Genomic DNA, 71,532 nt, shown 5'->3' on the forward strand with positions numbered 1-71,532 from the left:
GCAGAACATCTGGATTTCCAGGTTAACGTCTCATTCTGAAGTTGACGAAAACTGCGTCAGACACCAATGAAAAATAAAGTCCTTTCATGTTTGCAGGATAGGCGGCCGGTTGCCATTATTCTGTAACGGCACTCAGTGGTGTCAGGTGGACACACAGCGGGACAACAATGTAAGTTAAGGCAGCAAAAGTATGGTGGATAAGGCCAGTTACCGTCGACTGGGAGGCTGGTGTTTGCTTCCCATAGTATTGTAAAGTCAGACTCTTTCATTTTTTCCTAAACGTAATCACGTATGTGTGTTACGGAAAAAAAACATCAGTTGGCATCAGTTTTATTTTGAAAGAGACTGTATCAAACTGTACATTTCCTGTGAAAACAGAAGTGTAGTTTGAAAACAGACAATGCATGTAACAGGCTGAAGTTGACACGGCGTCCCAGAACGTCAACAACCAACACACCCAGGGTACCTTGGACGCCATATGTGGACGTGGAAAGTCCATGACCAAACGTGGACATGTGACGAGGTCACAGTGAGGATGATGATGGACCTGCAACAACTTGGCAGAAAATAAGGCCGTGTATAATTCTACTTTCTAATCTACCTGAAGACCATCAGATTTCTCTGCAGTCTGTCCCTTAATGTCCAAAACTGTGTTTAAAAGTTAAGACAAAACTAAGTGGAGGCAAAGACATGAGGAGAGACAGAGAGGAGAAACTGGATCTACAGAGAGCTCAGTGAAACCACTGACAGCCTCCAACAGATTCATCTTGGTGAGCAGTGACAGGCGCTCTGAGCCCTGAGAGTCGCTGCGGGCTGAGACACACACACACACACACACACACACACACACACACACACACACACACACATGTTCACCCAAACACCCTGGAGGTGTCAGACTGGGAGCTGCTGCTGGCCTCAGATCTCACGCTTTAGTAAAACACCGCTCTCTGTCTTCGCTCTCAGGTTTGTGCTCACACGAGCTGACGTGCAGGTGGTCCCATATTCTGCCAAAGTGATCTGAATCTGAATCGGCGTAAATTACAGCGTCTGAAAACCTCACTTTCACAACATGTTGAGACGAGGCTCGCCGTCGCTCATCCCTCTCTCTCTCTCTCTCTCTCTCTCTCTATCTCTCTCTCTCTCTCTCTCTGTCTGCGTGTTTTCTTTGTTTCCCTCCTTTTTTTCTCTTGTTGTCCTCCTGCTGTTTCTGAGTCTCACTCCTTCTCTCTCCTCTGTCAGCTCCACATTATCACTGCTGTCTGATCTTTCATTTCTGCAGTCTTTTACATTTCATCCAAACTACCTGCCGACAGTTCAGGTGAGTTTCTGCTCCCTGAGGTCAAAATCAAATATGATCTGAATGTAGATAAAAATGTTTGTTTCTAATCCAAAGACCAGAGGCAGAATGTAACTAAGTACATTTACTAAAGTACTGTCCTGAAGCATCATTTTGAGGTGCTTGTACTTGAACATTTATGTTGTATATGATTTTATACTTTGACTGCTCTACGCTACATCTCAGAGGAAATATTTTTACTCCTCTATATTTACTGGATAACTTTAGTTACTCTGCAGATACTACTATCACATGGGATACTTGTCCACTTGAGTATTTAGAACATGAGCATACAAATCTGAGAGTAACAGAGGACTTTAAAAGTGTAGAATTAAAGACATTTCCACCATAAACTGAGACAGAAGGGGAAAAACATTTATACAAAATTCACCTGAATGCAGGAAATAAAGTGTTTGAGGTTTTAAACTGATGGCAGAGGAACCCCCAGTTTTACATGTGTTGAAAGAAAACCGACACTCTGATCCAGTCTATATGGATCATATTTGTGTATCTGGTATTTAATAAAGGTTTGATGATATTTAATTAATTTATTAATTTTAAAAAGTAGATTTAGATTAGAAAAAGAATAACAGTAACCAAGCATCGACAGTTTCAGTCAAGGATCTGACTCAATGCACCAATTCATTTATGCAATTATCAGTCATTTATTACATCACATACGTGACACACACAGTTTCACGTTTTGCAACTTTATTTTCACATTAAGGACATTTTTTATTAAACTATTTTTGCTTTCTCACTATCAACAATTTGTCAGAATAAAGTAAATTATTTATTATAATCTAAATGAACATTTGTCCATAAATGCTTCTATATAGTTTCATTTTTATTCTTATTTTAGTTGACGCACCTCTTGTTACTTATTTCTTTTACTCTCTATCTTTATCTGAACTTATTTCTCTCTGTTTTTCCCTCAGTAGGGATGTTTCTGCTCTTACAGTATCTGATCTTATCTGCTCGTCTGATAAAGAAGACCAGCTCTGTCCTGAGATGACACTCCCTCGACCCGGTGGAGATTGTGGGAGGAAGGAGAGTGATAGCCAAGCTATTGTCCCTAATGGACAACATGTCCCTCCCCATGCAGGACACTTCCCAGCAAGCATTTTTTGGTTTAAAAAACCTCTAATAGCCATCTACATGAAGACCTGACGTCTAGGCTAAATCACGGCTGAATTTGGGCTGTCAGTGAAAATTTGGTAGACGTCTAACCATAGCCAAAGTGTAGACGTCATCAATTATATGGCTATGTAGAGACCATGTCCAAAAAATGGAGATAAACATATTTTAATTACTGTTGACTCTCCATACGTGATTGAATATCATCTGCAATGGTGAAAATTACATTTAATCAATTTCAAAATTAAATCGGCTAGATTAGGGTTACATGTAGATAGACTAAATCGGAGCTAAATATAGCCGATACGTTTAATCACGACTATTGCTTGCTGGGCTCAGTGACAGGCTGTGTGTGAAGGAGAGACACCACAGCTCCTTCCTTCCTGCTGCTGTCACACTGTACGACCAACACTGCTCCCAGTCGACCACACACACACTGAAACTATGGACAGTCAGTCATCACTCAGGTGTAATATCTGTATCTGTGTATTCCAACTGTGAGATATATCTACACTAAATTCTGCCTCTCAGCCTGTCTATTTATTTATTTATCATCATATCTTGCTTTTATTTTTTACTGCTTACAATCAGTCACTCAGGTTTCACATCAGTATTGTTGACTGTGAAATATCTTTACTTCCATCAGTCATTAATTCTGTGTCTTTGTTGTATTCTGCTTCTTTCTGATGCTTCTTTATTATACTGCTCTTTGTCTTTGCACAGTTTACTTATTTTACATTCTTACATATATTTATATCTGCTGTGCACTTTATTTTTTCCTACTGATGCTTCCTGTTTGCACTCTTTTCCTCTGCTGCTGTAGTGTTGCTAATTTCCCCTCTGTGGGATGAAGTGAGGATTATCTTATCTTTTCTTACCATACCATATAAAATACTTTAACATGTATTATTATAGTAGTTAGTTCACCTGCCTCTGTCTGTCTCTGTTTCTCCACTGGAGGGAAATCAGTGGCTTAATTTTAATTGCAAGAAGGAAACTTGAGTAAAATAAAATATATAATTAATTCAGCTAATAATAAAGTGTAATCTGACAAAAGCATCTCCATGCCCTGTATATGTGTCAGTGCCACAGACATGGACTTTACCAGAGAAAACAGTAAATTTAATAACGTTTCTTTGTTGATTTGACGTATAAAATCGTATCTTTGTCACATTTGGGTTTTATTTGTGTGGAGGTTCAAGTTTCTGTGGCAAAAACCTTGTGACTTATAGAGACATTAAATGCAGCAGAAAAGAAAGTGTGAACAGAAATATTTGTGTCGTCTCACAAGCTTTTTTCTCTCAACCTTTTCCTGCTCTTAAGTTTTTGACTTTGAGATCTTTTTGCAGAGAGTTATAAAGTTGTGTTGTTAGTTCAGGGATCAATATGAATAATTACAGTTCCATCTTTTCTTTATGTTCCTGATGAATGTGCTGTGAGCGTTGTGGGAATGTGAGCAGCCAATGTTCAGCTGTGTGGGACGCTCACACATTCTCAGCCTGCTCTCTGGATGTACAAACAAACTGAGCGCTGAGCGCAGCCGGGGACAAAAGGCAGGCTTATGGGCGAGGCGAGGAGGAGTCAGGTGGATCAAGGAGCGATGTGGGAAAGGTGGAATCTCCCGGCGATCCTCCTGAGACCACCACCAGGAAGAGAAACGTCAGATTTACAGGATTCAGAGTTCTCCTGGGAAACAAGGAGGCTTTGACGCACTCAGATCAGGAGCAGGCGTTCACACACACACACACACACACACACACACACACACACTGGGAACATGGAATAATAACTGAGAGCTGCTGGAAGCTTCGACAGTTTTTACTGCTCCTGAGAAAACACACTGACGGACTTCTCACACAGACACATTCACACCTGCACAGTCACACCTTTCCTTCAGAGTAACTGATGGATGATTCTGCACAAACACACAGCTAACGTCACGTGATTCAGCTCTGATGGAAAACACTGACAAACACTCACGGTCACACACAGGCCAGAAATGTACATTTACAAAATCCTGACACAAGCTGCAGCAGTTAAAATCCAGATATGAATTTCAGTAAAGACGGTTTATTTTTTTCATGTGAGCGTTTGAGTTTTCAGTTTGTATCATGGCCTCACACGCAGCAGGTTCCACTTAATGTGTAATCTTTTTCAAACATGACAGAGAATATTTTCACCTGTGTTCAAACATGAAAACTTAAGTGTCTGCGTCCTGAATTGAAACACGTTTTTATTTCATCTGTAAAAACAGATGTTTAAATTTTGTTTGGACCAATAAAGAAATCAGTTTTATTTAAAGCTGATGTAGGATTGAGGTGGAATGGAAATATAATCCGTCTGTTTCTTTAGTGTTTAATCAGCTAAAAATAAAAATCGTTTTTGTTTTCACAGGCTGTTCGTTCAAACTTTTTATGTTTTCCTACAAACAGCAGTGCACCCACATTCGTACATATCCCAGGTATTTTGAAAGACTGAGATCATGTGACCAGCGAGCTGACGGCAGCAAACAAGGAAGCAGTCCTGAGTGCTGGTAAGGAGACAGGTTGGGATGGTGGATGGGACTTTCCCCTGGAGTCACATGTTCAGATCTGTGTGAACTTTGAGACATTTTAAGGTTGGTCCTCACCACGTTTCTCTTCCTGAACCTCTGTATCTTAATTATGTAACTGTACAGTAAGGACGTAACATCATTCGTGGGGCACAAATTTGTCAGATATCATACAAACTATGAGAATACGCTGGTTCTGGTTCCCTCACAATGAGCTGTTTATATCTCCACAGGGAGCAGGTCCTCGTCTACAGAGATCACCATGTAGCACCGCCATGTTTCTACAGTAGCCCAGAACGGACAAACCAAACACTGGCTCTAGATAGAGACATTCATGTTTTCACGTTGGCCACCATTGTTAGCAGCCCCTCTGCAACAAGCAACATCAGAAAAAAAATACTCATTATTTAGACTTGAACCTTTTAATTCAGTGTTTTAACTGGTTTAAATCAGCTGGAGTCTCATTTATAAACACTCTATACACACAAAATGAGTCCTGAAAGAAAAGTTGTGATCTATAAAAACAGACTTGATGGGAGAAAGTTTGACCCATGCTTAGGAACATTTTGGAGACAGGAAACTGGCGACGCAGATGGTGAGGTGGAGCCTGACTGTGAAAATATGTCAACTATATTTTGACAGACGCCATTTTTGGGCATTTGTTGATTTGAAATCCAACACACTGGACCAATAACCAGAAAACCGTAGTAGTGTTTAAAGCACATTTACAGTGTGTTGAGTTGTTCTTAAAACTGATTAATCATCATTCAGTCCTTAAATAAAGGTTATGTTTAAAGCACCATAATAATTTCACCTGAGGGGGAGAAACATTTTCTTACCTTTAAAAGGTGTAAGAGTATTTTCCAGACTGAAAGTAGAGGCCGTGGTGTTTTCAGACGTCTCTGGGAGAAAGAGGAGCGTGCAGGATGGCAGGTCTGTGGGACCCCGGCCTGAAGTAAGAAGAGAGATTAGAGAGATTACAGTTAAAGAGTATCTCGTCCTGTGGAGCCCCTGTTAAACACCGGCTCCCATCAGAAGGGCCCGGACTGATGGAGGAAACAGCAGAGATTAGACCTGTTTAACAGTAATCCCCCTCCTCTGGAGCAGCGCCAGCACGCAGCCAAGACCACCTCTCCACTGGAGACACAGAGAACACAGACGCAGAGACAGACAGAGTCCATGTTTTAACCAGAGTCAGACTTTAACAACACATTTCTGTTGTTTGGTATCAGCATTTAAGAGCAAAGCTGCAGCAGGTCACTTTACCAGCAGCTCCTGAGAGAATTACATTAATACTAAAATCCATGGAAATCCTGCACGTTTTGTGACGTCTGTCCACCAGAAGGCTCCATTTGAAATGGTTATTTTATCCAGTTTGAAGTCAAAGTTTTATAGTGAACTGTCTGGATCCTCGTTGTTTTAGTAACAGTAACATCAAGAGATCTGGACTGAACTTCCTCGACTGCTGCCAGCCGAGCTCAGGAGTGTTTTTAGCCAAGTCGCTAAGCTAGCTGATCGCTCTTTACTGGAGTTCAGAATCAGAAATACTTTATTGATCCCAGGGGAAAATTGTAATTTGTTGCTCCGATGTAAAGAATAGAGAACAATAAGAATAAGAGAATGAAATAAAAGTATGTAAACATAGAGCAATAATAAAATAACATAGCAATGAAAATGTGCATTAAAATTAAAATAAAATGTGCAGTTACGCTGTGTTTCAAAGCCTTCTTTACTCCTGGATCTTACTCTGACATATCATCACTTACCTCACCCAAGGGGTGTGCGTGTTGTCTACGCCTCGGCCAGAAAGTTACCAAACTCAAACGAAGAATATCTACCTTTTAACAGGTTGCAGAGGGCGACCAGCTTATCGACTCCACAGTAACTATGGGCCCTGCTAAAGGCTCCGAAGCTGGAGGGGAGCTCGATGCCGCTGTGTCATGGTCTCTGCATCCCTGCAGCACTTTGGGTGCAAAATGCAAAGGTACCAGTTAGCTCTATGCTCCAGCAAACAGACCCCTGGACCACCTTCAATTAGAACAAGCACGGGCGTTCAGTGGTGCTCTCCTGTCATATCCAGCTGGATGATAAATACAATGTCCTGGATGAAGTGAAATTTCCTCCACTAACAGGAGGCCCCCAGGTTTCCTCATCTACGGGTACAACAGAGAGATCAGGATCTCCAAGGTGACGTCCGCTACGCTGCATCCAACATCACATCACACCTGATGATGATTTGAAAGACATTTGTTCTGAATTAAATCTCACACAAATTATTACAGAGCCAACTCGACCAGATACGAAAGTTCACAGTCGTTCCTCCCTGTTAGAGGCCACATCATCACACACATGGCTGTGTGCTCCCAGGTGATGTCACTGCTCAGTGGGCTGCATCAGACACTGTAAAGCTAAAAGATCAGGACCTCAGTGTATCTGCAGGAGGTCTTTCAAAAGTCTTTCTTACATGACGTACATGACACTGATCTATCTTCTATAAATCTCACCTGTCTGTTTCTAACTCCTTAGCTGATAAACACGCACCAGTTAATAGACTGAGGATTAGAAACAGATGTGACACTTGGTTTAATCGTGATTTAGGTGAGTTTATTTTACAAAGAAATAAAGTTTGTGCACTGGTTCTGTCCGCTGTGTCACAGTGTGGGGTGGTCGTCTCTCACTGATAGAAAGAAAAACACGATCTCCTCTCTGTTTATAAGGCAGTGCTCAGACAGCTCCTCTTCTGCCTCACTTCTCTTTTAAAAATCAAATCCATCTCTCATCACAGACTCCTCAGATCAGTTCAGAGCTCAGTAAATTAGCTTTTAGTTTTTTCGCCCCACATAAATGGACCAAGTTACAGGAAGTATTTAAATGTGTGTGTCGTTAGATCACTTCAAGTGTCGCTGGATGATCTGGTTGTTTTACAGTGCTCCTGCTTTAGTTCATTAACAGACGTGATTATCTACATGTTACTGTTGTTGTTATGTATCCGTCCTTTACAGCTGACTCTGTTCTTCATATTTAACATATTCATATTTAAGTCTTTTTACTGTTTTTCATTGCTGTTTAAATTCTTGACAGACTTTGCTGCTCGTTACTTGTTTTAATGGACTTTGGCTTTGGAGAGGATCAAAATAAAGTCATAAAAGAAGTCACACCCGTCCTGTGATGGATAAAGCAGAGGTTCCCAACTGGTGCAGCAGCCACAGGGTCCAGATTTCTCCTCAGCCATCAGTTCACACAGTTTCATATATTCAGCACCACACTTGTGTTTGGCCATGTCAACAAGCTAACTGCTGTCTCTGTCAGGTATCTGTGTGTCTGTCGTTCACTCTACAGCAGGTCATTGCACTTTTTTCACTTGCTGTCCATTCAGAATGGACCTGCGACCCACTTTTGGACCGTGACCCACCAGTTGGGAACCACTGAAATAAATAACAGTCCCTTCGGTGTGTGAGACTGATGCAGCAGTGACTCACTGACTCCTGTAAATCACGCTGACACATAAAGACACACAGGTGAGTCATGACAGCTTTAACAGTTTTATTATCCTCATTAGAACAAAACAGCCGCTGACTTGTGTATTAATCTGTTTGTTTAATGTTCCTCAGCTGATAAATAATTATAAACAAAGACCTGTGTTCTTCCTGTTATAAAACAGAAAATGACTGATTTAAATCAGCCTGAAATATCTTTATAAAATAGTGATCACATACAGAAGATGTAGTCGTCTGTGTTTTAGGGAAGTGGCGACCTCCACAGCTAGAAAATGAAGCCAGTGCTCTTGTCTAAATATGGTCACTTCTGGCTCCAAAAAACCAAGATGGCGATGGCCGAAATGCCGAACTGTAGGCTTCAGAACGGGAGTCCACATCACAGTAGCTCCATCCATTATTTTACAGTGAATAGTTTGAAGCCTGCTGGTAATTAAAGACCTGTCAGTGTGGAAGAATCAGTCACAGGTTCACATCGTGTGTTTCTAGTTTTAGCTGTGCACCAACAGAGATGTGACGCAGTGTGAGTTTACAGTGCGAGACTGTGAATTTGTTTCTACTGGCTGTTGCTTTAAATACACGAGTTAATAGTTTTAAAACTAGACACAGACAAACTGACTGATTGATTCATGGACAGAAAGGCTGGCACACTGACAGACTGACAGACAGACTGACAGATAAACTCGCTGACTCAGCGTCTGAGAATGACAGGCAGAGATTGGAATGAATGAGTGACTGAGGAGAGACGTACAGACGGAGAGTAATGAAACATGTAGAAAAGATAAAGTGGAAAATGAGTCTGTTAACTCACCTCTGATAACTGGTTCACTGCCAGACAGACCACACACAGGGATCAGCAGGTATGGATACCTACACACACACACACACACACACACACACACACACAGAAGAACACATGTAACACACACACACACGCGCGCTGCATACCTGGCTGGGTGGGCTTGGCTGCTCCAGGCTGTAACTCATCTCCATGGCAACAACAGGAACGCTCAGGTGGCAATCAGAAGTCTGATCGAGCAGCAGCAGAGCAATTATCATCTGCACATACAGACAATATTTTTTAACAGCTACATCAAATACACATACATAAATATATATTAATCAATCACATGCTGCTATTTTGTCTCTTTGCAGCACCCTTACTTGTAGTCAAGACACTGCAGCAGCTTCCTGAACGTGTCCTTTCACAGACGGCTCAGCTGACAGTCAGCAGTAACCTGCACCTTGAGTCAAACAGACGTAAAATATCACTGACAAACTTTGAGCTACAAGCCAAGTCATCTCATCCTCACTGTGACCTCGTCACATGTCCACGTTTGGTCATGGACTTTCCACGTCAACATACGACGTCCAAGGTACCCTGGGTGTGTTGGTTGTTGACGTTCTGGGACGCCGTGTCAACTTCAGCCTGTTACATGCATTGTCTGTTTTCAAAATACACTTCTGTTTTCACAGGAAATGGACAGTTTGATACAGTCTCTTTCAAAACAATCGTACAGGAAGTGAACACTGGCCTCCTGGGTGAGAGCTGGTGTTGTTGGACTCATCCAGCCCTCCCACCTTCTCACACTCTGTTACACAATAACAGTGACCAGCCGTGCATCATGCCAACATGAAAGGACAGCTTTTTCCATCAGTGTCAGAAGTCACTGACCAAGAGGTGGTATGCCACGACTTCAGAGTGAGACCAGGGTTGGCTGAGCACACAGGTGCAGTTAATCAGACTGATGTCAGCGAGCAAACGCATCACTAAAGATGACAAATCATAATGTTATTTGGGAGTGAGACAAACACCACAGACCTGAGGATGAAACTAAACCAAAGATGTCAGCTGCACAAACTGACTCCAGACCTGCATCTTAAGTCCTGTGTGTGATTTATCCTGACTTCATATGAGCAGAGGAAATCTCTGCTAGCTGCTAGGCTAATTTATACAATGTAAAATGCCATAGACTTGTGCTAATAACGTTAGCATGTTGTATTTGTGGGGAAAATGTGTCCAGATTAAGACAAGTGTTTGTCTGTGAATGCTGCGAGTTATAGTGAAGCTGATGTGTGTTTAATGTGTGTTTTGTGTGTAACTGCAGAGTGACACAGACACACCAGCTACATTTATAAGGATAAATAAAGTTTTAAGTCATGGCAAACTCTTAAAAAGCGACACATTTCATGACAGTTTTTGGTTTTGTGTATGTCAGTTTATACTGTGTTGCATAATGCACAACAGTCATCATCATTTTCTTTTTATCTCCACAGATGAACTCCGATTAGTTTAATAATGTCAGAGGTTCTGTCAGTATATGATGTGAAGATTCAACAGATCTGTGTGTTTATATATAAATATATGTTCTTACGTTCTCCTCTGCCATCATCGTTTAGCAATGTCTTTAAATTTAATTCCCAGATTCATTCATATAACACCAGACAGGTTCATCAGCTCCACCTGCCCTTTGACAAACCAAACATGGTCACTGCTCCCTCAGATGTCGTGGTGGACAGGTTTGTTGTCAGCAGCTCTTTATCCTTAGAACATTTTAAACAGGAAATTATCACTACATTTAATTCATAATGTCTATTTTTTTCTTTTATATAAATATCTTTGTTCCCCCTTTTTCTCCTTTTATCTCTGCACTGTGTTTTGTGTATTTCTTGGTTTTTACTGGACTATTCTTCACTGACTGCTCAGCCTGCTTCCTGCTGTCATTCATCTTCGGCTGTATTTTTCTGTATAAAGTTAGTTTAGTTCTGTCGTCTATTTTTTAGCCAATGAAAACACATAGAAATGCACCAGTGATCACATAAGAATATAAATACTCAGCGATCAGAGGGAGGTGGAGAGAACAGAATACAGTGAGCTCAAACACACACACATTCGTCTCTGTGAGCTGTTGGCACAGTGTTTGTGTCTGAGGGGAACGTTCAAACAAACTTATGAAACTTATTTTCTGAGTATTGCATCAAATTTTATTAATGAGCGTGTCAAACTCACTTTAGTTAATGGGCCACACACAGCCCAGTTTGACCTCAGATGGACCAGTGAAACCATCACATAATATCCTGTAAGGAACATCAGCTCCAATGTTCTCCCTTTTTGTGTGTTAAGAAATATAAGTACATTCTGCAGATGTTCATCCTTTCATAAAACAGACAAGCAGCCGGAGACGTCTTCAGAAAAATCAGAACAGTTTCAACAGTGTGTCTCAGTTTTTCCACGTTCAGTCGACTTGTCTCTGTCATTACATGAACATTTGTCCACATGTTTCCTGAGACAGATTCTTTTGAACTGAAGCTGCTGACTGACATTATTTTGCACAGTGTTCATTAAAACTTGTCTTTAAACCTGGTCACAGCAAGTATTCATTGTTATATCAGAGAGCTGTGTCCTGGTCAGAGTGGAGGAGCCATGAAGTCAGCAGCACGTTGTTTAATTTGTTCCTGAAACCTGGCACCTCTTAGTCCACTCATAGTGGGCCGGATTGGACCCTGTGGCGGGCCGGTTCTGGCCCATGGGCCGTATGTTTGACATCCCTGCTTTAAGGTAACGTACAGAAGTTTACACCAAACAACGTTTCTTTAGATCAAGTTTAAACGTTACAGTTAATCATGACAGCTGGCATCATACCGTGCAGCACAGAGGGTTAAAACCTATAAAACTAATGTTACAGCAAATGTTTCTGTAGCTAAATTAACTCATCATCATCATCATCATCATCATCATCATGGAGGTGGATCCAGATGTTTTTGTCAGTTTGACTCTATAATTTCCAACTGCTGTGTTCCTCCTAACTTGTAATTGCGAGAACATGAGTCATGACTTAATTGTGGAGGAGCAGGGAAATGTTATAGAGAGAAATTATTTCCCCCTGAGACATTAGGAAACTCTCTGAGTAAGCACTTGTGCAACTTTAATTTTATAATCACTCCATTTCTGAGTTAATAGCTTTAATGATATCAAACTGACAGCCAGGTCAATCAGTACGTCGTAAAAGGTTTTGACCTGACGAGACATTTGGTGTTCAGGCATTTTCACTGCTGAAGGTTCAGATTGACAGATTAATGTGAGCTTTGTGCAGCACGGTGTTACTGTCACATGTTAAACTTCTTAATGTTTGTGTCTTATAGTGGTCCCTGTTTGTGCCTGCAGAGGGCAGCGCAGGTCCACAATAAGAGAGAGAGAGAGAGAGAGAGAGTGTGTGTGTGTGTGTGTGTGTGGGCAGTAAAACATCACTGACATTAGATCAAACTGGCTTCGCACAACACACTGTACGCTGATCAGCAAAACACAAACTGACTGACAAACACAGGATATGTTGTCTGTCTTCTGATCCACATACAGTGTATAATAAAACATTACTGACTGCAACACTTTATTTTACAGGTTTGAAATTTTGGGAAGTTTCCTGAAAAGAACTTTGATATTTATTAATATTTTTAGGGGAGTTCAGAGATCAGCTGTTACACTTCCATGACACAACATTTCAATGTGAAGTCTACACACACACACACACACACACACACACACACACACACACACACACACCAGACTGTCAAAGTGACAACTTTATGTTAACTTCACACAAAACTCATTACTGTGAACGAGACTTTTTTTATTTTAAGTTAACAATATTTGAGTGTATTTATACAGGTGAGTCAATTAGTTCAAGGCCGATTAACAACATATTCATTGTGCACTTTTTTTTATTTTTTGGTTAACTGAAATTTGAAAATGTGCTCGATGTTTTAATGTTCATGCGACCTTTTTCTTTAAATAAAATGATAAACTTGGAGCACCTGTCAGCTCACCTGATAGACCTGGCATGGGCGTGGGTTTGATTCCAATCTGCAGCTCTCTGCTGCAGGTCGACACCCTCTCATTAAAAATGAAACACTTGTGTTCACTTGATATAACAGAAATATGTCATTACAACAAGGGTGCAGGGCTTTCATTCATTCAGTCATGTGTTTTGTCATTTAATTACTTTTAACATGATCAAGTGTAATCACGCTGTACGTCTCATAATTACACTGTCCTTGTTTGTCACATCAACAGTTATTGAATTAAATACAAATACATTTTAAATGAATTGTTATGAATTATCTGTGAAGGCTGCAACTATCTCTTTTGGTGTCCTATGAACCCATGAGGGCTGGACACTTTTTGGTGCATGACACGGGAATAAAAGAAACTAACTAACTATACAAGCAAATAAATGGAAGTTGCACTCAACCTTAAAATTCTGTTCATTTTTACTAACTTATGTGCACTAGAAAAGAACAAGTGGTAAAAAGACAGAAAACTGTGACAGTTTTAGGTTAAGACAGCAAATAAATATGTTCAGCATAACTCTTGTTGTAATCACATTTGTTCTGTCAAGTGAGCACAAGTTTTTATTTTAATGAACGAGAAAGTGACGACTTGTCGCATGAACATAAAAACATTGAGCATGCATCTTTACAACCATTTTTTATATTTCATTGAACTATAAAAATATCATGCCGTCCTCACTGTGACCTCGTCACATGTCCACTTTTGGTCGTGGACTTTCCACGTCCACATATGACGTCCAAGGTTCAGCCTACTTGGTGGGTGGGACAACGACTAACTTTCGACGTTGGCCTGCTGTGTTCCCCCCATGCCTCCAGGCACCATTAAACAATAACGTCGACTGGCCGTGTATCATGCCAACATGAAAGGACGGCTTTCTTTGTCAGCATCTGACGCTGGTTGACACAGACTAAGCACCGGTCGTCGACAACTTCAGTGACACCGGGTTGAAAATATATGTTAAGAGCACCATGAATGTGTTGTTAATCCGCCTTGAACTACTGAGGCCAAATCAGCTTTAAAGTTAAATTAACTCAAAATTCACAAAATTTTGAGTTAATTTAACTTTGTGTTTGAGTTTTTGTGTCGGATGATCATCAGGTTTTTACATCACTTTAACAGTCTTCATACAGACTGTGCATGGATGGGGGTGTACAGTGTGCAGTGTGGTGGCTCTGGGAAAAGTAAATCAAGGTTGACAGAACATCCAGTCTGAACTAATTACCAGGTGAAACAGACCTTTGCAGAAACAAAATAATACTGATCATAAAATATGTGACATCTAACCCTCCTGAAGGCCTCTCCTCCCTGAGCTGCACCTCCAGCCCAGATATTACCAGCCTGAACTGAACCTTTCCCAGAGCCAGGCCCTTACGTCTTCACGTGTTCACAGCAGGATTACTGCGTCCAATCGGCAGCCAGAGAAGCTTCAGTTAAACAAACATTTCTGTGAGCGGCCCTGGGAGCACAAACTGATTCATGACTCCAGCTCTGAGCAAGAAGCAGTTTGTCTGAACAAGTAACATCAAACTGACGCCAGGTGAAAAGACAAAAGGTGACGACAGGTGGAAATAAGGGTGTAATATTTAATTCACAACACTACAATTATAGTCTTTCCCAACGTGAGTGCTCAGACGCTGCAGATAGAAACCCTGCGGCTAATTACATCCTGGCCTCAACCTGGCCTCGGCTGTGTGTGGAGACAGAGACGTGTTGGGGGCTGTGCTTCAGCCGAGCTGCGTCAGCTCACACACAGGAAACACATTCACATATCAGCTTCAGCATCCTGTCTGACGTCTGCAGGTAGAGGATGAGGAGCCCTCTCTGGATGCTCTGGTCCTCCTGGTGTGATCATTCATCCATCTCTTGTCACTTCCCTAATGAAGTCTGGGGGGGGGGGGGGTGTCAGCTGTCGGCTGTCTGGTTCTTGGGTTTGTGTGTGTGTTTGCCACAAGGTGCTGAAGACAGAGAGGAATCCTTCACATCTCCTGCAGTGTCTCTGCACAGGCTCAGTATGCTCACAGATATCAGATGAATTAGTTGTGTCACATTTTAGTGAGTCAAAGAAACAGATATCTGAACCCAGCTCAGTCAGGTTACAGGCCATTTTTATTTTTTATGGAATTTTGATTTGTTTGCACTTCCATGGATGTTATTAATGTCACAACTACAAAGATTTTTGACCCTCCCTGAAGCTCCAGATATTTCCCCATGACCCTCCCTCCGCCATGAATGACTTATTAGATTTTTACCCTTTGATGTTTGAAAGTTAAAAGTTGGAGATGAAATCCTGGAGCTGGAAAAAGCCTCAGTTTTTCTCTCTTGCTGGTTGGTTCATTTATTATTGTTTTTTAAATGAGACGTAGAACAAAGTTACTTGGATGAAGTTTCAGTTTTTCCAGCTCAGATTAGTTTTGTGTTTTTCGTCTGACAGAAGTGTTCGTCCCACATGACGTGTCCAAGAAGCACTGGAAATTTGAAAATGCAACCACGATGTCTGTTGTTACAGTTTGGGTGATTTTAAGACATGTTTTCTTTAGAAATCAGAGCTGAAATAAATACAAAATAGAACCATTTCAAGTTAGTAAGGTTAGAAATGAACAGTCCCTAACATCACAGTCCTGAGTGCCAGTTGGAAAAAAGATCATTTAGTTCATGTACAAAATCAACACAGTGGTCACTTAAAAACAAACCGCAGTATTCAAAACATGAGGAGACACAACAGCTTCCAACTTTGTTTGACATCTGACAAACACCAGGAAGTCACAGCTAATATTAACATGGTCAGCGAGCTAATCATGGTTTTGGTTAATACGGCTGTGTGCTCTGAAAATGCAATGTTATTTTTTATGATTAAGATCAGTCTTGCTTGTGTTTAATAAATCCCTCAGTTCTCTCCTGCAGTCTGACTGATGTTTTCTGATTGGTTCAAACAAAGAAGATCTTTGGAAGTCAGAGTCGACTTGTTGGGAATGAATCATGATTTAGGAAATGACTGGACGTGAACTGATTTGTGCCACACTCTGGAAATAACTCTCATTTTAATATTTGGACTGGGGGCAAGGTATCATATATTCTCAAGTCAAAAGATTCAAGTCCAAGTCAAGTCACAAGTCACTGGAATTACAGTTGAGTTGCAAGTCTTCTTTTAATCTTATCAAGTCAAGTCTAAAGTCATCAAATTTGTGACTTGAGTCTGACCCAAATCCAAGTCACATGACTCACTGTCTCAGTAAATTAATAACAGATCTGTGCACCACACACAGAAGAACAGTCACTGATATGATATGTTGTGACCTGCTGTCATTGTAAAGTGTGTCAGATGTTCTTATTTACTCCAGACTGGCCGTGTTTGGTGTTTTCCTGCTGGATTTACGGGAAGAGAAGAAGAAAACATGTCCTGTCTCTGTAAGTGTTGTGTTCAAGAGCATGATGTTGGGCGGGGGTCATCCAACTGTCAGCATTATGCAACTTGTAAAAAGTGAAAGTTTCTGCGCCGTATCTGCTGCTGTCAGTAAGCACACACACTGTGGAGGCTCCCAGGGGCCTCATTAATGAAACAAAGTGTAGGATCCACACTAAAAATGTACCCACAGACAAAAGACAAAACGGCGTGCAACAAAAAATATTCAACAGTTTCTACAATCGTTCTTCCGCCTCACCGTCTGCATCGCCAATTTATCGTCTCCAGAATATTCATAAGAGTTAAAAATCCACTAAACTACGAGAAGAATTGTCAATAAATAAATATAAATATAAACTATAAAGACGCTGTTGCAGAATGTGAAGAGACCCTATCAAAGTAAAAGATGTGAACATGTTGTTTGCTTTCCTGTTTTTCCTTCCTGGAGACGAGGAGCAGGACGTCTGTCAGACTCCCACTCGTGTCTTGCACCACATCCACTTGATTTATGTTTCCTGTCTCGGAGTCTTTAAAACTCCACAGCTGCTGCTTCTGGATCAGTTCAGCCGACATCATGGTGTCACACAGAGACCTTCCTCTGGCTGCTGCCGTTTTTGTATTCGCCCTTGTTTCACACAGTGAGTTTAATATTTCTTTAATATCTCATGATTCATTTATTTATGTTTGGATTCTGTGATTCTTTGAAGGTGATTTTATTCTGCAATGTAGACAGGTAATATTCTAAATATGTCACTTTCTATTTCCGTAATATTCTGCTTTTAACACTGAGCTGAGAACTTGTAGAAAAGTTTGGATGACAGAGTTTCCGTGACATGAAATGTTATCTTATTTTATTGTATTTTGATTTATGTTTTTTCACGCACTTCCTGGTGTATATAAAGATTTTCTTTTAATTTGTTTACTTTTGTGTTGTTAATGACTGGAGTGATAAACCAGAGCTCTCTGTTGGTCAGTTGATGAATATGATAACATATGCCCAGTGTTACACATGTATATGTCGAGGCTGGTGATTTGTTGTTGTACCTCCAATGTTGGAAAAGAAAAATTAAATCACCAAAAAGCATTTTGCTAATAACCCAGCTGTTGGACTGATGTTAACCTACTTTATTGTGAAGGTTTATTTTCCTGGTTGTGTGCTGTGATGTTTCAGGTGAGGGCATCATCGGCGGCAGAGAGGCGGCTCCTCACTCTCGACCCTACATGGCCTCAATCCAGGTGCCAGAAGGAGAGAACATGAAACATGAGTGTGGAGGTTTTGTGGTGGCAGATCAGTGGGTGATGACTGCGGTGCACTGCATGCCAACAGGGTGAGAGACCCTCCGACCCCACTGTCAGTGTGGTTTGTTATGGAGGAAGAAGAAAGTCAAATTAAAATTAATTATGTGACGGTATTTGGTCCCAGAGGACAGCACATGTTTTATTTAAAGTATTTACTTTAATGTGGAACAAAACATGCAGTCTGAGCATTATGTGTCAATGTGTGTCCATTATTGTGATTAGACTGTTTGTTTGGTAGGAAAAAATATGTGTTTTCATAAAAAGATATGTCTGAAGATCATTCAGTAGTAAAACAATAACAGTGGTATTGAATAAAATTGATATAAAATGAATATTGAGGAATATTAATATGATGTTTTCCACAGGCCCAATGGGAGGAAGGTGGTGCTGGGCGTCCACTCTCTGAGTGAAGCTGAGGACACGAAGCAGACCTTTGATATTCTGGAGCTTCACAATCACCCCGACTTCAGCGAGTCAAATTATGACAATGACATCGCTTTAATTAAGGTGAGTGTAAGGCAGTTATTATAATAGATATAACCCAGTATATATGCTAAATGAAAAGAAACTGTGCTACGACAGGCAGCTACACTCACCTGTCGTCAGGCTGCTGGACTGTCAGTCACTTACTGGTTATGTAACCTTGCACAATTTGCATTTGCATTTTCTGTAGATATTTACCCTCTGTTTGCATTTCATATTAAAGCTTCTGTGCATTTTATATTTTATATTTTCCAGTTCCTTATTTAACAGTGTTTACTCTCTGTAGTCGTGAGGCGTGTTGGATTTAGGGGGAAATATTGGCAGAAATTAAACATGATTTAATCAAAAGAAAAACCAAAAGAAAATAGTGAGTGCTGCCCTGGGTCAGAATAAAAGGAATCAAAAAACCACACATGTGCTCTTCATGGACAAGGAAAAAACTGATGTATAAAAAAGAAGGACTGTCCTATTTGTAAACAGAGATATCAAAAATGTAACAAAAGGTAGTCCAAACTAAGAGTCTGAGGCAGTCTGGGGTGGTGTAAAAATCCTTTAATAGAGTGCGGATATCAACGCGTTTTGACCATGCAAGTCAGTATCAGTACCAGTCTGTTTTCTTTAGTGTATCATCAGCTAAAAATCAGAATGGCTGTGTTCTGGTTCCCTCACAATGAGTCGTTTATATCTACACAGGGAGCAGGTCCTCGTCTACAGAGATCACCATGTTGCACTGCCATGTTTCTACAGTAGCCCAGAGCGGACAAACCAAACACTGACTCTAGATAGAGACATTCACATGCACTGAGCAGTGTCAGAGCTGATTTGTAACATGAAACGTCCTCAGAGTGTTTCCTGGTGTAAATCAGCTGGTGTGTGTGTTTCTGAGAGGAAGAGACTCTGTGGATAATGCAGCTCCTCAACAATCAACACTGAAGGAATTCTGACCAGGAGAAGTTTCAGCTGGTTGCAATCTGCAGTCCTCACCAGCAGATGGCAGCAAATCCCCCAAATCTGACACACTGTTCCTTTAATAAAATAGGAGATGATTCTTTCAGACTTTACATCTGGTCAGATTTGGACCCCTCAGTGTTGATTCAATGGCTGCAGCCTTGGGTTAGTGTACAGTTTGTGTCAGTTGTCAGTGATACTGAAATAAATTTCTTGTGTTTTGGGGAACAAGCCAACAAAGAACTCTTAAGTTTTAAGGTAGATGTGTTTCTGTGTGATGTTTGCAGCTGGATCGTCCATTTAACGCCTCTGAGGCTGTTAAAGCGGTGGAGTTCCTGCGGGCGGGGGGAACCAACCCCGGCACAGACGCAGAGGTCGACACCGCCGGGTGGGGGTCCCTGGATAACCTGGGCTCCAGACCAGACAAGCTGAAGGAGGTGGTCATCGAGGTGGTCAGCTCGGCTCGCTGCAAACGCTCCGACTACTTTGGCAGGAAGTTCACCAGTAACATGATCTGTGCTCACAGAGTGTGTCCGGAGCCCTGCAACCAGCCATATAAGAAGGAGGACAGCTGTGACGTGAGTCTGAGCTCATTAATACCAAAAATGGGGGTTTAGTCTTTTTATTTTGTGATTACAGCTGCACTGACTTTATACTTAAATAATGTAATTACGTCCTGCTTGTCTTTGTGTGGTCCCTCAGGGCGACTCTGGAGGTCCTCTGCTCTATAACGGCATCGTAGTGGGCATCACGTCCAACGGAGGAAAGAAGTGTGGCCAAATTAAGAAGCCTGGGATCTACACCATCATCTCACACTACACTGAGTGGATCGACAGCACCATGGGCCTGCAGACCACCACACCAACCCAGAGCCGCTAGATACAGAGCAGATATCACAGCAGTGTTTCCACCTCTGCCCTGCCTCTGCTCAGTCACTCATTATTCTACATGTGGATGAAGCTGATGTGTTCATATGTTGTTCCTTTATCATTGTAACTAAAGCTGCAGACACAGAGCTCCTGTCACACACTGCACACATCAAACATCACTTTATAAAGAATCAATAAAATACAGCTGATCACATGTCTGCCTCCAGCTCTGCAGCATCTTGTACAATATATGTCACATGTACAAATGACAAAGAGAAAATGAATCCTTTACTGTTGTGTCATGCAGACAGTTATGCTCAGACACCATGAAATCAAACAGGCCAGGATCAGGAAAGAAAAAGGAGCAAAGCAACAGAAGCTGCACCGGGGCCGAGTGAGGTGCAGGGGCCCATAGAGAGAGTGGGGCCTCCAGCAACATGTTGGGTGGAGAATTGGCCCTTATGAGAGACTGTCACCTTGGAAATATGCCTGTATTAATGCTGCCATTTGCTATATATGCCCTCGAAAAAGGCAAAATTATCATCCATCTTTTTTGTTTTGTAAAACAGTCAGCAGCATCTACAACAACATTATATGCTCATAAACTATAAATAAACTATTAAAGTTATTAAATTGAATAATTTCTTATTTTCTTCTGCAATTTCTGTTTATACAGATATGAAGTGATGATGGCTCTAAAATATATGTTGATGTTGTCTCGTGTCACGTGGTCATGTGACAAGATGATATGTGCACGATAGCGTGCGCTAGGGCCCATCGTAACTACATTACGCCACTGTGGAGTTCACGTGCAGCACTGAGAAATCAAACTGCAAACTAATTCAACAACATGTTTCCTTTGTACAGCATTTTGTTAGAAAAAACTGTCAAAGTTAAACACATAAGATTAAACAACCATTCTATCGTTTGGTCGTCTGAGCACCAGAAGATGTCGGGGTTTAGATGAGCTGTTTCATGAAGTCATAATAGTTTGTACAGTGTACAGGGAGAAAACTTTCCACTTCACTCAAATCACACAGCTCATTCTCTTCTCCTCTTCAGTATTGTCAAATCACTCCTCTGTCCAGAGCAGGGGCGTAAATGTAGGCAGTGCAGGCAGTGTAGTTGCACTGGGGAGCCCAGGGTGGAGGGGCCCATAGAGAGAGAGCGGGCCCCCTGCAAGTGATTCAGATCACCACCCTGAACATTTACAAGAATGTTCCTAATTTTAAAATGGCACCATTTACTGTGCATGTCTTCACAAAGCAGAACAGCAGCTCTCAGCTGTGCCACTAAACAGCTCTCACTTCCAGATAAACGGCATGTTACAGAGCCAAACTTCTGTTTAATACGCACATACTGTATGCCCTTAATTTAGGCACTGACTGAATGTTTTCGATCCATTTCTCATCAACAGCTTTTTTTAAATAGAGTTGACACTACTGTGTAAGTTCCTCCTGTAAATACAAAACATGTCCACCTCCTCAGTGACTGAACAGAGCAGAGCTCATGGACATCTGTGTCATTCACTCCTGTTTGATTGGACAGTTACACAATCGCATTGTTTCACATATTTGTTGCACAGCTCCTGGTACCCAGCACACGTTTCCCTGAGTCATATATATATATATATATAGATATTGGTATGGCTCTGTTCTGTATGGTGTCTGCAGGTTTAGGTTCTTTTAATATCCCTGCAGCATAATTTAATACAGGAGAGACCCGTGCATCACAGAGTTAAGTAAATGTAGAATGACCAGGATCCATAAATACTCGTTGATAACTGATCCTAAATCAGCAGAATCAGCAGGGAGCCTGACTCCAACCTCGAAGGTCAAAAATTCATCAAGACAGAAACCTAAATATTTATATGAGCGAACATATTCAGCAGGGGCTGAGCCAAAACTGAACTCCTCCCAACTTTTTTACACACCTTTATTTGTCATAACTGCTCATCTCCACCTGTAACACACACTAACACCACACTGACCATGTTCAACATCTTCTGTAGATCACAGTAAAATGATATAAATTTGTTTCCTTAATCTGTAAAGTTAAGTCATTTTCAAACAAATATTATTACACACTAAGTCATAGATCAAACTCAAGTAAGACTTGCACAATAACTGCTGTAATGATATCTGACTGTTTCACATCCATCTTGCTGTTTTCGTGCAGCTGCATCAGTTTGTTGGATCTGAACCGTCGGAGTGACGGCGTTAAAGAATGTGACTGTTGGCCAACCAAGATATCAAAGAGCGAATCTCATAAACTTGTCAGATAAGTCCTCGTACCAGTGAGGAAGTAAAAATAAATCAAATCAGCAGCTGTGCTTCTTCATCTCCTCCCTCCTCTGCTCTCTGCTGAAACATAGATATTAATAATTCTTTTAAAAATCACATCACCAAGTTTTTTTTCCACAATGCCAAATTTATTAATCATTTCTAATTTGTTGAACAGCTGTGACTGCTTGTGTCAGCCGGGGATCAGTTTTCTAAAAACAGAATGCACATGTCATCTGCATTTGATTAATGTTTGCTTAGTGTGAAATACATAATTACAAATATATAAAAAGATCAGTCTCTTAAATTGTAATGTGTCCAGTGACAGTTTTCTGCAAGCAGACCACGATGACAGCAACAAGAAAAGCTGTGAATTTGCAATGTGCTTAAGTTCAGTGAAAAATCCCTGCAAGACTGATCCCACACATCAACTTTTATCTGACACAATATCAAAGGATAGTTCTTTTTTATTTTATTTTTTAAGAGGCCTCTCACCCAGTGTCAGCTAGGACAGGCTCCACCCCTCTGTAACCCTCAAGAGGTTTACTGAAACCGGAGGTATGGATTGTTGTATTGGATCTAATCACATTATATAGATGTTGCATTCATTGTATTCACCTCCTGCTCATGAGAACAGAACTCAAGCATCTCTTAATAAGTAGTTCCCCTCCAGGGCCCCCTCCTTCCTTCCTCCAATCAGAGTCTTCCTCTCCTGCAGCTCCTGCACAGAGAACCTCCTCACTGTGTAGGAGCGTCCTCCGTGTGAAGCCACCAGTTTGTTGATCCCTAAGAGCAGATCTTTCACCTGCGGGTAGCTCAGAGCATTCTGGGACTTTGACACATTCAGCTCGTAGTAACGGCATCCACACTTCCTGATGAGATCCTGGAGGGTTGTGTGGGCCCCCGCCACGTAGTCGTCGATCCTCTGAGGCCTGTGCTGGTTACAGTCGAAATGAACGAAGAGGACGATGGCGTGCTCTGCAAAATCTCGCCCGAAGATCTTCTGCAGGTGCGAAAGCATCTCACACTCGCCCTGGGTGAAGCGGCCCACTTGGAGCACCAGCAGGAAGACGTGGGGTCCAGGCAGGGACAAGGCCAGGCAGTCCTTCACCAGCTGCAGATTTTCCACCCCGTCCTCGTCCCACAGCTCGGGGGTGTCCACCAGGACGAGTCGCCTCCCTGCTGCAAACACCTCCCTCCTCTCACAGAAGGAGGTGGGCTGAGGGGGTCCATGACTGGACTCAGTAACTGAGTACTGATTACCTGTTCTCTGCAGGATGAGGTTCAGAGCAGAAGACTTCCCGCTGCCTGAGAGACCCAACAGGATGACGGACGTCTTCTTGGTGTCATCAGCTTAGAGCAGGAAAACAAAAGACAAGTGGCTGTTAGAGAGTATTAACAGAAAGATCAGAGTACTGTAGATGATGAGTGACCACTGCTCATATTAATGTGTGACTGTAGCGCCCCCTGGTGGGAGAAACTGCTGCATCAGGGTCTGAAAATGCCACCAAACATTCACCAGCTGAGACAAAGTTCACCTGAAGGCTCCGTCACCTCTCCTATGAAACAGCAACACACTCAGGGACCTGTTAGTTGTTCAGCCTCTTTCTGCTGTTCTGCATCTGTTGTAGTTTTGTGTGTCTTTGTGATCATTTTGAGTCTCTCTGTAGTTGCTTTGCATCTTTGTAGTTGTTTGGTATCTATTTGTGGTCATTTTGAGTTGCTGTTTTTTATTTGCAGTACTGTCTGTGTCTCTTTGCAGTTGCTTTGAATCTATGTAATCATTTTGTGATTCTTAATAGTCATTTTGAGTCTCTTTGTGGGTTTTTTGTGTTCATTCTCTGTGTCTTTGCAGTTGTGTCGCATCTCTGTAGTCATCTTGCATCTGTTGTCACTTTGAGTCTCTGCACCTGCTGTGTGTCTCTGTGTGACTGTTTTGCCCCTTTCCATTGTGAGTTTTTTGTGTGTCTTTGTGGCTGTCTTGTGTCTCTTTGAGGTCATTTTGAGTCTCCTCCTGGTCAGTACATGTTATTATGAGGTGAAGACATTTTGCAGGTGAAGGAGGGAGGAGAGGCCTGACACTTTGGGCCCCAGGGCCCCCGGTGGGCCTGTTCAGTAATCTATCCATGGGCACATATATATATACAGATTTGGAAGAGAGAAAATTTGGGTTACAGGAAAAAGATAGGTCTTTTATTTCTTTATCTTAACTCAGTGTGATTTAAGTCTCTATAAGCAACAGAAACATGAGTCTTACCATCACTGGGACTGATCTGGAGCTGCAGCATGGCTCTGTGGCTCGTCACAGCCTCCTCCAGACCTTTTCTCCTTTCCTCATATTGCTGCTTTTCAGATGCTTCCTTCTTTCTTTCTTCAGCATGTTTCGCCTTCAGCTCCTCCATCTCTCGGGCTCTTCTCTCCTCCTGCTGTTGCACCAGTAGTTTGAAGGCCTGCTCCTTCTCCTCCACCTCCTGCACCTTCTGTTTCAGCATCTTCATGGCTGAGTCCTCTGTGCTCCTCTTCTCTGCTTCAGTCAGCATGCTCTCTGTGTAGCCAGTCGCACCGTTTTCTGCCAGCATGGAATCGACCATCTCCAGCAGAGCGTGCAGTTCGTCTCTGGCTGCAGGTGATGTGACTCTGCAGTATCTTCCATCGCATGTCTTTATCAGCTCCAACAGGGCGTCGTCCAGCCTGTCAGCAACCTTCCCGTCTTCCAGAGAGATGACTGCCAGGTATTTTACAGCCTCGGCTCCAAAGTGTGCCTGCAGGATCTCCACCATTCTTCTCTCCCTCTTTGTGTAATGTCCACCTTGGATCAGCAGCAGAAATGTACAGACTCCATCTTTGCAGGACTTAAAGCAGCCGTCCATCGCCTGGCTGATGCCCTCCTCTGTCATCTCATGCTTTAAATCTGCATAATGCAAACTAACCGAGCGACCACCCACTGTCATGTCACAGACTTCATTTGATCCCAGAGAACTGAAGGTTAACTTGACATGTTTATCCTGCAGAGCCTTCAAAGCGAGCCACCCCTCCACTGTGGACATGACCACCATCGTCTGCCTCCCGTTAGTTAAGCCGTCTAGGAAAAAACAGAGATAACACATGTAATCATGTTGAGTGCACACAGCAAGTAATAATATGATGTTTTGCACAGTAACTATAAGAAGACGTTCCTGCAGCCCTACTCTGTCCACTACTTTCCAGGCCTTGCAGTATCAAACGCTACACAAATGAAACTTGTAAATAATTGCACTGACTTTGTAAAACACAGATTAATGTATAAAGGAATGACTTACTGTGTGACATGGTTTCTGCAGGTGCACCCACAGGTCTGCTCTGAGATCCTTGTCAGCTTGAGATAACAGCTGAAACTGGATCCTCTGGCTCTGAAACAAGCTGCATAAGAAGCTTCCTGATTACAACACGTCTCGTGGCACCTAAAGTTTTTGTTTTGTGGAGGAAGTGCATTCCACATTAAAACCTGGAATGAAGAAGCTACTTGTCCGGTGCGTGTCCCTCATGCTTCAGGTCATGTGTGAGCTCCACTGAAGAACTCTGTTCCTTCCTTCACAAGCATTTCTTTACTCACACATAAGAAGCAGAACTTCTTACTGAGACCCCCATACACCTTATACTAAGATTCAGTCAGAAGTTTCCACAGTGAGGAATGAAGGATCTGGAGGCCACAGAGGAGTAGAAGTTCAGATATCTGACCAGAAAATGACTCTGGTAGAAGTTAAAGTCACCTATTAATATATCAAGTATCTGATATCTGCTGTACTCAAGTATCAAAAGTAATTCATTATACTAAATGTACTTAAATATTGAAAGTAAAAGTGCAAGTAAATGCTGGTAGTAAAATCACAACATACGTACACCACCCTTAAAAATGGAGCCTACATGGACTCTTGTAGACCTAAATGAGACCTTCTTTACAACTTAAAGGATTTAAAGAGGAAAATCCAGTTTTTACTTCCCTCCTATTCCTTCATTCATCCGTCTATTTGTCAATCCCTTCAACTCAAGTAACTCAGATGCAGCAGAGTAAATGTTTACAGCTTCATTTGGGAAATGTGTTGAATTAAAAGCATAGATTTTATTAGGGAGTGAAGCGGAGTAAAAGTAAAATTTGACATAAATATAAAAACCCAAGTGAAGTACAGATACTCCCAAAAAATATGTTAATACTGTACTAAAGTATTGTTACTTTGTTACACTGCACAAATGCACACGCACGAAGACAAAGTCATTTTAGTCACTTTGGGGGACACTGCATTCACTTCCTTTATTCTTTGAAGACTTCCATATGAGTAAACCATATCGACTTCGGGCCGAACCCCAAACCTAATGCTCACCTTTCCCCAAAAAAAAAACAAAACATATTTACTTTGGTGGTTTATGGGCCGACCTTCCCTCACACAGCAGGTGAGTCCCCATCATGTGACCATGTGTTCAGATTTCTGGCCCCACAAGTATGTACATTTTAGATATGCCAGAAGTTTGAAAGTCAGATTTGAGTTGAACCTTTGTAAACTCCATATCAGTTGGCCTGAATCAGTTTCCTTGTACTCCCTGGCTCTATGAGGTGGCTGCCCTCTGCACAATAAATCCAGTCTGACAGGCTTCCTGGGATTGTTTGTTGTCTTCATTGATGCTGAATCAGCCTCGCTGCAGAGACTCAAACTAAACAGAAGCAGTAAGTCTTTGCTGTAAATCTGTCAGCCAGCATCCTTGATTATGTTTTTTTTCCCCCGATGGAAGCATTTGTCGCATATGATGTGTCCAAGGGCCGATAGTAATTTGAAAATCAAAAAACTGTTTTTGTATTTACAGTTTCTGGTTGTGATGAATGGTGTCATTCATGAGGCATGTTACAGCCATGTAAATTTGTAAGGCACTCCCCTAAACCAAAATAAAAAACATAAGTCCCTCCCCAGTGCTTAAAAAATCATTTGACATGCCTTGTACTTTTTTCACTCCCCACCTTCCCCTTCGTACAGTAAGTAATGACAGTCCCTAACATTACAGTCCTGAATGTCTGCTGGAAAAAAAAATAATTTAGGTCATGTACAAAAACAACACAGTGGTCAACAAAGAATGAATTGCAGCATGTGAAACATGTGGAGATACAACAACTTTCCAGTCTGACATCTGACAGAGACGGTTAAGTCACAGCAATACTAGGAGCTAATTGTGCTTCTGGTTCTAAAAATGTACATACACAAGTCCTTCCCCAATAAACAACCAACAGTCCCTAACAGAAAATGAAAATAGTTTTTCTAGATGGATCAGTTCCTTTTAAATATAACCAATTGCAATGTTTCCTTTATTTTCTTATCACTTACAGTATAATGAAGTCCTGGAAAGACAGGATCATGTAAAATAACAAACAGAACAAAACAACAACAAATAAAGCATGAATTGATGATGACATCACGTGTGTTTGAGGCAGCTCACAGCTCCAGTATGGAGGAGTTCCCCTTCATCCTCAGCAGCAGCTGATGTTACTGAGGGATTGCACCATCTCACCTCCCTCTGCTGCTGCTGCTGCCGCCTGCAGCTGTCAAACGGCCCACAACAAGGCGACACTACAGCGGGACATGGGGGAGTCCGTCTGACAGGACCGGATATATTCCTTATTGTTAATCATTTAATTCGGCCAACACAAAATATAGAGCTATATATAAAAAATGTTGTATATATGATAATGATTAGTGGTGTATATTGTCACTGCTTCTTTTAAAAGGCCAAGATAATATGGCGGACGCCCCTAAATTTGGGATGGTTTGGTCCGTTGCTATGCTATCTTGTGTAGACACTCTTCAGGGTGATGAAGAAGATGTAGCTGCTCGGCCTGAAAACATAAATACTGTTCGGTTTTAAGACGTTAACTGTGTGAACCGTTACAGCAGGTACGATGGCCGGTATCAGGAGAGTTACCGGGAAGTTCTCGGGAATCAACCCCGCCGTCAGGTAACATTTACACCGAGCAGTGTTTACACGAAACGCCTCGGCGAAGCTGTCGAGCTAATGTGGCTAACGTTAGCATGAGAGCCGCTGTCCGTTATTCTGTCGACGTTTGTAAAGCAGTTACCGTCAGTTAACGTTAACGGTTAACCGTTAGCAGTGATGCTAACGTTAGCTGTGTGTGTTAGGTGCTGTCAGTATGAGTTAGCTGGTGAAGCTAATGCTACATAGTGATGCTATAATAACACTCGCTGCCAGAATGTCCCCTCATCAGTCCCAAACATTCAGCTAAAGCTAACCTTTATTTATAGCGTATTTAGAGTCTGTGGGAAGTCCCATCTTCTTCTAAAGACACAAACAAAATGCTAGAGCTAATTAATTATTGTAATTAAGTGTCTAATCTGCCTCATCAGTATCATAATTGTAATATTTCATGTATTTATTGAGAGCGAAATTGTGTTGAAATCTGTGGCATCCATGATGTGCTCTGTGTATCTAAGAAGTGACAGAAAATTATCTTAACTTTATTACTTACTTTTCTCATGAATGTGAGGTTATTTATTAGGGTTGAGACGAATACTCAGATGAAACGAGTATTCGGTTCAGATAATGTACTCTTGAGTACGAGTATCACACCTCTAACATGTAGGGATGCACGATATTTGATCTTTTGCCAATATCCAATAATCCTATGTGTAACAATTTATTTGGCTTTTAATCTATACAGATATTGATATATCTGCTTTATTCCCATGTAATTCTAATGATCATCAAGTCTCTTCTGTCATGAAATTAACATCATATTATACATACTCTTACGGTGACGACACACCAACAGATGAAGACATGACATACTTTTCAGTGGATAATATTCATTCAGTCTGCAAAATACGAAAAAGCATGTTGACTATTGGCTGATATGAACTGTTACCAATGACATGCCGAATTGACTGTGCTTCCCCCGTAAAATGTGTCATTATCTGTACTCGTGATAAAGGACAGTCATCATTTTGGTCGCTGTCTTTAATTTATTGGGATAAAAAAAGATGTGAAGTTCAATTCTGAGGCTGTTCTGTACATTTTTCATAGATAATAAATATCGCAACTACTATCAATCCGGTTGGATCCAAACGGAGAGCCAGGGCTAGCTCAGAGACTAGCGGAGGCTAACTGGCTATGCTTCCCTCCGGTCATGCTGCGGCTAACGCTCCGCTAGCCGCTCCCAGCTAGCTCCGGTTTGTTATTCAGGTTAAAGTGGGAAGAAGCAGCGGGTCTGTGGGGCAGCTGAGTGAAGTGGAGCCTGAGGAGGAAGCACCGGTTAGCCCCGGTTTCACTACAGGCAGATTCACTCGCTACAGGGGCGAGGAAATAAAACCTGAACAGCCAATCAGAGTGATCTCTCTCACCGACAAGCTCCGCCACCGATTCAACATGCTCAATCGGCCGAAAAGCCGCCGACGATGCGGGACACACCACAAAAACGAGGCCGACAGACACTCACCGACGGCCCGACTTTGGTCAACCCCCGACCGTCAGGGCCTTTAAAATAACAACCTCTGACTAGGCTCAACCCACTTTAGATTCAAGTCACACCCACTTCTGGCATAAACTCCGCCCACTCCGAGTACAGATAGAGATAATTTAGTTGTTTGAACAGATACAGACACAGATACAGATAATGGTGTACTCGCTCATCCCTGTTTTTATATATATATACAGTCAGGTCCATAATTATTTGGACAATGATACAGTTGTCGTCATTTTGGCTCTGTACACCACCACAATGGGTTTTAAATGAAACAATGAATACCTGCTTAAAGTGCAGACTCTCAGCTTTCATTTAAGGCTTTTTTCCAAAAATGTAGTATGAACCGTGTAGGAATGACAACCATTTCTTCACACAGTCCCCCAACTTTAAGGGCTCATAAAGTATTTGGACAAACTAACATAATCATCAATTAAACAGTCAGTTTTAATACTTGGTTGCAAATCCTTTACAGTCAATGACTGCCTGAAGTGTTGGACACATAGGCATCACCAGATGCTGGGTTTCTTCCCTGGTGATGCTCTGCCAGCCCTTTACTGCAGCCGTCTGCACTTCCTGCTTGTGTTTTGGGTGTTTTGCCCTCAGTTTTGGCTTCAGCAAGAGAAACGCATGCTCAGTTGGATTCAGGTCAGATGATATGACTTGGCCATTGCAGAACATTCCACTTTGAAAATGTTGCTTTTTGCAGTATGCTTTAGGTCAATGTCCATCTGCACTGTGAAGCATCGTCCAATGAGTTTTGAAGCATTTGGTTGAATCTGAGCAGATAATGTAGCCCCAAACACTTCAGCTTTCATCCTGCTGCTCTTGTCAGCAGTCACATCATCAATAAATACAAGAGAACCAGCTCCACTGGCAGCCATACATGGCCATGACATAACAACATACCTCCACCATGCTTCACTGATGAGGTGGTGTGCTTTGGATCATGAGCAGTTCCTTCCCTTCTTCCTTCTCTTGTCTTCCCATCATTCTGGTAGTTGATCTTTGTCTTATCTGTCCATAGTATGCTGTTCCACAACTGTACAAGCTTTTTAGATGGTTTTTGACAAACTCTAATCTGGCCTTCCATTTTTAAGGCTAACCAATGGTTTGCATCTTGTGATAAACCCTCTGTATTTATTCTAGTGAAGTCTTGTCTTGCTGACAAGAGCAGCAGGATGAAAGCTGAAGTGTTTGGGGCACCATTATCTGCTCAGATTCAACTAAATGCTTCAAAACTCATTGGACGATGCTTCACAGTGCAGATGGACATTGACCTGAAGCATACTGCAAAAGCAACCAAAGACATTTTTAAGGCAAAGAAGTGGAATGTTCTGCAATGGCCAAGTCATATCATCTGAATCCAACTGAGCATGCATTTCTCTTGCTGAAGCCAAAACTGAGGGCAAAACACCCAAAACACAAGCAGGAAGTGCAGACGGCTGCAGTAAAGGGCTGGCAGAGCATCACCAGGGAAGAAACCCAGCATCTGGTGATGTCTATGTGTCCAACACTTCAGGCAGTCATTGACTGTAAAGGATTTGTAACCAAGTATTAAAACTGACTGTTTAATTGATGATTATGTTAGTTTGTCCAAATACTTTATGAGCCCTTAAAGTTGGGGGACTGTGTGAAGAAATGGTTGTCATTCCTACACGGTTCATACTACATTTTTGAAAAAAGCCTTAAATGAAAGCTGAGAGTCTGCACTTTAAGCAGGTATTCATTGTTTCATTTAAAACTCATTGTGGTGGTGTACAGAGCCAAAATGACGACAACTGTATCATTGTCCAAATAATTATGGACCTGACTGTATATTTAAAAAAAAAAAATCAAGTTTGACACAAAACAAAAACTTAAGACAATGTCCAGCTTATTGTCTGTTTCCCAGGTGGTTTATTCATGGTTGCTGTGATTTACTGGCTTCAAGGTATACTGTCATATAAAAGTTGACACTTTGCTTATCTACCATATTGAAGAAAAATAAATGCAACTGGATGTTTTAGCTCTCCTTTATTTTAGTTATTTTTAAAGGGGGAGATTTTTTACACAAACTTTCATTAACAAAATGGTTTCAAGTTTCAGTTATAGAAATAAAATGTTTGTTCAACCACAATAACCTGCTGTTTCCATTCCTTTAAAACTCTTTCTGACTGATCAGTTCTGTAATACTGTGAAACCTTGATATTCTCTGAGACGGTTATCGTTCCAGAAAAATCTGATATTGTTGCAGCCTCAGGTTTATTTTTATCAGACTATCAGAAGTGGTTGAACTCTTTGAAAATGAACAAGTAAGTTGGGCTTTGTGTTGAGTTTTCTTTTTACAGTTTTTCCTCTTTGCTAAAACACATTCATTCATTCATTCATTCATTCATTCATTCAGAAGTTACATTTTCAGAGCAGTTCACTTCACACACCTAAACTCAAAGTCTGAAATATAACACACTTTGTTTTCAAAATGCTCTGATACTCACAAATCATTAACAACATGCAACAAATCAAATATTTCCCTCAGTCAACACAACCTGTGGTCAAATGAAAATGTTCTTTCAATCAATCATTTCACAGTGATATACAGAATACAGCTGTCTATGAACACATTCAGCCCTGCAGTAGTTTGTGCTGTGTGTCTGTGCCATTTGTTGATTTGTTGCATAGTTACAGCTGGTGCTAAAAAAGGCAGCAAGCAGATCACATCATGAACTGTTTCCTCTTCTCCTGAGAAAACAAACCCTGCTGCAGGCTGCTCCTGGACTTTGTGCACTTTTTGAGATACTCTGTTGAAATACGAATGGCTGCAGGATGATGTTTTCCTGTAGGCTGACTCTGAACTTAGCACCGCGCTCGTTCCCTCATCAAAAGCCAGCAGGATTTGTCCATTGCATTTTAAATTATTGCAGAAAATAAACTCTATGTCAAACAAACTAATACACACACACATGCACAAATAGGACCTGTACATGCATTAAATGGAGAGATGTCAGAGTGAGGTTGGGCTGCCTTGGACAGGTGCCCTGAGCTGCTGTTAATAACTAATAAAACCATGATGATATATGTTCTTTATTTTATTTTTCAGTTGCTGTCGTCTGCGTCAGGTTCAGTCTCTGCTCTGTGAGGGTGGTGCTGCCACTCCTGATGGCATCCTGTGCTCTCTGGGTATGTAAAGAATCTTCGACCTTTATTTCTTTATCTGGCCTGGTTAACTGCACGGCCAACTGTCAAAGCTAGAGGAAATAATTTCTCAGAACAGATGGTGAATAAAACAGTTTCTGTGGTCATTCCAAAACAGCCAACAAATATTGTTAATACGTTTTTATGTGTACTTTAGGAATTGACAGCAGATATAACGAGGGCTGCACTGAGTTGGCCAGATACCTGTTCTATGGACTGTACGGGAGAAATCAGCTGAACGTAGAACATGTCCTGGAGGAGTTCCCTGAGGAAATGCTGGATGGTGACTGCTTCAAGTGTTCACTGTGATTTTACTCATGTGTTTGTGCCTGCTTTATTTTCCATCTACTCTGACACATTGTCTGTTTTCCAGATGTAATCCTGCTGATCAAGGCGGAGTGTGTTCACCTGTACTGCAACCCACTGAACTACAGTTACCTGTTGCCCTACGTGTCCCACTGGAGGAACCTGCATCTCTACTGCATGACAGAGACAGAGGTTAGAAAGCTCTCTTCGTCCCCTACAGGCCGATTATTCCTGTTAATTACAGTTTCTGTATGCCCCAGTTAGGAGAAGGAACTGTGTCAGGAGAATGTGGGCATATGAAGTTTTAACCTCTGCAGGTCACTGTGAAGGTTTTTCAGGCAGCAGCTTGTTAGACAAGAAGTCAGTTTTAATGTCACACCTTGTCTAAAGGAGCTGCACAGTGAAAGCAGCACATTCACTTTGATAAATGACAGAGAGCCTCATGCAGCAACATTATCTGAAAATTTCTCTTAATTTTCTGTTAAGAAAAAATAAGAGAAGTCCACTTGAGATGCACAGACCCAGTATTTCTGGGCTGTGAAAATGAGATGTTTTTGTCTTATCTTGGTCAGAGAGCTCTCAACCTTTCGAAAAAAAAATCTTTTGCCTAAGAGAAGTGCAAAAATAAGAAAACACTGGTGAATCCCAGAAATCACTGCGCACTAACAAAATAAGCACAAATTGTGTGTACGAACAAAAATAGGAGAACATTTGTCCGAATATCGCTTCCTGCATGAGGCCCAGTGTGTCCTAGTTTTTACCACAGTACCTTCAGTCTGTGCCCAGGTGACCTCTTCACGTAATGATTGCTGTTGGTGAAAACTGTAAATCTGACCCTTTGCAGCAGTGTGTGTAATTGTGGTTGTTATTCCAGATATTGAGCTCTTTTCTAAGTTTTCTACCTCTGTGATTGTCTCACCTCACACACAGTATGAAGACGAAGAAGCAGCAGAGGAATTCAAAATCTCCAGTTTTGTCACAATGGTGCAGGACTGCTATCGTATCGGAGTACCTTACAGCTCCCAGGGTACAGTCCACCTTCACTCACCACACATACGTTAAAGACATAAAGAGAAGTGTTCACACATTAACTCCATCATATTACATCTCAGTAAATTGGAAAACTATGAGGTTTCACCTGCTTGACAGCATGTACTTATTTTAAAATATCTAAATACAGCAACAACACAGGTGATTTAATTTGCTCTGCTGTTACTTTCAGGACACGTCCAGAGGTTTGATATGTTCATGGTGGAGAAGTGGCCCCTAATTCAGGCATTCGCCCTGGAAGGCATTGGTGGAGGAAGCTTTTTTACCATGAAATACAAGGTACCTTCAAAACAAACACACAATAAGCTCTGTAGTGTGTGGAAATTAAAAGATATCTCACACTTTCTGTTTCTGCCTGATTGATATGTTCCTGTTGTTTCCAGCTCATGGACATGAGTGAGAAGCTGTGGCAGGTTTACAACAGACTGGACCCAGTGTCCCTGGAAACTCTCCTCACAGAGGTAACACTCACCTGTGCATTTCATCAGCTGTTTGACAGGATTTTGTTGCATATAATCACAAGGCCTACCTGTGACATGTTGACTTTCTTTTAAAATATTTAAGTCCAGAAATCTATTGACCAGTGTAAACTGTATTTTAGGACTTGGTGAACTTTGAGAAGCAGTGGAGTGGCTTCTTCTCCAGCATGGACCTGGAGAGCCACCTGTCCATCCTGGAGCTGTCTGAAGCACAGGCAGGAGAGGTATGCTTTAATACCACATAGCAAAGGTGTAGTGACTATGAGGAGATCAAGTCAGTGTCTGCTTAGTGTGTTCAAAAGGCATTGCTCAATGTCTGGTCTCCACAGACAGCTGAGTGTTCTTGTGTCTGTATAAAGTGTGTTCTCATCAATCCACAGGCGTTCCGTACGTATTACTCTCATGGACTGATCTCAAGCAACATCACAGATAAAAGGTATTCTTCACATTCATCAATGTCCAAGTACTGAAATGATGTTGATCTGTAGAGGCTGTGTCCACCAAAGCATTTGTTCTGAGGCCACTGTGTTTTTTAACGCTTTGGTAGCGCCAATTATTTACGTTGTGCTAGAGTCACTGGCAGCAGGATGAGGACTGTGCGTGAATTCTGCGTTTCTGGTTTGGCTTTTTTTCCTGAGCCCCAAGAGCTGGAAAATGTTCAACTTTGGGTAAAAACGCGGTGCTCGTCATTGTCACTTCAGCCGTGTTGTCACAGAAGAGGAGGGACGAATACCACAAAGACAAACTGTCACATCTGACATGTACAAGTGCTGAACAGCAACACTGGAGGAGAAATCTGTAAATATACTGTATATATTATGTTTCGTCTGTTGAACCCACACAGACCGGTGGGTCCGTCCTCTCTCTCTGCATGCTTCAGCCTTCCCCTCATCCAAAGCAGGTACTTTACCTTGTGCCGCCATGTTCACCTCTGCGGATATTCTGTATCATGGCAACCAGATGTAACTTAAGTGTCCTGTTGAAAAAACTCTGCACCTCATACGCTCTCAAACGCTACCAGCTGGGTGTTTCTTGAGGAGCGCCTGGTGTTCACGGCTTAGAAAAAACACTTTGGTGGACACGGGGCCACAGTCTTGTGATTTTTAGAATAACAAAATGCTGTTGCTTTAATCGTATGTTTGGTTATTTCAGTAAAAGTCAGCAGCCCTTTGTGCTGTTTGGGAAGCATTCATCCTCAGAGGATTTGGAGAGTTACTCCTTCAACTTTCCCTCAGAGAGTCATCAGGTCCGCAACACAGGGCCCCTGGGCTCTGCAGCCAGACACATGGTGAGCAGCCTGAAAACAGTGTGAAGTAACAAACACACATTACTGTTGGACCCTGTTAATGTTGGGCAACCTGCAGCTGTGAGAACTCTACAGCATCTCAAATGGTTTTTATGCTATTTTTTTCATTATCTGTCTGTTTCATTACTCACATTGCTCAAGTTAAAGAGGAAAACTGACCTGCAGCGCCACCTGGTGAAGTAATTTGGTACCACCAGTGGTGTGCAGAGCAGTAATGACAAATCATCTTCAACATCTTTTGCAGCAAACATGTGATAACTGACTATGTCTCCTGTAAATATGAGATAGAGGTCATTGTGCACCACTCCCGTTTGTGTTGGTAATGAAGTGGGAACATTTCATGACTGTATTTTTCAAAATAAACAGGTTTTTTTCGTCCAACAGATTCTGCAGTGTGTGTCTCCTAAAGGACCTCTGGCCTGCTCTCGAACCTATTTCTTTGGGACCACTCACACTCCGTACCTTGGTGAGGTCTTTCTCTATGACTTTGTTTACTTAATAAAGGTAATCCTGCTGCAGAGCATTGTTTATTAACTCAGTAACTTTGGTATTTTCCAACCTGGACCTTATTTTCCCTTATTTTTATGTCAAAGTGACGAATGGGAACAACAAGTCTCATAATTGGTCCAGTTTTGAGGAGACGACTGATCCAGCAGGGTCAAAACTGATCCAGCAGGGTCAAAACAGGGTCAAAACAGGCTGCAATGTCAGAGTTTTGTGCACCGTCAATGTCCATCCACTAACAGTGTTTGTTTTGTCACTGACAGGCTCAGACTGTTATTCTAAGTGTCTGACAGCATTATGAAAGGATCCCTACAGAGATAGAGCTTTGTGTTAAAGAGTAAGATCCTTTTAGTTTAACCAGAAACAGCCCTGAAATCACCGTCACCAAACCCACCAGACTGCATTTAAATAAACAGTCATGTTAGTGTGTACAGAGGCAGCATGTTGTCACATCTAACTGGTGAATTAAGGGTTAATTTGAACCAAACCAGAGCTGGTGATTGTTGGAACAGTGGAAAGATGAACCAAGATGTTTTTTGGGAGTCTGAATGAAGTGTGTTTAATGATGATAAAATGATTGTTAATGTAAATGCAGTCTGGTGGGTTTGGTGATGGTGATTTTGGAGCTGTTTCTGGTTAAACAAAAAGGATCTGACTCTTTAACTCTTTTACTCTTTCATTCCTTAAGGTTCCTTGAAAGGTCGTGGAAAAGTTCTGAAATTTTGTCCGTGTAAATGTGTGGGAACCCTGAACAAAGTGAACAATGTGAGCCTGTCAGTGGCAAAAACAAACACTTTAGTGGATGTAAATTGACGATGCACAAAGACCCTGAGGGATACATGGCAGAACTTTTTGCCACTGTCAGCTGCAGCCCTCTCACTCAGCACTGCACTAATTTCAAAAATGTTTTTCCCATTAATTACTGAATCCCAGTATCATGGTCTAGGTTAAAAAATACTGCAGTTAGCCTTTAACTATTTTATGAGAAGCCTTTCTTTGTATCGTTTGCTATGGTTGTTTACACTCGCTGTATTTCACCCACACAGGGAACCAGAACACAGAGCAAAAGAAAACACAAGTCTTGTAAGTGCTTTAATCTCTGATCTCATAAGTACTGTTTGTCTCTGTCAGCTGGTTGGCTGTTTTTAAATGTTACAAAATGTCTGAATGCAAGTTTTTTGTTGTTGTTTTTTTGTTCCAGACTTTTGTCACAGATTTATTCAGCTGCTGTTCAGGCAGTCCTGGCAGGGATCAAATGCTACTCCTGTTTCTCCAGCGCCACCAAGGTAAGAAAAATAGCACCTATTATAATAATCATTTCTCAGCATGTGCTGTAACATGTCTAGATTCTCATTCAGAAATGTGTGCTATTGCAGGCTAAAGACGTAGCAGAGAACACCTTTCTGTTGGCTTTGGACTCAATGAATTTGAGTCAATACCGCAGTTCTCTCAGGTACAAATGAATATAGATTTCTTCTCTGTTGTTCTCTGTGTGAGACATTCAGCCGAACATGAAAAAGAATCTGTTGTTTGAATCAGTCTGAGTCTGTGTTTTCTCTCCTCAGGTCCAAATGTGAATTCAGCATTCAGGCAGTGAATAATCAAGGAAGGTGAGTGTTAACTTGTCCCCATTGGTCATTTGGAAACATTTGTATTTTACAGCACAGCTCTTTAAAAACATTATTGTGTTATTTGATTAATTCATACTGAAATGATGCTTTCTTGAAAACCTTTTCTTTGTAAATATGTGATTTCAGATCTTAAGTGTTTATTTATTTTTCATTTATTTTTGTTTTCAGGATCATTCCTCTGACTGATGAAGAAAGTCGTTACGTAGTGAAAACAGTAAGTTAGAGAAGCAGATTATTTTATGGTTTGACCACACTGAGTCTGTTAAAACACGTCAGACTCAGTGTGCAAAGTTTCTCTGCATAACTTATTTTTTAAAATCACAGATAAAAAAAAAGCACCCAAAAAAGTTGCAGATGCTTTAACTCTACTTATGTTTCCTAAGGCCTCCATGACTGTCCACGACATCCCAGACCTGCAGTGGGACGGAGGGGACCTGGGCTCTGTGGTCTTCTCTGAATCCTTCCTGGAGTCCAGCATCAACATCCAGCAGAAAGGTACAATATTGATCAGATTAAGTCTAATCAGACTAGATTGCTGATTGATTCCACAAAGGAAATGTGATTTACATGAGTGGGACAGATCCACAGTTCACTGTTAACAGAAAAAGACATCTGAGGATCATCTTCAGGATTCATCTTCCTTGTTTATCATTCTTCTGTTTTGTTGTTTGTGCTTCATTTTGAAAAAGTTTGTTTCCTGTCCTGCAGATGGCACTGTGTCCTCAGACAGCTGCTACACCATCCTGACTACAACTGTCCCTCGCTACGCCTGCTGGCTGGTATGTGAGCTGCTGAAAATCATTTCAGATGAATGTTTAAACAATGTTTAGATACAGAGTTTTTACAGTTTGAGTTTTCCAGTCTTTCAGTCTTCTTCTGTCCAGAAACATGTTGTGTCATCTGTAGTTTAAAGAATAAACTGTTTTATTTTTCCAGCATTGATTGTTTTTTGTCTAAAGTCTGATGGTCACGCTGTTTTCAGATGGAATCTGACGTCAAGCAATCTGAGCAGGCCCAACATCTTTCTAAGGTATGTTCAGAAGCTTCATGTGTCCACTGATGTGTATGAATACATGTGTTTATGTGTGTATGAGCGTGTGTTTGTGTTCAACAGAGAGAGGAAGGCACTTGTCTGGGAGCCGCTCTGACTGTAGCAGACGCTGCGTATGTGTTCTCCAGCAGCCAGCTCTCCACACCTGAAGAAGGTGACACTCTATGTTAACATGAACAGAACTTACAATGCTGCTGTATAATCATTTCATACTTGGCCTGAAGTCAGTTGCCAAAGTCAGCTTTACAGCGCCCTGTGAAAAAGGCTCTGGGTTTAAAGTCTGTTTTATTGATTTACAGTATTTGATTATTTCAGTTGTCTCTGTTTTTTTTAGGAAAAATCATTTTCTTCTCTGAGGGCCTGCTGTTTATTCACTCTCAATATGGAAGCATCACCCTGTCCAAGGATCACATCAGCAACATCAAGTTCTATGATCCGGTGAGATTTGCAGTTATGACACACACACACTCTATGATCACACATACTTTTCTACACACTTGATCTGTTTTGTTGTTATGTAGTTCATTAATGTTTTAGACGTCTGAAAACAGACCTCCTGCAGGCAGCAGCGAGGAGTTGTTGTTTTCATGATCCTGTTTAAAATCGATTGGAAATAAAAAACAAGAAGAACCAGACCATTCATTCTTTTTGCAACAGAAAGCAAATATTTCATCTTTCGTGCCATCATGTTTTCTGCGTGTGATTACATCTTTACATTATGCTACAAGTGGTCCAAAGGACGGTGAAAATGTGCGGTGACACAACAGTATTGTCTCGACATTGCCATGGGAGATCGTTGTTTTCATGATCCTGTTTAAAATCGCTCTAGAATAAAAAACACTAAGAGCTAGAGCGTTCATTTATTTTGCAGCAGCAGAAAGCTGAGACTCACATCTTTCGCTCCATCACATTGTCCACTTGTGATGATGTCATTATGTTGTGCTACAAGCGGTCCAAAAGACAGTGAAAAGATGCAATGGTGCGAGAGGAGCAGAGAAGCAGGACAATAGGAATATCTGTTGGTTTTTGTTTTTTTGTTGTTGTTGTTTTTTTATGACACAATTTCAATACTTTAATTAATTACTCTGGTTTATTTACTCACATAATCTTTAAGCTTTCAGATTGTACAGATTTTAGTGATACGAAATACCAAAAAAATACTAATGTAGGCACTGAGGAAATATTTCTACTGCAGATCAAACTATCAAAACACCTTTGCACTCTGCTCAGAAAAATGAGCATCTCAAGACTAAAACATGTGCATAGTTCAAATAACTTATGGAGTGTTAAAAACTACTTTTATCATGTTTCTACATTTAGAAATCTTTTGGTTCAAAATGTTTGTGGTTATTTTTTTTTTTTTTTTAAAAATTGATAAGAAAAATTTTGTAGTTTTGTAATTTTGTGTACCAACATATGCACTGGTGGACCATTTGTAGTCCAGAGGTCAAAGGTTAAGTGAGTTGGATACAACATTGATTCCTGTGTCCTCTTGTCATCAGGACTCCAGTGCTGTGGCGTCTCTCCTTGTAGAGTATGAGAGCAGTCTGCTGCCCCACCTCCCGTTCCCGCTCCACAGCACTGACCACTGTCTGGTCTTTGCTCTTCAGCCCAGGTCAAAGGGCCACAGGGCCTTCTACTCCAAGGTGAGACCTTCAGCCAGAGACTGGAGATAAATGTGGGCCTTCTAACAGATGATCCAGTCTCTCATCATGTACTCTATAACTATAATCTGGGAATATCTTAATACTGCAGTAACATGGTGAAAACATAGACTGGTGCTGTTTATCCTGTTTATCAAATGTTCTTCAGGTTTTATCACCATAAAATGCTACACAGTCATTTTTGAAGAATATGTGCTGTCAGGTGTTTAACTCCCACTATGACTGATTGTATGTTTGATTGTATGACTGAAGTTTCTTTTTTTTGAGTGCTCATGAGTCGTAGATAAATACAGGATAGGATTTGGTTTTGTGCGGGTTCACAGATGATCCATTATCTACTTCCTTTCATTGTCAATAAAGACACAGCTCTAGTTGTATGAACCTTAATCTCTCTTTTTGTTTCAGGTGTTGTCCGTGTGGCAGAACTGTGAGTCTGGACTCACTCTGCAGTTGGTGGATGAAGAGCACCTGACTTGGAACCAGAAAAACATGTAAGATAACTTGAGCTCGGACCAGTTTGTCTGTGTGCTGGATGTCATCACACATTCCTTAGAGTATAGAAAGTTACATGTTTTTTATCCTTAAATATCACACTGAGAAAAAGTTGAGGATCTTGTTTGATGCAATATGACCATTTGCACTCGATGCACCGCTGTGCATGAAACCTTCAAACGGTACAAACTCCTGCATGACGAATGTTAAACAAAGGATCGGGCTCTACACAGCTCAGTTTAGCCAATCTCTATCAGTTAACAAATACTTTGATCAGCCCCAAAACTGATCACTGAAATCAGATGTGGTCATCCCTGATTACAGTTGTTAACATAGTCTGTGGTTCTGTTGAATACTGAGTTAGTCTTTTAGATCTTTGTCAGGAAGTTAATGTGACTGTTTTCTTTCAGGCACAGCAGACTGAAGAAGCTGCACAACAGCCAGGAGCCTCCGGTGGCCAAACGCAGAGGCAGCCTGAAGACTTCATACTCCCAGCTGCCAGAGCAGGACATGTCAGTACACACTCAGTCCAGTCAGTAGAGTCCTTCACAAGTCATAAAACCTGATGCTAGCTATTGCTTAATCATGAGTATGTCGTCCCAAAATAGCTGCTAAGCCTGTGATACAGTGTATTCATCACTGGTGACCGTCCAACCTGAAAGGTGTTTTCTGCTGAGAGAAAGTCTATGAGCCAATGACACTTCATTATTAGGCCCAAAATAAACATTTCCTTTGTTGCCATTAGAGCAGAAAACAAAGAACACTACATGCAAGGATAACTCAGCCCATATTTGTCCCAAATCTGTCACCTGGTATAATTAGACGTCCAACTGTTTGAAGCATTTGCTCTTAAAATAAACCCACTGTGCGGAGCTTCTAAAAAACAACTTACTCTCTTGTGCACAGTTTTGTATTATCAGTCTCATTTTTAAGAGAGAAAGACTGATGATGTGATTTTATATAAATGTGTCCTGCAGAAACTGTGATGAGAATTAAGGACGTGTGAAGTATTAACTGTAAAATTGTGCCACTCATTTTTGTCTATTGCCTCACAAATACATGATCGGTCCCAAAGCACCCATTTTCTTTTTTTAATCTCGTCATGGCATTCAGCTGTGCCTCAGCTCTGCTCACTGACTGCTGTGTTCTGGTCTGTGCCAGGTTTCTTCAGCACTTTGCCTTGAGTAGTATTGGACAGGAGCCCATTCTGTTTGACCACCTGGGGGTGCTCTTCCCCTCCGCTGAGCTGAGGAACCCAGTCAACAGTCAGGGAGACAAGGTGAGCATATTGATGAAGGTGCGGTGGATCTTCCTCATCTAAAAATGTAAACAACTTAAAAACAAATATTTCTGCTTTCACTGCTGTCATTCTTCATTTGGCTGAAACAGTTCATATCTGATGTGGGATTTTGTTGATGTGTGAAAAGGTCATCATCACCATCATCACTGGATTACCAGGAAGCCATAAAAAGAGGCTCTGCGACTTCCTGGTCCAGTTAAACAAGGAACACGGAAGGTGACAGAGAGTTCATCCAACTTTTTTCTTTGGTTTACATTTGTTGCTCTGTTATTTCTAATGATAACAAGACTTACAACACAATCAGAAACAGCACAACTTGATTATAATTTGTTCTGTAGGTGGGTGGTGTACCAGCCTGGTCCTGACAGCTGTGACAGCTTCTCAGCCTCTCACCTGCAGCAGTATCTGTCCAGCTTCCTGGAGAGCCAGAGAGGCCCCGGAGGCAAACCCCGTCTGTTGGTGCTCTCACCTGGGTAAGAGGCCCGCCGTTCAGCATGATACAGCTGGGAACTGAATAATCTAGACTCCAGTCGTTCCAGCAGAGCTGAGCTAAATGGAAAAATCCTACAGCCTGAAATTAATGTCAACTAACTGCTATCATTCAGTGTCTTCCATACTAACATTTTCATCCCAGTACATGAAACAGATCCTCTGTACCTTATGTATGTTTGGGTGTTCAAAGCTAACAAGATAAGACAGTATTTAAAGAAACTAAAAAAAAGGAAAGAATGAATGGATGTAGTGTTCTCTGTCAGTGTGAGATGACGTATTCTTCCATAAATGCTTGGACAGATACACAGATGTTCTGGATGTGGTCCAGGCTGTGCTTTTCCACCCTGACCCAGTTGTCCAAGCGTGTTTCACCATCGGTGCAGTCGCTGCTTGTGTGGACCCCCTCGCCTCCTGTGTGGAGCACAGGTGAAATCTCTTTCTTTGATAGATCAGGGCTCAACTCTGCTGCTGTTAGAAAAAACATAACAAGCTTTCACTGCCAGAAAGAAATGTATATGATCAGATTAATTCCTGTCCAGCTGCTCCTGTGTCTGAATTGCTATTTAATAAAACTGTACAATGTCTAACTGCAGAAGACAAAATCCCTGACTGATGGGATTATCACACGGACTGGAAAATGGCATTTTGATAAACTAGAAACTAAGTGAAGTGTGATGGATGATGATAAGACCAAACAAAGACATCACTGTACAGTTAAAGCTATGAATGTCACATTGTGCATGTAGAAGAAAAGCTTCTGAAATTGTTTGCTGTGTGAGTGAAAATCATTTTCAACTTACATATTTTTGAACTTCAGCATAAAATAATAACAATATACTAAATGACCTCAGTGATAAAAGATGAGTAATTCGGTTATTTTCTGTTCTGATCCAAAGACGATTTATAGATGCAGTTGCACTGAGCAAACTCAGTACTTTAGTATGTGTCTCAATCCTGCAGCTGCTTCACAGTAAACACACTCAGACAGCGCTTCCTGCTTTGTGCCAGTGTTTTTATCAGATTCCCAATGACTGAAAGGCTTTTACTTTGAAGCAGCTGTACGTATTACGCCTGGGTTAACAGCATCTTCAAGAATACATCACCAAAAATCTATGAAATGAGTAGCAGACACTAACCACCTGTAGACGTGGCTCAGAAAAGTTTGTGACTTGCTGCTTCGCAGAGGACAGCAGCTGCATTCAAACAGGATTCACAGCAGTGACGATGGATTCGGTGACCCACTTTCACAATAAAAACTACTCAAATCACTTCTGCAGCACAATCCCTTATTCTGCTACCTGTCCGTATGCTTCGCATTCTCCTAGAACATATGTTTTCACCAGGAATAGCTCCCATTTGTTCCGAGCACAGTTGGTGCCTGTATCGTTTGTTTACCGAGAGTGTATGCAGATGTAGCTTCATGCAACCAGCAACAAATAAGAAGCTGAAACACACCAGTGACTGAACCTGAGGTTCAGGTTAAAGGTTTGACATGGACAGATGATGACAGACAGGGCTGGATGCTGATAAACTGTCGAAGCACTGGAGGTTTCCAGGAAGAGGTTACGTGATACTTTGAGTTATTAAAACTCAAGGCTGGGTCCCTTTTACACAGAGGATCAATCCTACATTTAATCTCACTCTCCTTTTGTTACAGGCTTTAGATGTAGCTTACAGAGCTTCTCACCGTCGTAGATTGACTGAGCAGCTCCGCACAATGTGACATACCACTCCGGGTAATAGGCTGTTTTCCACTGCACAGCCAAGCTGCGTCAACTAGTGACACGTACATACAGATGGAGTCAGTGTGGAGGGTCGTGTTTTTACAGCATGCTGCCGTCTGTCTTCACCAGAGATGTAATCGGAAAGCCAGCAGGTATTGTGACACATGTACGGAAGCATGAAACTGCCAGGCCAGAAATTAAAGAAACAATCAGTATCAGGTAATAACATGAAAAGTTTCGTTATTACAAAATATTTTCATGTTAAGACTACTTCATGTTATGTTAGAAAATTCTCTTGTTACATCATGAAAACATCTTGTGGTAACAAGAAACTTTTCTCATTACAAAAAAGAAAAGTTTCTTGTGACATGAAAATATGTTGTAAAAATGAGACAAACATCTTATTATGACAAGAACTTTTTCTTGTTATTACTTGATACTGATCAGCTTCTTGTTTCCTGGCATGGCGTCAGTACGCTCCCGTACAAACGCCCTGGTAACAGGTGAAATGTAATGATTTAGTTTTTGCAGTAACACTCATCAATACTGGAGCATATTTGCAGAAAAAAAATTCTACCATGAAAACTCTTATAGTCCTTGAGATGAGGTGACTGTTTCTTGAGCTGAGCTTTAACAATAATTTATTGATAATAAATCTTTCACCCTGTTTTGGATCCTGAGCTTCGACGCATTGCGACGACCCTCCAGTCAAACTCTGAGCCCTGCTCGGCTCAGCAGTGGAAAAATGTGTCATAAGAGGTTTAGTTAGCAATGTGGTTAGCACTGACTTTTCCATGTGAGGCATCTTCAACAAGCCCCCTATCACTGTCTGTTGCCATAGATTGTGTGGAGATGTGCGGACCCCCACTATGGCGTTAATTGGGTATGGTTAGCCCAGCTTAGGCCTGACCTGCCTGTCAACCCCCTCAGCATAGCCCTCTAATCCCCCAGGTCCACATGTGCGCCCGACACCCCCTCCTCAGCGAAGCTCATCAGTCAGTCATGATCCATTCTTTGTGATGAATGTAGACAGTTCATTACATCAGGACAGGAAAGATAAATGCCTTTCAGATTGCTGATCCCCCGGCCTGCAGGGGAGGGTTGGCGGTGGCTGGAGGGGGACTTGGCTCAGAACTGTTATTCAGAAAGTGCTGTATAACACTGATCGATCTGAAAACTGAGGATAAATTATGTTAAGATTAAATGAGATTACAGAAAGCTTTTACATTGGTCAGTTGCCAGTCACAGTCATGATGTCATCCTATGAAAAATGCTTCACGATTGATAACCGGATCACCAGCCAAGAGCCATAACACGGAATCAGGCTGTTTATTGCTGCACAAGTCTGGCAAGCACCCATTGGTTATAAATGTTAGTGAAGATGTTATGGAAGGAGACGTGGGTTACACTAAACAGGACTGTTAATTAAATATAAATAAACACACAGCTCTGTAACAACTTCTATTTTCTATATTATCTATCCACAGTGCAGCAGTGAACATCTGAGTCCAACTAAATTTGCGTTTGACTGATGGCTGAAGTCCTTGTTACACACAGATGGCGCCACAGAGCCGCTACAGAGTCCCTTCTTTATGCCTGCTTTGCATTTTTACACAGAACCAAACGATGGTGCCATCATGTGGCTCCAGTGTCTGATTTTAGACAGCATGATGACATGGCAGAACAACACGACCACATCAGCCTCTAGTGTGACATATAACATACGTGTCAGCAGCTCTTTATAAACAATAACAATGACATCACATGTCAATAACAACCATTTAGCGTCCCTGTTATATGGCGGCTGATCTCGTCCTCTGCTCCGAGGGTAAGGAGCTCCTGGACCTCAGTGTTCTCACTGTTTGTGGACATTTTAAGCTGTTCTTCTTCTTTGAGTTAGCTGCTAACGGCTATTTTTTAAATCTCCTGTTGGGGAGTTGCACACATAACACGTGGTCAAAACCTCACACCCATCCTGTCCATAGTCCCTTCATGCAGCTGCCTGTTTATACAGACAATGTTTTGACACTGTTATTACCTCCCATGGTGGATTAAAGGCGAGACAGCTCTGTCCCACCATTTTGTGATCGAACCTTATAGACAGCACAGTGAGGTGAGACAATGGCGCCATATTCCTGCCTTGAACAGGCAGTGTGAAAGCAGCTTGACAGTCAGTCTTCACCCTGTACTTTAGTTTACTGTGTGTTTTACTGAAGTTCTGCTGTCCCCTGTCTGTCTCTGCAGGTTTGCATTTCCTAAACTGTTGGAACAGTGCAGCCAAGGTAAGTCTGCCCATCTGTCTATCTGTCCTTCCCAACAACAAAATGCATTAGGAAAACTTATTTCATGATTTACAGATTTATATTCATTGATACTGATTTCCTCAGAAGTGTAATGCTTTTTGGAAGCAGTCTAACACAGCTGTTTGAACACATGTCATGCTGTCACGTTGTTCATGATAACCATTATAACCATTATTCCCATCATAACCATTATAACCATTATAACCATTAAAGGTCAAGAAATGTTTCACTTTTATCAAACTAAGTCAGAGGAGAAGTTGCACGTGTGACATATGACATATATGTATGACATATACATTCATATTCTCACAGCAGAACAAACACAAAGTCAGGAGATAATATTTTACAAATATTAATTAAGGATGTAACAACACATACTTGTATTGAAACGTGTGGTACGCATCACAGACCGAACGATACGTTGAACTATCCTATCACATTTGGAAAATAAGATATTCAGCTTAAGCAGTATTTAATGTGTTTAACAAGGCAGCCCACAGGACCAACAGGTCACATGCTGTCTGTCCCTCTCACCCCCAAACCAGATCATTCTGCTGCAGTGAGAGGGAGCTACGCTAAGCTAGCTCGTTACAAGATGATTAGTAACGACACTACCAGACCTGAAATAGAAGATACTCTGATAACCTGCAGGTCTGGTGTTTGGATCCACTTCGGTTTCACTGTTAATTATGAGGACGATGGTGAGAGGCAGTGGTGGATAAAAACACACTGAGCCAAAGAACAAGCCACTGTGTAGCTACAGACTCTCCTCAGCAGCTAACACAGCAGCACAGTAACATGCACGACCCCCGAGCCCCCGAGTCAGTCTCTGACCGTTTAAGAAGGAGAAATTGTAAATATTTCTCAATATGGAGAGGGGCGTTGTGAATATGTCAAATATTCTAAGTCCATCATAAATCAGTGATTTGTAACCTTTTTCATCCCAAATACACACTCAGAAGTAGAGAGAGACAGAAATGCATAAATGTGACCAACAGCTGATGGGAAACATGATCCTGGCGTGATACAGTGTTAGCATACGTGGAATGTGTGATATTCCAGCCTTACAAGTCACACGTTCCAGGCAGAGTTTATGTTCGCCGGTATATGTTGGCTTTTGGCCGCTATCACGTGAAGTTGTCTGGCAGAAGAAAATATAAACAGCCAAAATGTCTGGTGGGAAATATGTTAAATACTAATCATTGATAGCATATTAAATGGCCAATATGATGTGACCTCTAACATATGTTGCCCAGGCAGCTAAAATATTAACTTAAATTGTACAGACCAGATTTTCATACATTAATTACCAACGGATCGGTTTATTCACTGAAGCTGTACAGAATGCCTCTTCAGAGCACACACCACATCCACGGCAATCACGGTCTTCTTCAGTGTGTTTGGTATAGTTAGGTGACAGCATCACGGATCACGTTCTCCAGGAAGACCTCCAACACCCCACAGGTCTGTGTGCTGGTAGAACAGATGGGAGATTCACTGCACTTCACCACAGCAAGCCAGACGGTGAATAGAGGGTGAATAGAGGGCTTGGTGGTTACCGGCCCCAAGTTTGAGGGTCACGAGCACCTGCCCCGTGCTCCGTGGCCGGCTCTCCGATCTGCTGCAATAGTTCCAGCATCTGTTCTGTTTTATCCCCAGTTAGCTCATTTCAAGTTATTTAATTTGAAGTGTTTTGTTGCTGTTTAAGTGTAATTATATGGCTATAAAACATACGGCAGCAGTTGTTCTGTACGGCTGGATTTTCTGGAATATGAACGGCCATGTTGGCCTTAAAAAAAAACGTCTAGCATAAACTCTGATTCCGAGAGCATAAACATTTGGAGGTTGTGTTTTCCATCCTGAACTCTCAGTGCTGGTGAAAACATTACACTCTGTGTAGTTTTTTTCCATTAGTATTGTTGTTAAATGCTTTAGTTGAGGATTAACAGAGACACTGTGAGAACAAAACCTCGAGGGCCAACCAAGGATACGTTCAGCAGCCATTACCCCGACCATCACTTCACGTTCGAGAACACACACTTCACATTCCATCTTGTGTTCTGCAGTGACATACTGAAGATTTTATTTTGGGTTACTGCAATCATCCTTATCATCCTTTTTGGCTGGAACTAGAAAAAATCCCAATTTGGGCAGTGAGAAGGAAGTCAGGCTGTCACAGAATTATTTATTCTGCCTTTTATATTTCAGGAATCGTTCTGAAGGAATCGAAATGTCAATTTCCCTAAAAATTGAGCTCACAGGTAGAACAGAGCAGCAGGAACAGCAATAAATCAAACCCAGTGTGAGATATATCTGCTGTGGCTGCGCAGATGTGTCTCTGTATTTTCAGGAAAGTGAGCCAGTTTCTGCAGGAATTCATATTCCCTTTTTGTGCCTCGTTACATGTCAGGTATTGTGAGTACAGTGGTGTTCACCGGGCTGACAGCAGAGCAGAAGCACCCTCTCATGCAGCATGTTCAGCAGTTGGTACGCTCTGCCAACCCCACCGCAGCCTTCATACTGGCAGAGAGAGGAGCTGTCACCAGGTAGGCGCCCACAGAATCATGATCAATGCTGCAACCAGTCATTTAACTGCTTTTATCCTTTCCTAAAATATTCACCACTTTCTGAATCTCTGTCTGCATCTGTTGGGTCAGAGCTCTGCTCCGTTCATACAGCAATGTGTCATCAATGTTTCCCAGTGCATCCTTTACCTAAAGAGTATAATTTAAAGCCCATTGTGGATAAAGTGCATATTCATAAGTAGTTATGTGTTGTTGTTGTTTTTTGTGTTATATTTGCACGTTTGTACACATATTTGCAAGTTTCATTTCTAGGTTTGGGTTTCTGAGCATCACACACTTCATTTCCTGCACTCTGGTGAATTTTTCTGCACCAATTTCTGCTTTTTCTCCATCAATGTTAGGGCTGCACAGCTTGTCGAATTTATTTCTGATCAAGATTTTGGCTTCTCACAACTAAACGAACATGATCAGCTGCGATGTTGACATTTAAAATGCTCCGCTCATAGAAAACTCTGTCCACATCAAATCAAGTGCTTCCCTAACTGCATGTGCTGCCTGCAGCAGCAGCCTGTGGAAAACTTTGCTTAATATTTTGATTGCAGACGGGCAGAACGGAAATCATCTGTTCTTCAACCACCATCATCCGTCGTTTGGAGCTATTTCAGATTTGAGAGAGAACAAATCATATGTAAGGAGTGTGCAAGACTGGTGTCTGTGCTGCAAGGCAACAAAACAAACTTGTTAAACCACCTGAAAACTCTACAATGAACACATGAAGGCCGAGGAGAAGAACACTAACGTCAGCTCAATGAATCCTCGTCCTTGTTCAGTGTGATTCAGACATTCACAATAGCGCCGTTATGCAGTGCGTCATGATTCTGTGATGGCTGTAAAAAATAATACAGCGGCAGAGACGCGTCTGTAAGAGATGCACTGAATTTAGGTAAAGAACCTTATTTTAAAGTAAAGAACCTTTATTTTTTTAATTAGCAGGAATGTAGCACAACATGGAAGTGAAAGCAGCGCTCTGTTTATTTAAATGTTAAAGTACAATTAAATATTTGATCCCTTAAAAGAGTGAAAACTTTTGAGAAATAATTGTGATCTCATTATCAATCCCATTAATTCTGATTATCATTTCAGCCTTTATTCTGCAGCCTAATCAACATACGATCAAAATAAAAGTCCTCTGCTTCTTTAATACTTTTATTGGAGGGAACAAATACACATGTTCTTAATACTGAGGGGGACATGTCCCCTGCTTCCCCCCCGAATCTACTCCTGTGGATATTTGTACAGGTCAAGTGTTGTGTATTGATTCTGTGTTGTTTCTCTGTCACTCAGGAATGAAGATGTGAACCTGATATTTTCTGAGAGCAGCTTCAATGAGCCTCAGATGCTGAGAGCACGTTACGTCCTCTACCCTGGATGGTAAGACCTTCACCCTATGTCCACTCCTCTGGTTGTGACCCCGGTGCGTCCTCCTGTGTCCACAGTCAACCTTTGGCCGCTGAGCGACAGATTGGTGTTGATTCCTGCCTCAGCGTTCCTGCATCCTGCCTGGCCTCCCTCCCTGCAGTTTAATTGCCACTCTGCTGCAGCGGTGGGGGTATCGGCTGCTGATTGCTGTAAAGCCCCTCAGGGCATCTTGTGTTCTATCACCAGCTGCCTCCTGGCAGCACAGTAACAAGCTGTTGGCCATGCAGTTGCCATGTACACAGAGGGGGTCTCCTTCCCTTTGGACCAGGTCCATTCAGCCTTCATGCCTCAGTGGTCAGCCTAATATGAACCTCCGCTAAATCCTCCCCTCATATCATACACTGGATATCTGGCCCCAGTCTGGCCCTTTTGATTTACTCATCTTCAGGCTTTATTTCCTGTGTACGTGTACGTGAGTGCATTTAAGATGCTTCGTACACGTCCTTAACCTTTGGACCAGGACAGGAATCTTTTTTATACCTGCTGATGACAGTGTCTACGTTTACAGATTTATCATCCACTTCCACTTTTACCAGCGAATCACACACACTGGCCTCTTTCCTGTGAGCAGCTGGTAGAGTAAACAAGTCTGCAGCCAAAGACAAAATGTAGCACAAACATTTGGCTTGCTCTCGACTTAACTTTCTCACCATTTGTGTAATGTGCATGTGTCATGTGTTTCAGGTGCAAAGGGCGCTTCTTCACCGGTTCTGGCTCTCTGGTCTTCACGCAGCAGCGCGTGGCTTTTAGCCGGCCCCTGGAGAGGCCTCTGTTTGTCGCCCGCTGCAAAGGTGAGACAGAAAGGAATTCTTCCCCCGTTTCTGACTCTTGCACATGACAGAAGTTCCAGATATGAGCTGGCAGGGTTTCACGATGATTACATAAGCAGCCTTTCCCTCCAAATATGGAGACAAGTGAGGCCTCAAAGTGATTGTCTGCTGTTGCTGTGAAACAATCTGTATTTCCAAACAATGCACTTCTGACATCTCGCTGCCAAGTCTGCTTTTCAGGAAACTGATCATTTGTCTCACAGCACTAACAGCTGAAACTCATTTCATTTTTCTGTAGCATTAAAGTCATCGCTGAGGCCGAGCCCCTTCAGAGGAAACGTGTACAATGTTTGGGGGAAAGTCAGATTTTCTGGTAGGGTTGATTTGTTTTCATTTTATTTTGCCGTGTTGCTAATGTTTGGTGTTTTCAGATCAGATTTTGAGTCCCAGAGATCTTGGTTTTGTGAAGCATTATTAAACAAATGTGACTTCTTCCCTGGTAAATATTTGACCTGCATTTACATTTCCCAGTTTGGGGAATTATTAGAGCAAAGGTTGCCCTCGAGGCAGGCGAGAAGCTCCTGACGGTAGGAATATTGCTCGCTTGTTGCTCTGGTGTCTGGTGTTTAGAATTCAGCTCATAGTCCACAGTTTGGTTTCCTCCACATAGTTTTCTCACTCTTTCATTTGAAGACCTGTGTAGAGCTGTTGCATGAGGAGCGAGTGCAGGTGCTGTGAGGAGATGTGCAGAGAGTGTGCAGATATTTGTAGAGAGCTGGGAGGTTACAGTAGTATGGAGCGAATGTGGAGACTGTACCGTACCATCCTTATCCTAATACTCACATTCCCTCAGTGTCACTGTGTTTAGGGTAGAGTATCATTTACATCACTTTATATTTACTTATTTTACTTTATTTGCATTTATTAAGTATATTTTATATTAAGTCAGAACATATTTGACATGTTTGATCTTGTTTTTTACCACACGTGAGTTCTGTGAGCCATTTTGGGAACAGAGAGATTGTATAGATGTTAAAACGTTCACACCCCGCCAACAGCATGTCGCTGCAGCAGGTGTTACACAAGGTGTGAACTGTGAACTGCTTCATCTCTGGCACCTCCAGACTCAGACCAGCTGATGGAGGTGAGCTACAACACAGTGAAAGGGAACCTGAGCGTCGTCCCAGTGCAGAGCAGTGACCCTTTGACCCCGGGCCCCAAAGAGACCAACACGTCCTGCTTCCTGGTCTTTGATGGTGTTGGCCTCACTGAGGACGGACTGAAGGACTGGCTCAGACTCTGCGCCAAGCAGGTAGACATTTAAATAGCCTCACTGTTTTGGATGGCAGTCCACACTGAGCCTTGTGTGTATCCTCTGTATAAACTGTTTACAGGTTCTCATGGTCATGAAAGTCCTGAATATGTTTTGAAATGAACAGAATGTTTTGGAAAAGTTTTGAATATAAATTGTTTGGCTGTTGTTCAAAATATGTTCATGAAAATCCCAAAACACCTGAGGCAAAATGCATTCTGAGTGCCACTAAATTCAAATCTAGTGCTGCGTTGAGTGACCAATGAAGCATCATGAGAGACACGTAGACCAGACCAACACTGCGTTGACGCCAAGGCCACGCCCCCTTTGAAAGGAAAGAATAGAGCACGTCAGGAATGAGTCCTAAAACCCAGACATGAGTTAGCATGTCAGCACTTCCTGTTTCCTCGACTTGGGGTCAGTGTGATTTCAGTTAGGTGTCTAAAATAAGGTCTGTGGTTCCACCAAGCTGAAGAGACTTTCACCTTTTGTTCTACCACATAAAACACGTCAGTAAATCCCCCTCTGAGATTTTAGAAGCTTTTCTGTGTTGCTAACAAGTGGCTACATGAGACTACAGAACGTCATCATGCCAAACACAACTTCACAGCCTCGTTATGACGGTGACGTGATTGAATTTAGGCTTCAATAATCATGAAGTGGTGTTCATGTGTGAAGATTATCTTGCTGAACAAAACCCCTAAGTATCATAAACGTTTGTTTGTCCTTTTATTTTCTGCAATAATCCAAAATCCAATGAAAATGTTGGTTTTTTTGACGAGGGAACCAGAGTGACGCTAACTTCAGGGTCGGCCTACAGAAAAACGTCATCCCTGTTCAGCTGTCACATCGGAAGAGAAACAGGAAATGCAGAAGAGCTGTTGTGTAGCCAATTAACAGGGTTCCTACGCAAGTATGGAAATAAATTTGATCAATTTCCAGGTATTAAAAAGTATGGAAAATGAAAAATAAAGTATGGAAAAATATTTATGTTTCCAGACTGTTACCACTGTTCTAAAATACTGTTTTCTAAAATAGAAAATTAGGTATTTCCAAAAATAATTTCATCAGTCCGGATCGTATTTTAAGCCGGGCCAAGCACAGTTTGTGTGAGAGCAAACGTCTCAGAAAACATACCGCCCCTTTTACCTGATTGACAAGTGGTATGTCCAGTCCGCTGCCCCATGACCCTCCTCCAGCCCCCCACGTATCAAGTTTCACTCCAACACCGCACCTTCGACAAGAAGACGAGTTTCACGTGGTTCACAATGGGTAGATGCAAGTTTTTGGATGGATGGCCTGACAATACCGTATCTAAACACTGGTTGGCCAAGGATTGCCAATTCACACACAGAGCTAGATGCAAGCTTTGTGTGAAATCGTTTGACATCGCCAACATGGGGGAGAAGGCGACTCTGAGCCACATGAAAGGAAAAAACACCGACGTCTCGTTACTGCATCGCTTGCACCCAGAGTCCCAACCTTTTTGCCTCAGCCCAGACATTGAACTTACCTGAGTTTTTATTTGCATGCCATTATGGTACTTGGCTACAATCGCCTGTTAAGAATAATTAATTTAATTAATTAAATATGATGTGAAATATGATACACTGATATATTTACTCAGATGTCGCATATTCTCTGAAAAAAAAAAGCAGCGGAAATTAGGGTATGGAAAACTATGGAATTTTGAAATTCCAAATGTGTAGGAACCCTGCAATTAACCACGGCTCTCACCCTGAGTCTAAATCATAATCTAAACACATGTCAAACTGCTTCAACATGATCTTCAGTTTTGTAGCCCCCATAAAGGGGCGTGGCCGAGACCTTTTGTGAAGTACCTGTATGTGCCGGCCTGGTCTGTTGGCAGTGGGCGTATGCAGCCAGTTAGTGGCACAATGTCTAACCAGTGAGTAAAGTTAGGAATCACTGGCAGTCTGCTTATCCGCAAATGCCTGGGAAATGTGTGTGTTTAACAATGTAAAGCTGCATCATTATACAGACCATTTATTACTATTCAAAGTCATTGACATGGGTCAAATATAGAGGAAGAGTTTTGAACATTCATTGGTAAAAATGTGTTGGAGGCCTGAGTATAAGAAAGTAAGCAGTGTAACCACAGGGCTGTGTTTGTGTTTCCAGAGGCAGACAAAGAAGCCGAAGAAGACTAAAAATAACCTTTCACCACAAGAAATCAAGAACATACACGTGAGTGTGTTTTTATCTACGGTTAAATTTTCTGTTTACATGTGGTGGAACTTTGTGTGGACAGAACAGCATTAAAGCTGCGCTGTGGAGTTTTGTCAACTGTTTTCATGAGCCAGCACCTGCTTTGTTTGTTCCTATATTGAATTACGAGCATGCACGCAATGCACATGTGCACGTCCCTGCTGCTGGTTTCATGTTTAGTTGCTGGGAGAAATTTAGCAGTGTGTCAGCAGAAGATGGAGATGAGGAAGACTCATAAACGTGGATGTAAACAATGCAGGTTTCAAAAAAGGGCTGGCACAATGTCAGATTGTCACCACATGATTATTACCGCCAAGAGTTCACTGCTGTCTGACAAAGGATCCCAACAGAGATAGATGATTTTCTTAAACCAGTAACCAGCGTTCCTGCAGATCCTTAAGAAGTCTTTAAAGGAAAAATAAAAAAGAATAAAATAAAACCTTAATTGGCATCAAAGTGTCTTAAACCAATCTTTCCAAAGTCTTAAAAAGACTTGTAAGCTAAGACATGGAAAGTCTGATTTTTTTTATTATTGACATTGTGTTTTAAAAGCTCAAAATAATGAGTAACTTAAAAAAAGATAATAATAATTTACCCAAATGCCTCTTACACTAAAATCACCAATAAGTTTTATGTTACAAGATATATTTGGGCAGAATTCTCGCTCACTTTGAGCAGGTGATGTTGGTTCATTTTATTTTTTCCTTCAATTGTGGCTACTGGAAAATTGGTCTTAAATTTAATTCTGAGTGGCTTTAAAGAAGTCTTTAAAAGTCTTAAATCCCACTTTCCCTTTGCTGTAAGAACCCCGAGTAACTAGATTCTATTTAAATAAATACGATTGTATAATTGTAAAACACATTTCATTCAAAGTTGACAGAAACAAAACAAAACTTTCATTCAGCTGTTCGTTGTTCCAACATTCGGTGACGATATTCTGATTCTGTACACACTAACATGACTGTTTATTTAAATGTAGTCTGGTGGGTTTGGTGACGGTGATTTTAGGGCTGTTTCTGGTGAAACAAAAATGATCTGACTCTTTAACACAAAGCTCTATCTCTGTAGGGATCCTTTCATAATGTTGTCATACACTTAGAATAACAATCTGAGCCTGTCAGTGACAAAACAAGCACTGTTAGTGGACGGACACTGACGGTGTGAACATGACCCGAGAGGTTACATTGCAGCCCGTTTCGCCATCTCTGGCTGCAGCCGTCTGACTCCATATTGGACCAGTTTCAAAAATGTTTTTCCCATTAGTCACTTGGACACAAAAACACTGAAAGATAAAGAACTTACCCTTTTATGGGCGGTGAAAAGGAAACCAGATGGCGTTGGGGGAGGGAGACAAAGTGAGGAAGGAAAGACACGGAAATCATTTAAGAGGTGTTGGATTATTAACACAATATTATCATGTGTATTATTAACAGGATACAAATCTTTTACTTTGAATATTACAGTTTATTAACCATATGGGTTTAATGTGACACCTCTGTTTCAGAATATTCCCAAAAACTCACTCTGCCAGCATGTGGAATAAAATGTATCCAGCATGCTTGTTCGGCCTCGAGGAAACATGCATCTATGCTTTATGACAAACAGTGACTGTAAACGTAACTGTGTTTGTTTACAAGAAAACTCCACAGGCTACCTTAAAGTTCATTGTCAGTAAATGCTGCAGAGAGTCTGAAATCTTTGATGCTTTATAGAAGCCTCAGCAGACATTTGCTCATGTTGTCTTGGTGGTCTGATGTTTGCTTGTTGCTTTGGAGATTTTCCCGATCTTCAGAGAGAGCTGGGGCTGGGTCGGACCGTTATTGATGTGGTGTTCTCACTCAGTAACCTCCACTGAACCTCATATTCTGTGTTCTTCTGTAGATGACCCGACACTTGGACCCTCTACCACCAGGCTACTTCTACAATGGTTATCAGTATGTTGACATCTTTGGAGAAAAAAGGAACATCCATCCCAGTATCCTTTTCATCGTGGTTGAACCTCAACTGCGTCTAAGTTTTCTCTCAGGTTTGGAGGACTGGATATTTTTATGTTTTAAATGCTACAAAAAGAAACCAGTACATTTAAATCAGCTGTTTAACAGTAAGGTACCTGATGTGCAAACAGTCGATGTGAGTCAGCTCAGGTCATTGAAATAAAGCTGTGTTTGAGAAGTTATTCACAGTTTGTTTCACTGACAGATGCAGATAGAGACTAGTGTGGGCAGTTTGACCAGACATTTGTAGCACCATGTTTTTTAAAGATTCTGGCAGTTTCACTGTGTATGACAGTAAGAAGGTGTGCAGCTGATAGAGCTCCTCTCTCCCATTCAGTACAGTGTCTCATTACTGTGGCGCTCTGTCCTGTTTGCTGACGCACTCTAGTAACTGACTCAGCTCTGCAGCGGTATAACGGTATATGTAAAATTAATATCACAGTATACCAGGTGAACCAGTATACCGCACAGCAGTAACAGAAACTTGACTTTTTGTCCTAAAGACAGCAGTGATCTTCATCGTGCAGGTCTGCTTGTGTCTGTATTTCCTGCTGTGTGATGGTGCAGTTGTTTCCCTGACATCATCGTCACTGCAGACATGGAGGAGTTCATCACAGAGTACCTCACCGAGGCCAACAAGGAGATCGAGCTATTCAACCGTCAGCTGGAGCTGCAGGGACAGCCCGACCTGTTTGATCCATGATAGAGTCTGTCTCTATGTCCGCTGCCTCCATCTGTCTTACTTCACTCTGAGGGAACTGCTGTGGGAGGGATGGGTGGGGGGATGGGGGGGGGGGCACAGGGGTCATTCACTGAACACTCCAATAGAACGGTCAATGTGTGTTCACACCACGAGCATCTGCAGGAGCTGCTGCTTAAAGTCTGCTCATTATCTACGTACTATGTCACTTTGTTTCCTAATTTGGTGGCAGAAAAAGCTTGAGTGCAGATGAGCTTTTAAACGGTGACATCACCCATCAGAACCCGTTATGTCACGGCGTGGCTGTTTGCCTTTCTTCCTGCTGCAGCACCACTGACTGTACAGTTCGCTGTGAGAGTTAGGGATCATGTTTATCAAATGAAAGTGTGGTCGCTTGTGTTGATTCAAATTAAGACACGTTTGTCAAGAGATGAGAGTTGCACACAACTGCAGACAAATCTGAAACATAACGCAACACGAGACTCCACATTTAAACCGATGTGATTACGCCACTAAGCCTGCCAGCTATGAGACTTTCACAATTGAAGGGAATTTCCAAGCGCACACTCCTACAGCTTGTGTGTTTCTGTTTATCACAGTTGGCAAATTAATGCCTCTATTTCTGGACAGGCATGGATAGCCGTGTGATTCTGGTGGGCTCCCTGGTGGGGTTTCTCAAGAATCGCTCCTCCTCTGTTGTCACCCAATCCGTGGCCCACCTGTTATCTTGTCTGCGTGCCACGCTGCAGCAGAGGGAGCGCTTGGCCATAGAGCTGTAAACATTGGACAGCCTGTTGGCTGCAGACAACTGATGAATGATGCCATTAATCACATAGCTAAACGCCATCCCAGTGCTTTATTTTAAGACTCCTAAAGTGAATCTAATGAAAGTGCAATAAAGCAGAGTTCAGTCTCTGCAGCAGAGTGTCGTAGTTATAAAACGGCCGAGGCCTCAAGACCCACATTGACTCACTGAGGTTACACGTCCAGCAGAAACTTCACTGTATTCTGTTCATGATGATGCTGCTAGTTAACAGTGAGACACAGGAAGTGAAGTGAAGCCTCGCCTCGCTGCAGCCAGGTGTGAATCACACATTTCACCATTTGGTCAACAATAAGAATTTGTCGTTACATTAGTTTAAATGTGAACATTCCTGTGTTTATCTTTTGGGTCGAACGAGGGGAAATGAAATACCGTGGGTAAAGCTAGACTCAGTGTTTGGTTAGGGTCGGGTAAACATGAGTAGAGCCTTTAATGAAAGGTGTCAGGCTTTGTATCAGCCGTGTGATGTTGCAGAGAATCAGATGTTCTGTTTCAATGAGTAGTTCTGCTACTGTTAGCTCTGCGTCCGTGAGTCACACTCATGTTCTATGCATGTCTTCCTCTTGTCAGGGTTCCTACACAGGTCTGAAACGTGTTTGCTGAGCCGTCAGTAGAGAACTTGTGTTGTTGTCGGGGTCGTATGACCAATTATAACTTGTGATATCAAACCAAACAAGCAGTTCAGAGTCAAAGTGTGGTAGCTGAGTAGAAGGTGAAAAGGTGTAGGAACCCTGCTGCAGTCTCTGGAGATGTTATGGCTTTTATTCATCATGGGGTCAGCAGTGTAACACACAGACTAATCAACAGTCTTTGGGTCACGTGGCGCCAAGTTTGATTCGAGTGAATTGATACAAAGGAACATTTAAATGCACAAAGAAATGTGCACATGCTGCTGCTACAATGGTACGATATATTCAACCTGTTTTTTTAACCAGGTCGTCAAATACAGACACTTTATCACACAGCGTCCTTTAACGTATCCGTGTGACGCACAGCTGCAACACATGATTAATGTTGTCAAACAGTCGGCAACCAACTTTAGGTTAGAGTTTGCAGAGTGGTGCAGTGGTTAGCACTGTCGCCTCACAGTGACAGGGTGTAAACCTGTCGGCTGGTTGGAGCCCTTCTGTGTGGAGTTTGCATGTTCTCTTCACGTCAGCGTGGGTTTTCTCCGACTTCCTCCCACAGTCCAAAGACAAGCAGGTTAGGTTACTTTGTGACCTTAAATTGCCCGAAGGTGTGAACATGAGAGTAAAAGGTCATCTGTCTCTATGAGCCTGTTTGGACCTGGTATTAACAGGCTTTTTGGGTGATCCCATCACAAGTGGACAACCTGTGAACGACCACCAAGACGGTCTGGGACACACTGACCACATATCTGTGTCCTGATGCGTCCCTGACAAGGACTGTGTCATCAGTGTAGGACGTGGTGGTAGTTTGAGTGATGCACTAACACTCTATAAGCTGTCCATTTTATGATGACTTAGACAATATCTAAAACAAAGAGGAGATTCTCTGTCTGTTTTTTTTTTTTTTTCAATATCGTAGTTAAGCAAATATAAACGGTATGATAAGCATAAACTTATATGTCACTGTACACCTTGAAACCAGTGTGCACCAGTGATATCTCCAGCTGTTCTGAAACAACCGCTAATGTGACTAGCAAGCATGCTACAGAGCAGCTAGCAAAAGTGTGACGTAATAACTGCAGGGTGGTGACAAAATCTGAGATGGCTGGAGACACATGAGAGGCTCAGGAGTGAACAGTGATGTGTCTCAGCTGTCCACTAGTGTTCAGATCACCCAAACACACGGTACGCGCACACCAGGTCTAAAAAGGCTGTGTTCCTGCCTCTCACCCAACGTCAGCTTGGATAGGCTCCACCCCCTGTGACCCTGTAGCAGGATAGGTGTCTACAGATAATGAATGAATGAATGAATATGTTTTAACAACACTGACTTTTGGTTTAAACCAGGTGTTGCTGCAGTTTGTATTAGAGTTAGTTAAAAACCCAACGAGTCTCCTAAAGACGCTAAAGGGTGCCTTCAGTGTGGTTTGATTTGACGCCATGGGAATGAAAACAGGTTGATGTATTACATTGGCCTTTTTGCACTGTACCAAAAGCCCGTCCTGTACTCAGTGATGAGCACTCTGAGACTTTGAGCGCGTCAGATTAGAGAGGAAGGGTGTTTCTGCATATTTTCAGTCTGTAATCTAATTCCTGCGCAGAGGGGGAATGCTCGCTGGTGAGGTGAACACTTATTCCCTGGTTCTTATCGAAGATATTTTTAGATCAGTGGTGACCTCAGTGTATTTTGGGTCACCGTTCACAACGCAGACTATGTCATGTTTTACATGTCTGTCTGTCAGCAGCCAGTAAAAACAATCAACAATTTGGTTTTCAGCTGGCGGAAAAAGAAAAGAGTGATAAGATTGTTAGCGAGTTATTTTCCCCCAGATGACCTGCGAGTATCTGAACCTGAACTCAACCTGACACTGCTGGCCCCATCCGTCCTCTCACCACTGTCCACTTTGATCTGAACAAGCCATACCATGTGATGCTAGATGTGCCACTGTCTCTTAGAAGAAGAATAGTCCATGCATAGAGTATAGCACATATAACACAGTATGCCTCTAACATGTATTATTACCCAGGCAGGCAGCCAGCAAAAGAGGAGGAGCTCACCCCAAATGACTCATTCCCTTCACTCCTCTCTTACACTCCTTCTCTTTTACTCTATAAAAGAAGTGCAATTGTACCTTGTGTTTTATATATTGTACTTACGGCACCCTCAGATGGCTCTTTAAGGACAAAGACACGCCAACAAATGAGCTGCTAAATTCTGCGTCTCACAGCTTGTGTTCTGACGTCTGCTGGATCCACAGAAAGGGTCCAAACAACAAGTGAAGGGTTTGTTTCAAAATGAGATGCAACTTTGAAAAACAAAGCTTTACCTCCGTCAGAGAGGACAGAACGTAACGCAGACAGATTACACAGCTTTGTTAAGTGGAGTACAACGGTATGTAACATAAATCCTGTGTTGACGACATGTTTGGGTTGGATCCTCTGTTTAGTGTTTCAGGGATGCACTCCTCTGTTTGGAGCAACAGTTGCTGTCGTTGTGTAGTTATGTAATACTGCAGAGACTGGCTGTGATTGACAGTGAAGTAGTTGTGCGGCTGATGTATGGGAGACTGAAGCTTCCACAACTCTGAAACCTGCTGCACACGTCAAAGAGCAGAGAAACTGAGACTATAATTGGCCGAGATCAAAGAGTCGTCCTTAAAGAGTCGAGGGTTACGTAAGATGTTTGTGATATTTAAATCAAAGTTACACTAACACATATACACTACTACACTATTTTGCATGTGTTGAGATGTCATGTGAATATGATACCACGTATATATTCTGACAGAATTGCCTTTCACCAAACTGGTACAACAAAGAGAAAAATAATCACATTTATTTTACATATCTGCGAAGAATTTGAATTACCTCGAAACGACAAATAGTATTTTTGTAAGACTGTGAATTGAACATCCTCGATGCAAGCAAAACGTCTCCTTTCGCACAAGCTACAAAAAAGCAAAAGCAGATGCAATTTTTGTTTTGTAGAAAAAACTCTTAGAGAATCTGATCAGTTGTGAGATGTCAGGTTTCTCTGATCCAGCAGTGCCTTGGCTACGGCTAAGAAAAGCAGAGATTAAAGCTGCATTCAGAGCTCCATCCCTCCGCCTGTCACAGGGGGAGGAGGTGTTGTCAGGCGAGGATCCGTCCTTCAACAGTGTTGGTGAAAGGAATCCATAGAGTCGTTCTTTAAAGCAATGTGTTTTTACTAAGTCAGAGGGTGAAGTAGACGAGGTCACACAGGTGGAGGCCGCCAGAGGGCTCGGGGCGATTCAGGTATTTGTTTTAGAAACGAATCAAAAAGATGTTGGAGATGTACGGGCTGGCAGCACGTCTGTCTGTGGCTTATTTTGGTTCATTACCACTTTAACTGAGGTGACGTTCATCTCTTCAGTGAAAATGCTCAGCTGCATTTTTGTCAATGTTTCTTTAAAGGTCCAGTGTGTCGAATTAGGAGGATGTGATATTAATAACATTTGTGTATAATCACCTGAAAATAATAATCACTGTGTTATCTTAGAATGAGGCATTTATATTCAGATACGGAGCAGGTCCTCGGCCTTAGAGTCCGCCATGTTGTTTCACAGTAGCCCAGAGTGGACAAATCAAACACTGGCTGTAGACGGGGACATTTGCACCTCCATAGTTCTCCTACACCACTCCCAGCTGGCCACAATGTGTGGTTGAATTTAGGTTGTGACGTCAGGTGATCAAAATTCAACGTCTAGTGCCATCGCCAATTTGATGTAAAGTAGTGACAACAGATGACGTTTGTATTTACTAGTTTTAATTTGGGTGGAGATTCGAATCATCAGTGGACTGAGATTGCTTCAGGTTGAACAGTGAGTTTTGGTCCCCAGATGTTGCTGTGGAGTGAGCGCTCTAGACTCTGTGGTACAGACAGCTGCAGACACAGTGCAGCGGCACAGAGGAGGAGACACTCTGCACTGTAAGGCTCCGAGATAACGTTACTTCTTTCTGCTCCTAACGAGTGGTGCATTTACAGCTCGCACATACTTAATACAACAGTTCCTGACTTTTGTTTGATATTTAGTGTCAGCAAAAAGTATTGTTGCACATTTCTGATTCGTCGTTAGCTGCAATACACGAGTATCAAACTGAACATCCCACTGAGCCCTGCTCTAAAGAAACTGATCATTGAATATTAGTATTGAAGAGTCAAATCTGATATAACTGATGTTATTCTTAGTCAGGTGCAGCCCAAGTTTTAAGTTTTTCTGTCAAGTAACCAAAATCCAACATCTTCCAAACTTATGCTGACGAAATCTTGACGCAGAACAACATTTAGCTAACCCCAGCGTCTGTAAAACATAATGTTAACGTCCACACGATGTGAAGTTTTAATGATGTCAGACATTTGAAATTTCATCAACCTAATTTTCATTCTAATCAAAATGTAACATCCGTCCAACATCAGACTCTGACGTCATGTTGACGTGCAGTGCCTGCTGGGTTGGTACAGGGAACAAGTGTCAGTTGGTTGCAGTCTGCAGCTTCACCACCAGATGTCACTAAATCCTTCACACTGGACCTTTAAAATCAAAAACAGTATTTAAAGTGATGGATACAGAAATGTTTTTTATTCATGCCCAGCCCGAGTTGGTGAACAGAACCTTGAGGTTTTGTATCAGAATGCAGACAAACCAAAAAGAGGATTGAGTTTGTTGGGTGACCCCTACTTATTGCACACGGGGGGCCCAAAGAGCCCTCCACAAGCCTCCCAGTGTGACCGCGACGCAGCTCTCTGGCAGACTGAGCACCCTGGTGTCTTCATCCTGTATGTGGAGGCTCGCCATTTTGTAGCTGAAGTTATAGGACAAAAACAAAGTTTGGTGTTAATTGGTTTTATATCGGGGGGACGTGGTGTTCTTGCACTGCGGCGAGATAGCTAACGCAGCGCCAGAGCTTTTTGTTCTTTTCTTTTTTATTTATTTGAAGATTGGCTCCGATGTTAAAAAAGGCCAACAGTGGAAATGTGTGCACTTGTTCAAGAAGTGGATGTATCAAAGGTATTTTTGTGCTTATTGGCGAAGGCGACTTGGAGATGGATTTTTAACCGTCCAAATATTTCTCAGGCCTCAGGGGACTGTTGATGCTAATTGTTTGGGCTGTTCTGTCCTGTCGAGGTTAAAAGGGAATCGCAGGCTCGTCACCCCACAGTCCTCACAGACGGCGAGAGGAATTTGCTCAGGTGTACTTATTATTTCCATACCTGAGATTACACATTTGCCCTAACAAACCCAACGTGTTATTGAAGAAGATGGGGGTGAAATAGTGGTTAATATCTTCTGCACAGCCGCGTACAAAAAAGGATGATGTAATTCTTGTCAGGGAACAGTGACGATTCAAACTGGGAGGTGTTTGATGTCGTGATGGCAGAATTAGATGTGGGGAAAAAGCAAAGGGCTCATTTCTTCTCCCCTGTCTACAGGCCGTCCAAAGCTAAAGGAAAAAACAACTTCTGGCCTCTATTGTACCGACAAGTAAAAAACGGACTCACTTCAGAAGTGCCAAACTGACTTCCACATGTTGTTGTGAGGGTGTTCACAGAACGTGAGCAAAATTGAAATGCATTTGCACAAAACTACTGTAACTTCTGTTTTTTTCCTGTGACTGATGCTTTTATAATCTAATGTTGTTTTTATTGCACCTCGTAATCCATTAAATATTTCTATGGTTGATCAGCGTTGTGTTTTTATCACTTACTGCAACATTTACTCTTTGAACTTTCACCTAAAGGTCCTCACTCTGTCACTGCACTGTGTGATGACGGCTCTGCTCTCAGGTGTCAGCAGCCAGTTTAGCATGGGCAGGGGCGGAGCACCAAATACTGGGCCCTGTGCATCAGCAGTCTCTGTGGGCCCCCTGCCCATCCTCTCTTCATCCATGTCTCTCTCACACATGTGTCTTTTCAAGGTCACTTTCCTTTCTTTCTTTCCTTTCTGTTTTGGAACCCTGATTTCTCTTTGTTGGGTGAAGACATGACAGTGTACGTTGGTGCTCCAGCAGCAGACACTCACTCAGCTTCATCTGCATTTAAAGACGAATCCTAGTGCAGGGGACTAAACAATGTTGCACCTTTTTGACTCCATTAATATTATTATTATTATTATTATTCTGACCCTCCCTGAAGCTCCAAATATTTTTCCTTGACCTTTCCAGAGTGAGAGTGAGTTTTAAAACTGAGATCTGGTAAAAGCTTCATTATTTCACTTGTCGTGCAAATAGTTCATTTTTGGCCAAAATCTTAACATGAGATATGCAGAATAAAAATAAAGTGAATTTGATGAAATAACACTATTTTAAGCTCAGATTTATTGATGTGTTTCATCTGACAGAGTTATTCGTTGCACATGATGTGTTCAAGGACCATCCTAAATTTAAAAAAACATCATTTATGTTTTTACAGTTTCTGGCCGTGATAAATGGTGTTGTGTGTTTGGAAGGCATTTTTGCCCAAATTTAGTGCCTAAATTTGGGAGGCAAACCAACAGTATTTGGAGGACATGTTTTCTTTAAAGTTGTCACAATCTAGCACCAATTGTGCCAATTTTAGCAACTGGAAAATTGCCAAAATTTGAATGTTATCTTAAAAAATGTTGAAATTTAGTGCCAAAATTTGGAAAGTTTACAAATTTACAATTGTAATTTTGTCCAGTTTTAAAGAAAACGTGTCTCGTGGGCAGGTGTGGAAGGCATTTTGGTATCTGATGCCAACATTTGGAAGTCATGTTTTCTTTAAAGGTCTGCAATTAAATAAATCCAAAACACAACTATTTAAATCTGTAAGCTCTTCCCCAGTGCTTAAAAAATTATTTGACATGCCTTGCCTTTTTGCACCAGCCCCTCCCTCATAAGTAACGAACAGTCCCTAAGAGGCCTCACAGAACTATTGTCTAATACAAAGTTCAGTTTTTAAATAGATTTATTCTGTTATTGTGCCATTAATTGATTAGACATTTATAAAAACAAACTTCATGTCAGGCTGTTTGAAGTAGGGTAAGGTAAGGTAACTTTATTTGTACCCGAAGGTAGCCCATGTTGGGGCCCATGTTAATCAGTCTTTCCCCCCACCCTGTGACGCCCCTGAAGGCAGCAGTGGAGCCGTCAGTCGATGAGACAACATGGACTCACTGTGTGCATCCAGACCCTGTATCAGCACCAGCTGAGGAGGAGCTGTGTTATTGGAACTGCGAGATGTAGACTAAACACAAACTGTCTGCCCAGTGTGTGTGTGTGTGTGTGTGTGTGTGTGTGTGAGTGAGAGAGAGAGAGAGAGGTTGGGCTAATATCCAACTTTGTGAAGAAGAAATGGCAGCTGAAATAGTGCTGAGAGAATGTGAGGAATCCTGACACACACGGTTTTAGCCTCCATTTCCTCATGCTGTGTGTGCGTTTCTGTGTGTGTGTGTGTGTGTGTGTGTGTGTCCTTGTATTGTTGCCAGGCAGATACAGTCCTCCACATGGTTAACCTCTGACATCAGCGTTTCCTCGCCTCTCTCCTGCCACCGCCGTGCCACCAGTTTCTCCCCAGCGACTCAAGGCGAGGCCCCCCGCCCAGATACACTCCACACACTTAAAGCACACTCTTACCGTAATGCTTCCACCATTAACCGCCCTTTTTCTGCTCCCTGCCCCTCTATTGTATTTTTACCGAGGCAGTGAGCCGAGGCTATTTGTGGCCTATTATGACAGCCACATGTAAACACTCATCACTCTCACTGGCGTCTGCCAAATCCTGCAGCGTGGGCCCAGGTCACTGCAGCAATGTGCTCTGTAACGCGCTGGATCTGTTCACTTTTATAGAGACGGGCTGTGGAGGAGTTTCCTTTAGTCAAGCTAAGAAGCCAAGATGTTTGAATGGGATGGAGAGGAAGGTGACACAGCCTTCAAACTGTCTCCGGGGTCCCACTGTTTCCGGCTGTGGTCACTGATAACCATGACGTACACTCAGCTGCCAGTTTATTAGGTACGCCAAGTGAAAAGTAGCTCAGACTGATAGTGCAGTCCTGCAGTGAACGTTATCAGATTATTAGTAATATAATATTTCTTGGAGGCTGCAGCTTGTGGTGCATTATACTGACAGGTGTTTCTATTATTTTGTCCACTCCATTTACATCAGTGAGGGAGGCTGAACAGCAGAAACATCTCTATACTGGAATACAGCTCACCTACAGTGCAAACTGCATCCTTCAGTAAATTACAACCTTCATGAATTCATGTTTTACTGCAGGACTGTTGTTTCAGACTGAACTGCTTTCAGCCAGATGTTCCTAATAAACTGGCAGCTGAGTGTAAATGTCAGAGTCCGTCCAGACAGTGTTTGTTTTGTCACTGACAGGCTCAGACTGTTATTGTAAGTGTGTGACAGCATTATGAAAGGATCCCTACAGAGATAGAGCTTTGTGTTAAAGAGTCAGACCCTCCTGTTTATTTAAATGCAGTCTGGTGGGTTTGGTGACGGTGATTTCAGGGCTGTTTCTGGTTAAACTAAAAGGATCTGACTCTTTAACACAAAGCTCTATCTCTGTAGGGATCCTTTCATAATGCTGTCACACACTTAGAATAACAGTCTGAGCCTGTCAGTGACAAAACAAACACTGTTAGTGGACGCACACTGACAGTGTGAACATGAGTGGTCACACTGCAGGCAGCAGTCTCACTCAGTACTGGACCAATTTTAAAAATTGCTGCTTTCATTCATCTTTCAGACACAAAATCAATCATGTAGAGTCCAGGTTAAAGAAAATACTGAACTTACACTTCAACTTGAGGCACCTGAACCCTCAGGTTACCTTAGTTACCATTACTTTTACAATTCAAAGTCAGACTTTGACCTATAACAGATGTGTAAGGATCTCTGAGGCCTCTGTTTCATGATTTATAATTAAATTAACAGAAAGTTAAATTTTGGAAACTGAAATCGTAATGTGACTTCGAGGTGGAAAGAAAGACTCCTCCAGATTGAAATATTTTCACAGTTTATTTTTATTGCACGCTTCTTGACAACCATGATTTCATAGAGCAGGTTTACCTCTGATAACATATCAATAATGAAGATGCACTCTTGATCAGAATAATATCACAGCTGACAGGCTCAACACTACCTGGATCAAATTATAGCTCTCAAAGAAAATCCCAAACAATTTCCAGGTAGGTTTGGTTTGCATTTTGTTTCACTTCATCGCTACAATGTTTAAACATTCACAGATCATATGTCAAATGTTGGTGCACCTCATCACGACTGTGTCTGTGTTCGCTTGATGTGGTGAAACCTGAAAGATTGTGTCTCACAGTCTGAATTATCTGCACAGATTCTTCACCCCAGTCTGATTTGCATTAGTCCGTATCAGTGACGTCATCAGGCAGTGAACAGCTACGTTTCCATCTGGTCTCCACCCGCCGTGTCACACTTCTCTCTCCAGCTGCTTGATGTCAAAGGTCATCAAAACAGACATGTCAGTGGATTCTCCCGAGGTGGCGGCGGCCAGTTTCAGTTGCTGGAGACCGTTTCCACTGAAAACCTCCCCCTCCCAGACTCTGCTCTTATTCAGTTTGAGATCAGTTCTTGTCTCACCCATCACGCTCACCCTCTGGGCCCCGGGGACCCTCACCCTGAAGCGGACCCATGAGAGGGGCTCCAGCAGGCCCACGCGGGGCTCAAAGAGCACGCAGCCTTTCCTCCAGGCTGAGTAGACGCAGGGGAACGGAGGCCCCGGCTGATCGCAGCTGTTCCTCAGAACAAAGTCACACATGGGGTTAAAATCTCCAGCGGGGGTGATCTTAGCGTACAGACCCAGCCGATACACCCCCGCCTCAGGCAGGCTGACGCTCACCGTCACCTTGCTGTCTGTGTACGTGCAGAAGACGTGCCGTGTGAGCGGTACGGCCGCTGCTTTGCTCTCCTCTCTGCTCAGCACAGTGTGAAGCTCCAGGTCACGCTGGTTGTGGAAAGTGATGTTACACTTGCCTTGCTGGGTGCTCACCAGCGCCGTTGTGTGGCTGAATTTGGACAGCCCCGCCTCTGATGTGCGGGTCCCCGGCCCACACACCGAGCCCAGGTTAGGAGGGAAGAGCTCCTCCGGACTGACCACCTTCTCAGTTTCACAGTGACAGGCTCAAGGACTACCTGGACATCCACCTGAATCTGAGTAGCCAGGCAGCGCTTGGCGACTGAAGCCTCCAGCTGTGGGTGGACCAGTTCACACAGCGCCATCAGAGGCCTGGACGTCTTCAACGTCAGCTCAAAGACACCCTCCTCCACCTCTGCAGCCTTGCTGCCCTGACTGCTCCCTGCAACACCCAGAGACCCCGCAACAGGCTGCAGACCCCAAGACAGGAAGGGGTTCTCTGGGATCTCCTCCATGGCCCTGGGGACGGGACACTCGACTGTGTAGGAGCAGACCCAAATCAGAGGCGTGGTGGCTGTTTCAGGTCTGGCAAACACCTTCACGTCGTACACGCCGCTCGCAGGCGGCAGGAGCTGCAGCTTCATGCTCCGATGGGAAACCGTCAGGAGGCCGAAGGACGAGTTGCAGGACTCTTTCTGCTCTGGAGCGCCACAGTGGAGGAGGTCCTGGTGCTGCGTGATCTCATACGTAAAAGTTGTCGGCCTGGAGAAGCCGAGGGACACGTTAGCCTCGCCGTCATCTGAGGAGGAAATGAGAGGAGTTTTTTAAATACAGTTTTTCCGTCACTGACAGGAGACACCTGAAATTAACTCCAACAAAACAACTCGCTCGTTCTTGGACCAAAAAAGAATTTTAAAACCTTTCACAAACGAGTGCATAAAACTGTGTAGAAACAGGAGGACTCATAGATTTACACGTTCTGTAAAATCAGCCAAACCAGGCCGAACCTGTGACGATGTGGAAGTGATGAGGCTGCATCAGTCGCAGCCCCAAGGTGAAGAAGGCTGAAGTCTTGAAGACTCTCCTCTCAAACTCCTCCAGAGCGATGGGCGTGTCAAGGAGCTGCCATTTCTCCTCATCGGGGAAGTGTGAATCTATGAACTCCTCTGGGTCCGTCAGGAAATAGAAATCATCGAACCTTGGAGGCAACAGATGGAGACAGCAGACTGGTGTGAGACTCGACTCGCTGCTGGTTTTGCTTGTGTGATAATAAACCAAAGAGCAAACCAAGACTTGTTACGGTTTCAGAGCTGCTTCATGGAGCTGTTTGCTAATTGCACAGATTCGCTGTAAGCTCCCAGTTTGCGTTATTTCAGAGAAAACATTGCTTTTGAAACACCATCACCACTGACTGGAGATAGAATCTGTTTCTGTGTCAAACCTTTTGACGAAGCTTTCGTTCTCCATGTCCACTCGTCCTGCTCCCCAGCAGGCGTCCAGCAGGAACCACTGTCCTCCCAGAAGCACAGAGTTCCACAGGTGATCAGATTTCACATTCTTGAGGCTCTGACCCTGAA

General features: G+C 42.2%; 4 protein-coding genes across 4 annotated transcripts in view; 2 read left to right on the top strand and 2 right to left on the bottom strand.

Moving 5' to 3' along the window:
* Window positions 1–17,261: 17,261 nt before the first annotated feature.
* On the top strand, window positions 17,262–20,583 carry cfd (complement factor D (adipsin)). The gene is made up of 5 exons (XM_049596146.1): window positions 17,262–17,408; window positions 17,942–18,098; window positions 18,435–18,576; window positions 19,788–20,078; window positions 20,203–20,583. The coding sequence occupies exons 1-5, from the start codon at window positions 17,279–17,281 to the stop codon at window positions 20,377–20,379; spliced, it is 897 nt and encodes a 298-aa protein (XP_049452103.1). The 5' UTR covers window positions 17,262–17,278; the 3' UTR covers window positions 20,380–20,583.
* A 571-nt stretch (window positions 20,584–21,154) lies between these two features.
* Window positions 21,155–26,309, bottom strand: LOC125900860 (GTPase IMAP family member 8-like). Its single transcript, XM_049596130.1, has 3 exons — window positions 25,951–26,309; window positions 24,909–25,733; window positions 21,155–24,004 (listed from the first exon to the last, which is right to left on the bottom strand). Exons 1-3 carry the CDS (start codon window positions 25,958–25,960, stop codon window positions 23,292–23,294), a joined length of 1,548 nt encoding a protein of 515 aa, XP_049452087.1. The 5' UTR covers window positions 25,961–26,309; the 3' UTR covers window positions 21,155–23,291.
* A 2,132-nt stretch (window positions 26,310–28,441) lies between these two features.
* On the top strand, window positions 28,442–58,689 carry dnaaf9 (dynein axonemal assembly factor 9). Its single transcript, XM_049596085.1, has 37 exons — window positions 28,442–28,627; window positions 33,226–33,305; window positions 33,478–33,603; window positions 33,694–33,818; window positions 34,557–34,653; window positions 34,849–34,955; window positions 35,060–35,137; window positions 35,278–35,379; window positions 35,536–35,591; window positions 36,308–36,443; window positions 36,846–36,927; window positions 38,012–38,048; window positions 38,167–38,251; window positions 38,342–38,418; window positions 38,531–38,575; window positions 38,765–38,810; window positions 38,980–39,091; window positions 39,305–39,375; window positions 39,579–39,626; window positions 39,711–39,801; window positions 39,982–40,085; window positions 41,150–41,293; window positions 41,717–41,802; window positions 42,214–42,315; window positions 42,965–43,082; window positions 43,231–43,319; window positions 43,442–43,576; window positions 43,896–44,021; window positions 47,564–47,601; window positions 50,033–50,168; window positions 51,492–51,578; window positions 52,311–52,417; window positions 52,695–52,769; window positions 53,521–53,708; window positions 55,851–55,916; window positions 57,819–57,912; window positions 58,528–58,689. Exons 1-37 carry the CDS (start codon window positions 28,572–28,574, stop codon window positions 58,632–58,634), a joined length of 3,459 nt encoding a protein of 1,152 aa, XP_049452042.1. The 5' UTR covers window positions 28,442–28,571; the 3' UTR covers window positions 58,635–58,689.
* Window positions 58,690–69,074: 10,385 nt separating this feature from the next.
* ky (kyphoscoliosis peptidase) overlaps window positions 69,075–71,532 on the bottom strand; it is an 8,898-nt gene continuing 6,440 nt past the window's right edge. The window contains 4 exon segments of the mRNA XM_049596107.1: window positions 69,075–70,218; window positions 70,221–70,754; window positions 70,963–71,153; window positions 71,397–71,532. The exon segment at window positions 71,397–71,532 is cut by the window's right edge and continues 56 nt beyond it. Of these exon segments, the coding sequence (XP_049452064.1) occupies window positions 69,512–70,218; window positions 70,221–70,754; window positions 70,963–71,153; window positions 71,397–71,532 (1,568 nt within the window). The 3' untranslated portion in view covers window positions 69,075–69,511.

The sequence above is a fragment of the Epinephelus fuscoguttatus genome, linkage group LG14, assembly GCF_011397635.1.
Source record: "Epinephelus fuscoguttatus linkage group LG14, E.fuscoguttatus.final_Chr_v1".
Taxonomy (NCBI): domain Eukaryota; kingdom Metazoa; phylum Chordata; class Actinopteri; order Perciformes; family Serranidae; genus Epinephelus; species Epinephelus fuscoguttatus.

Bases quoted from the DNA above. Each gene is read 5' to 3' on its own strand.
- dnaaf9 (XM_049596085.1), top strand. From the start codon at position 28,572: ATGGCCGGTATCAGGAGAGTTACCGGGAAGTTCTCGGGAATCAACCCC. The intron at 28,628-33,225 runs GTAACATTTACA...TTTATTTTTCAG, and splicing joins GGAATCAACCCCGCCGTCAG to TTGCTGTCGTCTGCGTCAGG. The intron at 44,022-47,563 runs GTGAAATCTCTT...CTGTCTCTGCAG, and splicing joins GCCTCCTGTGTGGAGCACAG to GTTTGCATTTCCTAAACTGT.
- LOC125900860 (XM_049596130.1), bottom strand. The intron at 24,005-24,908 runs GTAAGACTCATG...TCCTGCTCTAAG, and splicing joins CCAGATCAGTCCCAGTGATG to CTGATGACACCAAGAAGACG.
- cfd (XM_049596146.1), top strand. From the start codon at position 17,279: ATGTTTCCTGTCTCGGAGTCTTTAAAACTCCACAGCTGCTGCTTCTGG. The intron at 18,577-19,787 runs GTGAGTGTAAGG...TGATGTTTGCAG, and splicing joins ATGACATCGCTTTAATTAAG to CTGGATCGTCCATTTAACGC. The intron at 20,079-20,202 runs GTGAGTCTGAGC...GTGGTCCCTCAG, and splicing joins AGAAGGAGGACAGCTGTGAC to GGCGACTCTGGAGGTCCTCT.